At 37.2% G+C, this 72,089-nt stretch overlaps 3 protein-coding genes across 3 annotated transcripts; all 3 read right to left on the bottom strand.

The window, feature by feature from the left end:
* Positions 1–32,410: 32,410 nt before the first annotated feature.
* On the bottom strand, positions 32,411–33,439 carry LOC125473131 (uncharacterized mitochondrial protein AtMg00810-like). The gene has a single exon (XM_048575531.1). It carries the CDS (start codon positions 33,437–33,439, stop codon positions 32,411–32,413), a length of 1,029 nt encoding a protein of 342 aa, XP_048431488.1.
* Positions 33,440–46,022: 12,583 nt separating this feature from the next.
* Positions 46,023–49,097, bottom strand: LOC103963114 (scarecrow-like protein 6). The gene has a single exon (XM_009375889.3). It carries the CDS (start codon positions 48,480–48,482, stop codon positions 46,236–46,238), a length of 2,247 nt encoding a protein of 748 aa, XP_009374164.2. The 5' UTR covers positions 48,483–49,097; the 3' UTR covers positions 46,023–46,235.
* Positions 49,098–53,804: 4,707 nt separating this feature from the next.
* Positions 53,805–54,152, bottom strand: LOC125473132. The gene has a single exon (XM_048575532.1). It carries the CDS (start codon positions 54,150–54,152, stop codon positions 53,805–53,807), a length of 348 nt encoding a protein of 115 aa, XP_048431489.1.
* Between the last annotated feature and the right edge of the window lie 17,937 nt (positions 54,153–72,089).

Here is a 72,089-nt window from a genome sequence, read left to right on the forward strand (position 1 = left end):
TAATTCGTAGAGCCAATCTTTGGCCTTGTCCATAAGTGAAAATGGAAAAGCCTTCATCTTCAATATACTCCCATCCACAGTGACGGGGGTCATGCTCGAACAAACCACCTCGAACTCCTTCAAGTGTTTGTTGGGGTCTTCCATAGACAAGCCATGGAACTTCGGAATATGGTGTAACAAACTGGATTTGAGTTCAAACACCTCAGTCGTCCCCTCTGCAGCCGTGGGGTATTGGATACAAAGAGGCAATGCATTATCCAAACCCGAGGCCGAAAGCTCCTTGATGGTTCTATTATCTGCTGCCATGGCTTGTTCTTCTTCAAAAATTTGATCAGTGGGCTTTCCTTCTACACCTACTTCGTCCTCTTCAAGCCCAAGTTGTGGTGGAGGTTGTGGTGGCTCTTGTTGACTCCTCGTTCTCCTCAAAGTGCGTTCAAAATCACCGTCAAAGTCGGAGATGTTCTCTATAATCGGCCGAGAGCTACGAGTCATACACAGTACCTAAAAAACAAGAAAACAAACAAACTAAGAATCTGAAATAAGAATGCACGAAAAACAAAAAATAAAAAAATAAAAATAAAGACAAGGGACTAGCAAAGTTGCTAATCCCCGGCAACGGCGCCAAAATTTGATACGAGATTTATACGCGTACAAATTAAACCCTCTTTTTGACAATTGTAGTATGGATGTAAGTAGGGATCGTTCTGGACCGGGGATTAGGAGGGCTTGCTAAAACCTTCTAAATTGACTTGAGAACGTAAAAACAATATAAAACACTAAACTAGACTCAAAGAATGTAAAACTAAAATTTAAAACATTAAGACAAACCAAAAGACTCAAAACTAATTTTGGACGAATTTAAGATTATGGCTTGATTCAAACTACTTTAAAAACACAAACTAAACAGATTCTAAGCACTAAAGAACAAGAAAGTAAAGGGGGGGGAAAGTTTTGATTTGACGAAAATTGAAATAACAAAACAAGTTAATAAACTGAGCGGAATGTAAATATGAAATTGTGATGGAATGAATGGAATGAAGGCTAGCTAAGGGGTTCTTCTCCACACATGTTATACTTGCATACAAGATTGATTCTCAGTTGGTCTTTCGATAAATTATGAAACTCAACACTCCGGATTAATTTGGTCCGCTTAAATTAACCGTCAAGTTTTCCTTAAGTTAATGAATTGGATGGGTTTGCGCAACGCAATTCACAACATTCTCCAAAAGTCCTTTACGTGAACGGCACAATAAAGATACAATCAAAGATCATTAAGCATTATGAAAACTATAAGTGTTGACGAGGCATTCGTTACTATGATGAGCATGAAACTCGTGCCAAGAATATGTTTAACACGATTGTTTATAAGCAACCTCCACTACTTGTGAATATAAGTTCATAACGATTAGGTGAAATTCACTTATATTCTAGCGTCATATTTATGCATGAAAATTAAGCGCGCATTCTTAATAAACATTCATAAATAAGCTATCAATCAAACGGTTAAACGAATTGAATCCACAACTTATGAAATTCCAACGAAAGTTAATCAATTCATATTGCAAATATAAACATAGTTTCGAATCACCCCCTACCTAAAGGGGGTTTAGTTCCTCATAACTTTGAAATCAAAGAAACACCTAAACATTCCAACAACTCAAAGCTTGAATTGTATGAACGTTTAAGCACTCTTCTCTTCCATACATACAAAACAAAGAGAATTAAAATGAAACTTTGAAATCAAAGAAACACCTAAACATTCCAACAACTCAAGCTTGAATTGTATGAACGTTTAAGCACTCTTCTCTTCCTCGTTGTAGCACAAGGTTTAAGGATAGGTTGTGTGATGGTATGAAGTGTTTTGGAGGGATGGGAAGTGGTTGGATAGTGGCTGCAATGGAGGAGAAAAACTGCACAGAAAATGGGAGGTTATGCACGGCAATGGATGTGTGTTTGTGTTGTGTGTTGTATTGTGAATGGAATGGAAAATGAATGAATGAATGCAAGGGTATTTATAGGAGTAATGGAGGGAACATGACAGCTAGGAGGTGGGTGGAAATGTGGCTGAATGTTTGGTGAAGGATTATGAATGAATGCATGTGACTTTGCTAGGTTGGAAAGCTGAAAATCTGAAAATGCAAATGGGAATCTGAAATGCAAAGGTGGCCACGGTTTTGAGTGTATTTTGTGTTGGAAATGCATGTGAATGCATGTGAATGTTGTTTGTGTGAAGTGTATGTGAAATAAAGGGTGAATGGTGGCTGAAATAATGATGGAAAACAGCTAGGAAAAGTATGGAATGCATGTGAATTGTAAAGGGAAAAGCTGGAATTTGTTAGGAAGTCACGGCATGGGATGTTTTGGTGCATTGTGGCTGATTTGTTTGTTGGTTAAAGATGCATGTGGATGAATTATATAATGGGAAAGTATGTGATTGACAACTAGGATGGATGGTGGCTGCAATGATGAAGTGTGATGGTTGAAAATGGCAAGGGAAATGAATGTGTTTGGACGGCAATGATGGTGTTTTGTGCATGTGGCTGCAATGGTGTGTAATGATGGAGGAATAAGTGCATGTGGTTGAATTGGTGGTGAATGTGCATGACAAAGAATGGATTTGGCTGCAATGGTGTGTAATTGGGCTAGGGTTTAAGTGCATGAAATGGACCCAAATTGCTCCCCCTTGCATGGCAAGGAATGGTGTTTGTGTTGAGCCCATGGCAATGTGATTGTAATTGGGTTAGGGCCATTGTTTTGTGTCCTCAAGTGCATACAAGGCCTTCCATTTTATCCATCACTTGGGCTCCAAGAATAAGCTATCCATCCTTAGCCCCATAGTGCTCCAAAAAGGGCCCAAAACACTCCACAATGCATCCTTTCGTCAAACACGTCTTATAATCCTGAAAACACACAAAAGAAGCATAAAGAACTAAAATAACTAAAGAAACATAACGTAAATGCACGAGAACAAGCCATTTAAGTTGCATGAATATGCTCCTATCAGTATAAGATATGTGCATTCCTCCATCAAGAATGCAAATGGTTCTCGTCGTATTATAAAATGGAGAGAAATATCACTAACCATAACTACTTGTACAATTTTCTAGAAACTCATTATAATACTTCCCCAAATTAAGAAAGAGTGATGAACTTATTCCTCCGAGTTAGGTTATGTTATGGAGCATTGTAGATTTCTACATTTGATATGGGACGATTTAGTATTTCTTCATTTATTCTCATTCAATCCAAAAGGGGATTTTGATTGGATACGTTGACTTTTTAATCTTACTAAAGCGTGTCATAAAAAAGTATCTTTATTATTGATTTTATCAATTATTTGATACTTATTAACCCTAGTCTTAGTATAGTTGTTAATGTTCATGTCAGTATTAATATTAATCCAACCTCAACGTCAACCTTCATTTTCAAGTCAAAATTTGAGAATTTTCCAATAAATGTTGTGGTCTATTTTATCTGATAAAGAGAGAGAGGGCCGTCAACAAGGAGAAGAGAGAGAGAGATATGTTTGTAGAATTGTAAAAGAATGTGTGTGTTGTTATCCCTCCTACATTGTGCCTTTATTTATAGTAGTAAAGGAGAGAAGATATTCCTTTATCCCCAAGGAATACAAGATACAATAGGAAAGGATAACTAGAATCAGGCCTAATCTAGAATTTACACAATCATACTTAAACTAGAATGTTTACAACACTCCCCCTTGAGTGTGTAGATACTCAAGGTAGATTTAGCATCATGCAGAAGTTGAGGAAGTCGACTCATTGGCACTGATTCTAAAGAACAATGCTTATCCTCGATAAGGTAGGAACTTGCATAAGTAGTGAGTCTTACTAAAAAAACCCTAAGGCTATGGCAAAGTCTAAGGAAAAATGCGTGAGAGATGCAAAATCAAAAGAAACGTCTAGATGACATCATCAAGGATATGACCAGTCCAATGTGGGTGCCTCGTTAAAACCTAGTTAGGTAGCAAAAACCCAGTGGGAAAAATGCTCCTAATTGTAGGGAAAAAGAGTACATTAAGATCAAGCAAGTATCTACAGGATACTCCCCCTGAGTTTGACATAATTCCAAAGAGAAATAACAAAGTTACAACTCAGAAAGTTTATGCGTACCAATTCCATGAACAAGCTTCTGAAACGTCGTCTTCGGCAATTTGGTGAAGAGGTCGGCCAGATTGTCTTGTGAACAGATTTGCGTGACTTCAATCTTCTAATGCTCTTGTTGTTGATGTGAAAAGAAAAACTTCGACGCAATGTGCTTGGTGTTGTCTCCTTTGATGTAACCCTTCTTGAGCTATTTGATGTAAGTTGTGTTGTCTTCAAAGATCATCGTCGGGACATCAACGACAAGATAAAGATCACAGGAGCTTCGAATATGGCCCACTACTGTTCTCAACCAAAAGCATTCCCAAGTTGCTTCATGTAAGGCGAGAATTTCAGCATGGTTAAATGAAGTGGCAACTAAGGTCTATTTAGTTGACCTCCAAGAGATTGCGGTGCCTCCAACGGTAAAGACATAACCCGTTTGAGAGTGCGCCTTATACGGATCAGATAAGTATCCTGCATCGGCATAACTAATAAGGAGAGAATAGACTCGAAGAGCATAGGGTGTGGCACCATTTGAGGATTCATAGGGATAGAACAAACCCAAATCCGTAGTACCCTTAAGGCAACGGAAAATGTCTTTCATGCCAGTCCAATGTCTGCATATTGGTGCATTACTGTATCTTGCCAAAAGATTAACAACGAAAGAGATGTCGGGTCTAGTGCATTGAGTTAAGTACAATAAAAAGCCTATCGCACTTAGATAAGGAACTTCAGGCTCCAAAATCTCTTCATGATCCTCATTCAGACAGAAGGGATCTGGTTTTGCATCTAGCGAATGAACGAACGACCATAGGAATACTCGAAAGCTTCGCTTTATCCTCATTAAAGTGGTGCAACACCTTCTGGGTGTAGTTCGATTAATGTTCTAGGATTCCATCCGAACAATGCTCTATCTCGAGACCGAGACAGTATCGAGTCTTACATAGATCTTTCATCTCAAATTCTGACTTCAGGTGCGCAGCAGTTCTTGCGAGCTCTTTAGGAGTTCTGATAAGATTCATGTCATCGACAAATATTGCAACAATCGCAAATTCGGAATGCGACTTCTTAAGGAACATACAAGGGCATAGTTCGTTGTTCACATATCCCTGACTAGTCAAATACTCACTCAGACGGTTATACCACATCTTTCCGGATTGTTTCAAACCGTAGAGTGAACACCTCACCCGAATTGAGAGCGTGTTCCAGGGTTTGGAAATATTTAAACCAGTCAATGTAAGTCCTTCAAGAACTTTCATATAGATTTCCGTATCAAAATCCCCATAGAGATACGCGGTTACTACGTCCATAAACTACATATCCAGTTTTTTGGAAACTACCAAACTGATAAGGTAGCGAAAAGTAATCACATCCATAACAGTTGAATAAGTTTCATCATAGTCAATCCTGGGGCGTTGTGAGAAGCCTTGTGCAACAAGACGAGCTTTATAATGCACAATTTCGTTATTCTCATTATGCTTCCGAACGAAAACCCATTTGTAGCCAACAGGCTTCACATGTGGAGGAGTAGGAGCTATAGGTCCAAAACACCTTACGTTTCGCAAGCAAATCGAGTTCGACTTAGATTGCTTGTTTCCAATTTGACCAATCTATTCTACGTTGACATTCATCAATGGAACGTAGTTCAATGTCATTGCTTATCATGATCTCAGTAGCTACTGCAAATGCTAATGCATCGTCGACAATCATCCCATTTCTATGCCACACATCATCTAAGCTAGCATAATAGATCGAAATCTCACGATTCTCGGGAAGAGGATTCGTCTCTTCAAGGACGCTTCTATAATCTAGAATTTCCTCATGAGTTGGGTAGAATGAGTAAGCGATAGTCGGATTCACGGTAGGTTCTTCAGGACCTTGTGCCATGGTTTTCCTCTTCCAGGGGTGTGAATCCTTTGAACCCAAAGGTCTACCACGCTTTTGTGTAGGGGCAAATGATTGGCTAGCTGCTAATGTACGTGGATCACCAAGATTGGCGTCCCGGGCTTCCAGGAGGGCAGTCTGTCATACATTTGGTACATCCATCTTTGCAGGCGTATTCGCAGCTAGAATATGTAATCTTGTCACACACACTAGATCGGTGAAAGCATTTGGCATTCTCTGAGTTATGCTCTAAAGATTTAATATACGATGCACTTCAATTTAAGATTGAGCAGTGCAGAGATCTAAATGAGACAAAGTGAGAGTCATCCAGGATAATTCGCGTCGTTCTTCAGGAACAGTGACGTTCTTATCTCCCCTTAACGATGGGAAGGCTGTCTTATAGAAGTGATAATCCACGAAATGAGCGTTAACCAGATCGCCTGTCAAACGTTCGAAGTAATGAATAATCGAAGGACAATCATATCTGACATAGACTCTTATCCTTGGCTGAGGCCCCATTGTTGTATGTAAGGGCTGCAAGATCAGTACATATACCGCATAACCAAAAACGCGTAGATGCGATATGTTGGGTTCGTATCCGGTAAGCAACTGAAGGGCACTAAATGGTTGTGTCACAGCAGGCATCAGGCGGACCAACTTTGCTGTGTGCAATATTGCATAGCCCCAAGCAGCGATTGGGAGCTTGGTACATATGACCAACAATCGAGCAATCATTTGTAAGCGTTTAATGAAAGCCTCTGCCAGGCTATTATGGGTGTAAACATGGGGTACATGATGTTCAACTTCAACCCCAACTAACATGAAATAGTCATCAAAGGTTTTAGATGTGAATTCTCCAGTATTATCCAATTGAATAGATTTGATCGGATAATCAGGATAGTGAGCCATGAGCTTGATAACCTGAGCAAACAGTTTGGAGAATGCAGTGTTTCTTGTGAACAACAAGCGCATGTGTGACCAATGTGTGGAAGCGTCAACCAAAACCATAAAGTATCTAAATGGTCCGCATGGAGGGTAAATCGGTCCACAAATGTCCCCCTGAATCCGTTGTAGAAAATGGGAGGATTCGAAATAATCTAGTCATAAGAAGGCTTAGTAATAAGCTTTCCCATCGAACATGTTTAACATGTGATTCCTTGGATCGAACCTAAACTTCGGGTTAGTGGATGCCCGTGTGAAGATTTGAGTATATGGCAGATCGCTATTCGTCCAGGATGTCCCAAATGATCATGCCAAATGTAATTTCATGCGCGGTCCCAGCAGTAGAGCCAGCCACATAATGGCATTCTATGTGGCGTATGGTCATAGTATATAGACCACTCGGGGTGTGCTCCACCTTCTCAAGAAACTTAACAATGTTTTTCTGGAATGTGGAGAATAGAGTGCCTCAGAAATGGTCAAGATTGCACTATTAGACAACATTATACGTGCCTTACCGTATCCTTCTATTAGGTTGGATGGGCCTGAGAGGATTGTCAGATGTGCATTCTTAGGTATGAAGTTAGTGAAATAGATGCATTCATGCAAAATGGTGCGCGTGGTTGCACTATCTGCCAGACAACTAACTTTCCCACTAGTCATACCTAGAATGAAAAATTAGTTTGAATCGGTCACATGCATAAAAGTTTATAAAAACAAATATCAATTCAAAATAATTTCATGTATCCAAGGATTAAAAACTTAATATCCAAAACAAATCACCAACTAATAATCCAAACATAAAGGAAAATTGATCAAAAATCAACCAAAAACAAAGGAGGGGTTCACCCACTAAGTGGAATTCGACCCCATTTGTCTTATTTCAACTAAAAATAAGTCTATGTCTATGATTCTAATCTTCTATAGGGGTGGTATCCTCCTGAAAATCAGAAACCTCCATCTTTGTAGTCTCCGGGTTGTCCACTTTCATGAAGTTCGATTCAAACTTCGTACGACGAGAATGATATTCATCTACAACCTTTTGATGTGGTAGAAACTAACACACAAATTAAACCCTTTTTAGACAATTGTAGTATGAGTAAGTAGGGATCGTTCTAAGCTGGGGATTAGAAGGGATGCTAATCAACACAAACTAGAATTAAAAAATGTAAACTAGACGAAACTAACACAAATAAGAACTAAGGGGGTTTTTGGACTGATTTTGCACTAAAACAACTAAATTGCAGAAACAAGGTAAATTTGGACAAAAATTGGGTGAAAGGCTAGCTAGAGAATTCTTTTCCACACATAAAACATATGCATACAAATCAATTTCCAGTTATTATTCCTATAAACCATGAATGACAATGCCCCAAATTAATCGTGAACAACACTAATTAACTCTCAGATTTTCCTAATTTCATTGAATTGGACTCAGCAACGTAATCAAATTATTCTTCTCAAGTTCCCTAACTATGAACAACATGATAGAGATACATATCAAATATCATTAAGTTATGTGAAAATCATAAACATTGGCAAGGCATTTGTAACTATGAATTACATGATACTCCTGCCAGGAATTTACTTAACACAATCATGACTAGTGACATTTACTACTTGTAAATATAAGTTCATAACAATTAGGTGAAATTTCCTTATATTCTAGCATCAAATCCCTGCATGCAAACTAAGTATGCACCCTTAATCAACACATAAGTACAAGTTCTTAATAAAACAGATAAGTAAATTGCATTCATGTTTTATGAAACAATAACTGGATGTAATCAATTCATATAAAACATATGTTCATGGCTTCGAATTCACCTCTAGCTAAAAAGAAATTTAGTTACACATGTTCATCATAGTTGAAAAGCAATCTAAAATAAACATCGAAACTAAAATAAGGATAGAAAGAACTCTGGAATTCCCCAGCACCAGATTCGGCACAATCCTTAGGTGCAGGTGCATGGCACTCCTCCTTCTCTCCTTCCTTGCAAGCACAAATCACTCTTTTCCTCTCAGAAACTTGTGCCACTCTCTGTATTTTTCTCCTCTATCCCCTTGAAAGTTGTGGTAATAGGTAGTATTTATAGGCAGGGGGCACGACCCAATTTGTGAAGGAAAATGATTAGGTTGTTTGCATTGTTTTAGGACTCCTCAAATTAGATAGGAAGTGGTTTAATGTGATAAGGAATCCCCCTTGCAGCTGGAGATAAGGTAAAGTAGGATTAGGATAGGATAAGATAAGGTTTGTTAAGGATAAGGTTGGATAAGATTTCCCTTTAATTTATGATTCCTTGTCTTCCAAGCCTCAATCCTAATTCTTCCAGATTGTAGCACATTCCTAGCCTCATTTGACCACCAAAAATGTCCATCCCAAGTGCCCCCCACGCATGCTATCCAATCCAAGTCCTCCAAATTGCTCCATTTTGCCCTTTGTTTTCACTTTTGCCAATTGGACTTACAAACACACGAAAATAGCTTAAATCACTATAATAAATAGAAACTAACTAAGTAAATGCAAAGAAATAAACTAACAAAATCGCATAAATATGCTCTTATCACCTTATTGGGAGCTTGGTAAACACAGGACCAATGGTCCTTTGAACCATAGCGATAGCACATGTCTGCATCCATGGTTTTAGGTGCTTTGCCTTTATTCTTGAAGTTTGGGGCTTTGGAAGTGAGGTTTATGTGCTTCTGGGCTTTGTTTCCTCCCTTAGATGGGCCTTGACTCTGTTGACCTTCGTGGGATGGCTTCTGGCCACCCCTACCACGCCGCTTTTGGAGTTTTGGGTGTTGGTTGGTGCTATAATGTGCTTTAGGCACAACAGTCGCCCCAGTAGGTCAAGCTTGATGATTCTTCATCAACAGCTAGTTCTGCCTTTCAACGAGGAGTAAAACAAAGATCAAATCCTAGAACTTAGTAAACTTCTGAGCTCTATATTGTTATTGCAGGACAATATTAGAAGCAAAGAAGGTCGAATAGCTTTTCTCCAGGAGATCCTCTTCAGTCTAAGTTTCATTGCAAAACTTGAGAAGTGATCAAATTCGACAAACTTCGTAATTATATTCATTCACAGACTTAAAGTCTTAAAAGCTCAAATCCTACTAGTCGTGTCTTGCTTCAGGCAAGAATATGTCTTTTGGTGATCAAAACAATCAGCCAAAGTGACCCATAGAGCACGTGGATCCTCCTCAGCAAGATATAGTGGTGACTTTTTCAGCTTCCTGATGTGGTAATTATACGCACACAAATTAAAACCCTCTTGTGACAATTGTAGTATAAGTATAAGTAGGGATCGTTCTTAACCGGGGATTAGGAGGGATTGCAAAATCACTTGGAAACTGACTCAAAAACGTAAAATAAAGTTTAAAACACTGAACTAGACTCAAAGAATGCAAAACTAAACACTTAAAACACTAAAACAAACCAAAAGACTCAAACAGCACCCAAAACACTCAAAACAGCCTTAAAAACACTTTCTGGGCAGTTTTGAGCACTTTGACTACTGTGGACGAAATTCGGTAATAAAATGAATCAAAACACTTAAAAACACAACTAAGACACTTTCTAACTAAGTTGGACACTAAAGCAAAGGGGGATTGAGTTTTTGACGAAATTAAATAAAATGCACAGAATGTAATTCAAACAGATTGTAAAGATGAATTTGATGAAAATATGGATGAAATGCTAGCTAGAGGGTTCTTCTCCACACATGTCACACTTGCACACAAAACGATTTCTAATTGCTTTTCAATAAACCATGAATTCTCAACGCCCCAGATTAACCGTGAATTGCACTAATTAACCCTCAGATTTTCCTACCGTTATTGAATTGGATGATTGCATACGACAACCCAAAACATTCCCCACAAGTCCCCTACATGATTGCATAATAGAGATACAAGCAAGAATCATTAAGTTCTATGAAAACCATAAGCGTTGACGAAGCACTTGTTACTATGATTGCATGAAACTTATGCCAAGAATTTACTTAACGCGATTGAGATCATCAACCTTTAATACTTGTGAATATAATTCCATAACGATTAGGTGAAATTTCCTTATATCCTAGCATCCAATTTATGCATGATAATTAAGCGTGCACTCTCAACCAACACACACAAATCAATGTAATTCACATAGATAAGTAAATTGAATTCACAACTTATGAAACGCAATTGGAAGTAATCAAATCATATTGCAAGCATAAACATGTATTTCGAATCCCCCCCTAGCCAAGGGGGGGTTTAGTTCCTCATACGCACAAAACAAAGAGAATTGAAATTAAACATTGAAATCAAGGAAAAGAAACACCTAAAAACTCCAACAACTCAAACTTGAATTGTATGAACATTTAGGCCCTTCTCCTCCTCTTTGTTGCGGCACAAGGTCTAAGGATTGGTTTTGGGGGTTATGGATGGTGTAGAATGATGTGTTTAGGATAGGGATGGATGTAAGGGACTTTAAGGCTTATTTTTGGGCAGAAAATATGAAGAATGGTGAAGTATGGATGTGTTATAGAGAGGGGATGAATTTCTGGCGTGAATGGTGAATGAATCCATGGTTTGTGGCTGCAATGGAGGTTTATTTATAGGTGGATGAATGATTAAAGAGGGAATATGACAGCTAGGGAGAGAATGTGGCTGCCATCATGAAGAGTGCATGGATGTGGCTGAATAATCACATGGGAAAGCATGTGGCTGAATGGATTAAAGAAGGAATGATGATGGGCGAGCATGTGGGTGACAGCTAGGTTGGTTGGTGGCTGCAATGGAGGTGTGGAATGATGATGGGAGAGCATGTGGGTGAATTATAGAATGGGAAAGCATGTGAGTGACAGCTAGGGTGATTGGTGGCTGCAATAATTTCGTCCATCCTCTTGGCTCCAAGCATATGATATCCATTACAAGCTCTAATTTGCTCCAAAATGCTCCAAAATGCATCCTTTTGCATACTTTGCCCTTAAATCCTGAAAATACATAAAACTAGCTTAAAAGACTACTTTACTAAGGAAAAACACTTTAAATGCACAAGACAAGCTAAACTAAGGAAAAACACTTTAAATGCACAAGACAAGACAAGCTGCAGGCAGACCAAGAAGCTAACAATTTTTTTTTTTTTTTTCAACACAGGCTGCTTCAGCCATGCCCAGAAAGCAAAACAAAAAACAAAAATTTCTTTTACCCGGGCCGCTTCAGGTAACCCAAAAAATTGGACCTTAGGGTGTATAGCCAAGGAGCCCATGGCTCTAGCTTGCAACGTGACGTGGCTCAGCCCACAAGCTACAGGCCTGGGCAAGGTCATGGGTTCAAAAAAAAAAAAAAAAAAACCCTAGTGGCACCAGGTTTGTTTCCTGATTGCAAAAAAAAAATGCCCTTCTTTTTTTTTTCAATTCAATTCAATTCATATGTAATTCAATTATATGCATATGCAAAACAATAATATGTTAATTGAATTCAATTTGATGCATATACAAATATATTTGATGCAATTCATAACCAATATCAAATTCACATAATTCAACAATTATGATTATGAGACATACACAATTTATGTAGAATTTAAAATTCGTAAAACGTAAAGTTGGGTCATGCATCATGGTGAATGTTCATGCTATCAGGACTGCAAAAATATCAAGATAAAAACCGTTGTTTTGAAAGAACCTAATTGTGTGATGATATGGATGAACTGGTTTGATGCAAAAAAAAAATCTCTAACGTCAAATTCCTAAGCGCAGCGGTAGGAGCGTGCTGATAACGTGTTGTGGTCTATTTTATTTGATAAGGAGAGAGGGCCGGCGGCAAGGAGAAGAGAGAGAGAGAGAGAGATGTGTTTGTAGAATTGTAGGGGAATGTGTGTGTTGTTATCCCTCCTGCATTGTGCCTTTATTTATAGTAGTAAAGGAGAGAAGATATTCCTTCATCCCCAAGGAATACAAGATACAATGGGAAAAGATAACTAGAATCGAATCTAATCTAGGATTTACACAATCATACTTAAACTATTAATGTTTACAACAATAAAAATATTTTCTATCCATATATTATGCATATCTCAAATATCATTTTCTGAAATATTGGTATTAAACTGAAACTCTTGACGAATGGCCAATAACCCAAGGAAAGGAAATATCGCTTATATTTTCTTATGATATCCTCTTTCTTATAGATCATTGGCGGACCTAATTAGAGCCCACAAGGGTCACTTGACCCTTCTCACCATCTTGAAAATTTGTCTTCTTATATGTTATCGAAGTTTTTCCATATTTATACTTATAGTTGACCCTTCTGCTACAATAATATTTGCCTCAATAAACATAATCTATTATCATTTGCTCAATGGTTAGAAGACTCATGACACTTGGGCTTAAAATGAGCATGGTACTTTATTTCATGCTTTAAGTCTTTGGATATGTTCACATGTAAATATTGTATTGTTTGATTTTTTTTTTTCAATAAATATAAATCAGGATTTGACACTATTATTGTTTGTCTATCTTTTCAATCTATTTCCTTGATAAAACTTTGGTTATACATGTAGTAACAAAATACTGGCTATACATAGCATTAGTATTAATTATCATATAACTTTGGAATGATAACACAATTAGGTCGTAAATATCGAATATGTAATATTCATAATAATTATTATGAATGTGTAAGATCACATACTAAAGTTTGGTAATTATTTTGGTCAGATTTTGATATTTTAATTTATATTTCCAATGTAGGACATGCGAATCTCTCTTGAGAAAAATTGAGCAAACGGATGAATTTTGGAGTGATTCCAATTGCTAGGTGTTTGCGAGTCTTTCAACTTGCTCATGATAAAGTTTTAGATTTTTATGCTGAGCTGTTGATTTATGGAGTAATAATGGACCAGGGTGCGAAGTTGTTTAAAGTGACATTTTGGGCTTAGGATTATGTTTCCTAAGTTATCCTTTTATTATTTTGTTTCCTAACTTTAGATGACCTTTTCTAGGAAGGATTTTATTTTGTAGTAGTACAAATAAGGTTTTTTTGAGTTTAGGGTTCTCTCTATTCAATTTTTGAGAGAGAATTCTACATAGACTTTTGGAGATTTGCAAACTTCCATAGGAGGTGTTTTCAATCCTTTCTTCTTAATAATATTTAGATTGTAATTATGATTAGGTTCGAATATCTAACCCACTTAGTACTACGGTCTAATAGTATTCCTATTCACTTGTAAGTGAGAAGTCTTAGGTTCGATTCTCGCCAAAGGCAAATTTGAGCCATATTATTGATAGCCCATTGTGAGGCTAAGCCAGCCCCCTACTCCTAATTATGTAGATAATATCAATTGTTAAAAAAAAAATTATGATTATGTGTATAACTAATTATTTTTGCTAGGGCGAGGCCACGAGCCTTAGTATGAATCTGTAGTCTTTATTTAAGTGCTTTTGATATTATGCATGGATTCTTTGAATTATTAATCACTATATTTAAACTTTCTTTATGTCTTTATACATAGCTACGATTAGGATGTTCAGATAAGTAATCGGATACAATTCGGTCAGAATATCACCGGATGATTGCTATGGCTTCTTCTGATTAAAAATTGTGATTCACTTAAGGCAAGTATCACGTCTTAAAAGCTGCATGCGCTTTCAGAAGGTTTTTACAAAACTTAACGAAGTCTTGCATGTGCATATTTGATTTGAATATCACAGACATACTGCATGTTAGATATACGTTTTTACTTGAGTATGACAAGGACAATATGCATGAAAAGAACCTAACCTTCAAAGTAGCATTTGTAATTCATAATTTATTAGTAAAACTACATAGGGTTGTTAAAGTGGCGGCGGAACCTTAGTGTGTTTTTATCATTGTTTTTCAAAAATGTGTATTTACAATTTTTGGCTTCCTTAAATTGCTTTCTTGCCAATTTGTTTAATTATTTTTATTAAAATTTTTAAATAATAAACTCAATTTTTTCTAATCTTTGTTTTAAATAATTAATTCAGATTTGGTTTTAACATTAATTATTTCAAATAATTCTTACGAAGAATGACATTGTTTGAGCCATTTATACTACAATTATTTTATTCTCTTGCAAATATTTTTGAATTTTTTTATCTTTACTTTTGCAGGTGGTAAAATTTTTATCAATATGAAATAAGAAGCAAGCAGAATATAAGATAACTTGGCCAAGTATTATACCATTGTTGTCCTTGGAGGCAACCACTGTTGGCTTTCTTCATGCAACATGGCCTCATTTTCTAATCTTATTATATTAAACAAAAGTAGTTTAATGAAGTGTTTCCAAGGTGCTAAAAGGAAATACTCTAAACTAATTATGTGAGCCTTCTGAGGGGTCCAATAAAACACAACCATGTGATGTGATTTCATTTGGAGATAATTGAACAACAAAACGTTGCAATGCATTGTGCATAATACAGGAGGCTGACATAAATAGTTTAGGAGATAATTGAACGTCCATCCTTTGAGACCCTTACTTTTTGTTAAATAAAAAGAGTTATAACCGAATAAATATAAAATTTGGAGTGCCAACCAAAATTTAGCACTAATAATTTATGGTTAATTAAATAACCATATTATTAAATTAATTGTCGTAATGTTGTTTTTTATGTCAAAGTTTGATATATTATATATTGTTCAAAAAAACAGTTTGATAAATCGTACATAACTATTTAAAAGGCTAGATTAGTTGATCAATGCACACTAGTAGAAAAAATATTTTGCGCGACGTAGGTACCTTCGTCGTGCAAAGTCAAAAATCGTTGCCTGAAAAATAGTGCAACGAAACCTTCGTCGTGCGCTAACTGTTGCGCCAAGGCAGTGGCAACAGGGTTTGCACGACGAAGAAGAAACATGTGTTGCGCAAAGTGGCTTAGGTGGCTTTGCGAGATGTAGTGACATGCGTCGTGCAAAGTGGCTTTGCATGACAATGATTTCTTCTTCGTAGCGCATACCCTTTTTTTTTGTTTTGGTCAAAAATATTCTTTATAAAATTTTTAATACATATTGTAATTAAATTCTAAACAATAATTAATTAACCAAAGAAAAGTATTTAGTTATAAAATATATGAAAATGTACATACAAGATGTTTGAACAAAAAAGAAAAAACTACAAGTGGTCTTCTAGGTTTGATACATCAAGCTACTGGGTATCATCAGGGTGAAGTGGCTCGGAGGTCAAAGGTGGAGCAAGATCAGGTGCTAGTAGCGAGATTTGAAGGCCGGACATTTGTATGCCTCGCACAAGGTCTCTCACCTGCTCGGCATAGGTCCTCATCTGCTCGCCCTGGACCCTCATCTGATCGCCCTAGACCGCAAGCTGACTTTGTAGGGTTGTCACTTCCTCCTTCAATGCATCAACCTATGTTGTGTTCAATCTGGAAGAAGTGTTTGCATAAACAAAGGTGAATTGATTTGGGATGTGATTACAGCGAACATTAACCTATTGAGCAGATATAGAAATAAATAAAGGATCTGCACAGGTTGAAGATGGTTAATAGCCAAAAATTAGGAGCAAGAGTTCCTGTAGAATTGAAAGTAACAACAGATAAACTTAACAAATCCCAATAAGCAACTAAAATATAGTTTTTTTTTTTTTACTTCCAAACTTTGATTTTTTTTTTATTTTATTTGCGTTGTATGTTTCGAAAATGAACTTGTGGTTGTTGATTGAAACGGGAATCACAATTTATCTTTGTTTTGTGACTCTCTGTTTTTCCAGTTCCGCTTTTGGTTTCTCCAATATATTTATAGAGAGAGAGTATAGACTTCAAACATTTAAATTAAGGAAAAAAATATACATTGCAATTTGCAAGGTTTGTGTTTGTGCAACACAACATTTAAAGTTCCAATTGAAGACAGAAATAGAAAATAACTCTATAACGATTAGGCTAATAGTTCAACATCACTAAGTTGTTGCACTGGTACCTTCCATATTTCTCTGTGGGTCAAATGATTTTGAGCAAGATAAAAAAAATTTAGCATAGTTTACATTGCCCTGAGCAAAAACCAATAGATTGACTCCCCAAAGCCAAACCATCATAGTCTGCACATGTCAAAAACTGACAAATAGGTTTCAATAGAAGGAAAAAGAATGCAGCAGTACTCCTTGGTATGCTTGGCATTCTTCCATCCTTCATATCGTTTCCCTCTATCAGACGCAAGAAACCCTCCTTTGCACCATTTTCGAGCTCACCTGTACCTGAAAGATTTTTTTCTATAGCTATAAAACCGTGACAAGAGGAAAAAAAAAAAAAAAAGCCCCCCATGGTAGATATATATCAATCAGAACTCAGAAGTCAAAACTCAAACACTTAATTGTACCCAAATCAGAGACAAGTAGCCTGCTACCCGACTTTCTTAAGCGAGGACTATTGGAAGGCACTGTGGCAACACCTCCAAACATAGATAAAGCTAGCAAGTAGGAATTTTTCCTCCGCTAAGCCAGCCAGTAAACTGCAGCAAATGAATTCACAGAGAAATTTAAAATTTCGTTATAAAGTGACCAAAAGAATTTGGAAAACCATTGTTTTAAAGTTTGGGAAGGTGGGATATCAAGCATAACATCTTTCAAACTAATGATTCATAGATGCAATAACTTCATTCTAAGATCCCGGACGCCGTCTAAACTGCATAGCTCTGTTATGTATAGTAACTAGTCTAGCTAAACAAAAATCAAAATTCAAAGCCATGCATCTGAGCAACACCATTAGGATGTAAAATAAAATTATGGACTTCGAACGCCCAGCATTGATGGGCAACCAAAAATCCTATCTTTATGAATAACAAGTAGACCTGGTATTCGTGTCGTGTTTCTCGTGTTTGTGTCGTTTTCGTGTCATACCCGATAGCTTAACGGGTTGTGTCGTGTAATACCTGTTAAAGTAAACGGGTAATATGACCCGACCCGAAATCAACCCGTTAATATTATCAGGTAATATGACCCGACCCGTTACCCGTTAAGAAAATTATATTTTAAATCAATAAAAATGAAAAGAAAAACATAATTTGACCCAAAAAAATGTAAACCATAATAATAAATTAGTATATACATACTAAATTTCGAAGTTGACCCTTTAATGAAAGTTGTAAAGCTTTTCATTACGAGTGATTACATTTTTCACACTTATTATTATTAATTTTTCACTCAAATAAATAACATTGTTCATGAGATTTGGAGGGTTTTAAAAATCTACACTTATTTATACTTTCATCAAGTATAACATAAGATTTTATGGTATCCACTAGTGTAAATATTTTAAATTGAAGATCGAATTCATTCATTGTATTCATATAAGGTCAATGAGTGTAGCTATAAAAAATCATCAAAATCGGAGTTAAAATAACCGTTAAATCGTAATTTTTCGTTTATAACCGTCGAAAAGTTTTGTCTCATTACTTGATCTTTGAATGTTTGTTTTTTTGCAATTTTTGGCGTATGCGATCTCGAAGCATATATAAACAAGTTTGACGGTTGGATCGTTGAAATTAGTTTCGTAGGATGCGTATCTCATCAAAACAATAGATTCACTAACATTAAAGAGTTTATTTATACTTTCATCAATTATAACATAAGATTTTGTGGTATCCACTAATGTAAATATTTTAAATTGAAGATCGAATTCATTCATTGTATTCATTTAGGGTCAAGGAGTGTAGCTGTAAAAAATCATCAAAATCGGAGTTACAATAACCGTTAAATCGTGATTTTTCGTTTATAACCATCGAAAAGTTTTGTCTCATTACTTGATCTCTGAATGTTTGTTTTTTGCAATTTTTGGCGTATGCGATCTCGAAGCATATATAAACAAATTTGACGGTTGGATCGTTGAAATTAGTTTCGTAGGATGCGTATCACATCAAAACGATAAATTCACTAACACTTAAGAGTTTATTTATACTTTCATCAAGTATAACATAAGATTTTGTGGTATCCACTAGTGTAAATATTTTAAATTGAAGATTGAATTCATTCATTGTATTTGTTTAGGGTCAAGGAGTGTATCTGTAAAAAAAACATCAAAATCGGAGTTAAAATAACCGTTAAATCGTGATTTTTTATGTATAACCGTCGAAAAGTTTTGTCTTATTACTTGATCTCTGAATATTTTTTTTTTTGCAATTTTTGGCGTATGCGATCTTGAAGCATATATAAACAAATTTGATGGTTAGATCGTTGAAATTAGTTTCGTAGGATGTGTATCCCATCAAAACGATAGATTCACTAACACTTAAGAGTTTATTTATACTTTCATCAAGTATAACATAAGATTTTGTGGTATCCACTAGTGTAAATATTTTAAATTGAAGATCGAATTCATTCATTATATTCATTTAGGGTCAAGGAGTGTAGCTGTAAAAAATCATCAAAATCGGAGTTATAATAACCGTTAAATCGTGATTTTTCGTTTACAACCGTCGAAAAGTTTTGTCTCATTACTTGATCTTTGAATGTTTGTTTTTTGCAATTTTTGGCGTATGTGATCTCGAAGCATATATAAACAAGTTTGACGGTTGGATCGTTGAAATTAGTTTCGTAGGATGCGTATCACATCAAAACGATAGATTCACTAACACTTGAGAGTTGATTTATACCTTCATCAAGTATAACATAAGATTTTGTGGTATTCACTAGTGTAAATATTTTAAATAGAAGATCGAATTCATTCATTGTATTTGTTTAGGGTCAAGGAGTGTAGCTGTAAAAAATCATCAAAATTGGAGTTAAAATAACCGTTAAATCGTGATTTTTCGTTTATAACCGTCGAAAAGTTTTGTCTTATTACTTGATCTCTGAATGTTTGTTTTTTGCAATTTTTGGCGTATGCGATCTTGAAGCATATATAAACAAGTTTGACGGTTGGATCGTTGAAATTAGTTTCTAAGATGCGTATCCCATCAAAACGATAAATTCACTAACACTTAAGAGTTTATTTATACTTTCATCAAGTATAACATAAGATTTTGTGGTATCCACTAGTGTAAATATTTTAAATTGAAGATCGAATTTATTCATTGTATTTATATAAGATCAAGGAGTGTAGCTGTAAAAAATCATCAAAATCAAAGTTAAAATAACCGTTAAATCATGATTTTTCATTTATAACCGTCGAAAAGTTTTGTCTCGTTACTTGATCTCTAAATGTTTGTTTTTTGCAATTTTTGGTGTATGCGATCTCGAAACATGTATAAACAAGTTTGACAGTTGGATCATTGAAATTAGTTTCATAGGATGCGTATCCTATCAAAACGATACATTAACTAATACTTAAGAGCTTATTTATACTTTCATTAAGTATAACATAAGATTTGTGGTATCCACTAGTGTAAATATTTTAAATTGAAGATCGAATTCATTCATTGTATTCATATAAGGTCAAGGAGTGTAGCTGTACAAAATCATCAAAATCAGAGTTAAAATAACCGTTAAATGTTGATTTTTCGTTTATAACCGTTGAAAAGTTTTGTCTCATTACTTCATCTCTGAATGTTTGTTTTTTGCAATTTTTGGAGTATGCGATCTCGAAGCATGTATAAACAAGTTTGACGGTTGGATGGTTGAAATTAGTTTTGTAGGATACGTATCCCGTCAAAACGATAAATTCACTAACACTTAAGAGTTTATTCATACTTTCATCATTTTGATGGGATATGCATTGATGTTATACTTAATGAAAGTATAAATAAACTTTAAGCGTTAGTGAATCTTATCGTTTTGATGACTTGGAATAAATATATTAATTATTTATATATTTTAAGTGTTAATTAGACTATGTTTCAATTAGTATGTGATCATATTTAATAATAAAATTACATTTATGTTTTTTATTACGTATTTTATTTTTATTCAAGTTAAAATGTTATAAGAGATAAAAAAAAAAAAGAAAAAAAAAGCTGGTTATTTTTTTTTTCTTTGGGTTAAACATTAGGCGGGAAATGGATGGATATAGGTTGCAAAATTTCCCAAACATTAGGTGGGAAATGGATGAAACTCTTGAAATATTAGGCGGGAAATTAATTATTATAATTTTTTTTATGTTTTTGGTATTTTTAAATTACTTGATATTTTTATTTTTAATGTGTTTTATGATTTTTAATCTCAATCCTTACCTATAATATACTATAAAAATAAATAAATAAATAAAACTTAAATTTTAAAATTTATATAGAATAATAATAGAATAATAATTAATAAACAATATATACATATTCATTATATCTATTGCATTTTATAGTAAGTTTTTTTTAGTAGTTTAAAAAATTAAAATCATCAAAATAGCATTTTTCTTATCGCGTCGAAACAGGTTACCCGCGTGTCACTTTCATGTAAACCTGTTAAGGACCCGTTATTAACGGGTTATTATCGTGTGACCCGATAATGACCCGATTAGTTATCGTGTTGACCCGAAACCCGTTATTTTCGTGTCGTTTACGTGTCGTGTTAACGGGTCGTGTAATAAATTGCCAGGTCTAATAACAAGCACCAAATTCACCATTTAATTAGATGCTAAAAAAAATTATACCAATCCCATTTCGTTAACCAACTAAACAATCAATGAAAGAGGAAATAGCACACTGAATCGTAATAGTGAATCAATGAAAGAGGAAATAAAGAGAAGAGGAAAAAAAGTTTGAAATGTCATATATGTCAAATGAATAATGTAATGTCGAACAAAGAACTTCCAACTAAAATTCTCAAAAGTTTTTCACATTTTTTGAATCATGAATAACCCTCCAACTCACATTAAGAAATTGAAACACTTGACAAGCCCCAATTTTCATAGAACAAAGAATGAACACATCTATCACTACATTAATCATGGATTTAATTTCCGCATATTTTGATCCCAACAGGTAATTAGTCATTCACAAACAAACAAAAAAGATCAAAATTTTCAATATATTGGGTAATATTAACCAAAATTCAATACAATCATATATAAAAAAATGGAAGAATAACATAGAGGTTTTGAATCAGCTGTGTGCAGTCAGGCGGCTATGGAGGTCTGCAGGTGAGGAAGAGGGGAAGGCAACTATGGAGCTTCTGACTTATGTTAGAACACAAGAAAGAAAGATAAGAAGTGACATTTCCATTTTGACTTTGTGCGACAAAGCTAGGCATCATGCAAAGCTGTTTTGCGCGACGTATGTGAACGTTGTCGCACAAAACAGCTTTGCGTGACGTATACACACCTTCGTCATGCAATGTTGGGAAAGGCAGTAGAAGTCTCGGTTGGCACCAAAAACTTGCGCAACACATGGACAGTTTTGCGCGACGATGGTTCACATGCGTCCCACAAAACAGTTTTGAGTGACGGAAAATTCGTCGTGCTAAGTCTCTGTTGGAAATGTGCCCTAAAACAAATCATATGATGATACTTTACGGACATTTCAAACTAATGTAGTTTAAATGTAAAGGGCAAACATTATTGTTTGAGCCGTCTCATATAAATGTTATATGCTTAAACGATAAGTCCAAGGAATATGTGATTGCAAGAATGCGATCTAAAGAAGTTAGATTCATGAGACCATTCTTTCGTTGACACATCCTAAACGTTCCTGATCATAGGATTGTCAATTAGGCATTAACAGTCCGTTAAGATCAGTACGTGCTATGTCTTCTCTCAGGGAGAGTGACTAGTCTCGAGTCATTGGTGTGTGCGACATCAAGACAAGTACGTAGGTGCTCAATAGAGAATGAGTTCACTGAACACGATCAACGAAAAGTTCTCATAATCATGTCACATGAGAACTCATGGTTGGGATAATGCAAATTAGTCTTTTGACCTGAGGCATCACAGTTGTATTGTGGTTAGGTCCTTAATCTTTGATTATGTCAAAGTCACTCCATCAGGAGGGTGTCCAAGGCATCGTTGGGGTTAAGCCACTTAGCCATGGAGGCAAGTGAATGCGCAACAAGGGATCTCTAACCTTCAAACTGTTTGAGGGAGAATACTCTATGATATGATTAAGAATCTTTGGCCAAAGTATGAATGAGATTTAGGAATGTGTTCCAAATCACATTCAAGGTAATCATATAAGCACAAGACTCACATTGGATAGTAGACATGAATAAACTATCAAACCAAACAATGTGGTCAAGAGTATTGTATTAGAGAAAGACCGTATTGCATTTGTAATCCTAAAACTGAATAGGTTCTCCACCTCTTCTGATTAGCTTGGATAACCATGACATGCTGCTAGGCGTCAACCATGGTTTGTGGAAGCCCTAAAAGTGTATTATCACTAACGGGAGAATTGAAAGTAAGTTTCAATTCACAATCGATTTGAAAGAGTTTGAATCGCCCACTGCCTCGCTAAAAGGAACCTAATGGATCGTACACTGTGTAAGGTAGAGATTGAAGATTCAATGGAGATGAGTAAGAATAATTAAATGGTTTAATTATTTATGGCAAGGATTAATTAATATGATTATTAATCAAACGAATAAGTTCGTTGAAGACCTCGGGATAGTTTTGGACCTTAAGGCCCAATAGGCTTCGAACGTCAAGTCCATTGACTTAAGTTGTATGACAACTTAATGAATAATGATTCACAAAGGCCCAAATAGCCCAAATAAATCCCTAAGGCCGGCCATTTAGAGAAAGAGTGGGTTTTGGACTTATTTACAAGTTTGCCACTCAAATGAATTAAGGTATAAGTGTGACTTAATAGCCAAAATTCATTAAGGGTTGTTTTTGGGGAAATTGGAGAAACACAAACTCTCCTTTCTCTCTAGAAATGGCTGGCCACCTTGAGGAAAACATCTAGCAATCTTACTTCCTCAAGGTCACTCATTTCTTCTACAATATACCTTGGTGTGGAGACTTAGAGGTTCTCAATTTTGGGAACTTGGAGAAACCTTTTCATCCATCCAAATCCATGGATCTAAGATGCAAGGAATGAAGGCCCTCTCTTTGGGTGATTAGCCTTTGCTTATGCAAAGAGGAATCTACAAAGGTATTGATTTCTCAACTCACTTTGTTTTGAGTTGAGTCTTGGTTCACCTATCTACTAGGCTTTGAATTTCATGGGTAAATGTTTTGTTTTTAAGTGCATACAAGCATAATTCCGCCTTTAATTGTTAATTGCATGCTATTGATGTTGCTTAAATGAACATGTTTTTCACAAATCTTCCTTCAAGTGGTATCAAGAGCCTAAGTCTAGTAGTTGGTGAATCCTTTTGGGTTTTGTAGTTCATAGTTTGTGATTTGAATGTTGTAATTGTTACAAGCTTTATTCTTACTTCTTTGAATGTAAATTTTGTTAGAAAATTTGCCATCTCAAATGTTGTAGATGTAGTTCATATGAGCATGAATTTTGGAGCTAAAATTTGGTGCCATGTTTTTGGGAAATTCGGCCAAATCCAAAGGGTGGAATTTTGGGTTCTTGTTTGACTTGTTAAAAGTGTTTTAAAATGACTTATGGAACCCCTATGTACCCTAGTATGGTTGTATGTTATTTCCCTTAAGTTTGAGTGGTTTTGGTATGTTTTTGGGTGAAGAATGTTCATGGAGCTCTTATGGGTTTTCATGAATGTTCTTCATTGTTCTTGATATGTTCTTGCCAAGAACAAAAGGTTTGGTGTTTTGATTCAAAGTTTTGATTTATTTCATAAAGTTTTTGTTTTGAAATATTTCTTATGTTTAAATATATTAGATATTTATTTTGAAAAATTAAAGAAATTTTAGTGGGTTGGTGTGTAATGATTTATTCCATTACACACACCCCACTTACAAAAACTTTGAAATTTTTTTACATTTTGTTTCAAATGGCCGGCCACCCTAATCAATTAGGGTCCTTGTGGGGCTTTTGTGCAATTATATAAAGTTTTGATACTTTTGTGTATTTGCATTTTGACCCAAATGTTTACGTTTTTACGTAAAGGTCCAAAATCACTAAAAGGACAAATTGTTTTGCTCCTTTAATGAAGTTTTATTTTTTGTGGAAATTTTTGGGTTCTAGTTGTAATTACATGAAGTAGTGGACTTTTGTGTTTTTACAAAGTGACCCCAAAAGTTTAAGTTTTTGCAAAATAGCCCAAAAGTTGAGGTTAATTGCACTATGGCCCAAACAAGTTGAGGTCATAGCATTTTGGCCCAAATTAGGTAGAGAACAAAATTGTTTTGTCTCTTTAAATGAGAATTGGATTCTCATTTCATTTAGCTCCATTTAAATCAATTCTATGGATACAAAAACCAAATGAAAATGTTGCATTCAAGTTTAATTAGTTAAAGCGTTAATTAATTAAAGAAAGGGTGATTATGAACCTAAGCCTACGATAATTGAGCTATGTGAAAGGCCGTTTCAAATTTGTTTGAACCATGGGAATGTGTAGATTAAATTTTGGTTGTAATTTGATATGATCAATTGTTGTAAAAGAGCATAAGCGCTTCTTTACTTTAAAGTAATTTGATTTGATCAATTGTTGTAAAAGAGCATAAGCTCTTATTTACTTTGAAGTACTCCTTTCTTGTTTTATTCGATATGCATGAAATTGGAGTAGTTGGGTCCAACGCCCAATAAGACAACACGCCTTAATGTGATTAAACGCGTAACTAAAATCAATCTCCATCCCTAGACCGAGATTCAACACTAGGCTCGTGTTTGAATTGAATCAAAGGTTCATAGTCATCCTAAGGCCCTAAGGCAACTATATAGTCCATCAATGAATGCAAATCTTATGTTAGTAGTACCATATAGTCTTGCTTTAAAACCCGTTTTAAAAGCATAGTGGGAGTATTATATACTACTAAATCAATCATATGGACCAATAGTTGTAATAGGACCAAAATGTTTTAATTGGATTAAAATGTATGTTTATATGTGATGAGACCTAAAAACCCTCAACCAAATCAATATTAAGTTGATAAGCGAGAGATGCTTTGAATATCTCTTCGTGGCCTTCCACCGTGGTAGGCTCCAATCGTTTGTGACTTGTACACCGGCTTCACCCTATAATGGGGGAGTACAAAGTGCATGCTTACATTCAGGAGGAGTCTATACGCATATGATGAGGTGAGTGTAGACAACGAGTATGACCAACATGATATAATTCTGAGGTTGTGCTTGAACCTCTACATAAACTAAGCATGGTGGGAATAACTTAACTAAGTGCAATGGTGCCAACATGATATAATTCTGAGGCATTCATTCTCTAGAGGCCAAACAAGATGGGTAATTACAAACGTTGTAAATGAGTAAAGCGTTATTCTCTCATCATTATTTTTGCTAACCAACATCGTATCATCGTGAGGTGGGCTTGGTAATGGTGAGTCTCCCATACCCCGCTTAGAGTTCAACAAAACTCTCGAATTCCGATGAGGGATATGGAATTTGCCAAAAATAGTGGGTGGTGCTATTTGATTTAAAGACCCGAATCAAATGGCTTAAAATCAATCAATTTATATTCGTTATGTATTTGTTTACCAATATATTTGCAAACGCTATCCAAAACTTGACAAAGAAAAACCGAACGCTTTAAATTCCGGACTTAGTTCTACAATCCCATAGATTGTCTTTAATGGCTTGTAGATGTAACTAAGTAGTCTCATCCTCACAATCTTCCTATTGATAATGTATCATTGGAAGAATATGTTAGATAAGTCTAAACATGAGAAGGACAACACTTTTAATGTCATAATTCTTCAAATACAAATTGTTGTATGAAGAAATAAGAGTTGCTTTGAACAACCCTTAATCAACACAAACTTTAGTGCTTGTTTCTTTGTTACATAAACAAGGAACTTTTGAAGTAAGCACAAGGGCATGGACGCTTTATGTGCCATGATTCTTCACTTACAAATTGTTGTATGAAGAAATGAGAGTTGCCTTGAACAACTCTTGAGAGTTTGTTGTTATGTTTAGAACATAATGGTTGGTTGACAAAAATAGTCCATTTATATGGACTTATGATGATTTTGAATCATTGAGTGTTGAAGTGTTAAACCACTTAACGAGATGGAAACTAGGCAAGGACTTCACCTTTGTGTCCCTATCCTAATGGTTCACTAAGTTTATTGTAAACTATATAGTGAACAATAACCGCACGCTCTCCAAATCATTTGATATGTATAACACATTTGAAATAAGTTTCAAGAGAGATAGTGGGAGTTTAGGGACCATGACTATTGTAGTCAAAAGGGAAGTCAAATGAAGAAGGCAAAATAACTCCAAGGGAACAAACTTTCTTTATGAAAGGATGGACATTGGAAGGGGTATTTGCAAGAAATGTCTTGCAAGTGTCAAGAACACACCTTTCGAAGGTGTTGTAAAATGTTCTTGAAAAGTTCACAACAGTTGGTTCTTCTACTTGAATGCATGATTCTGTATTAGTAACTATGTTTTACAATTGATGTAAAAGTGTGCTAATAAGAAGTAGAAGATTAATGAGAGAAGAGAAAGTACTTCACATTCCAAACGTGAATCGAATATAGATCTCTGCGAAAGCGGATTGTACTTACTTCCTCATATGAACTACCAAAGAAATTGGAAAATACTAAAGATTGTCTTTACATTCCAATTTTAAGGAACTTAAATCCGTCACTATAGTAGAGATGGATAAATGTTTTGTTTGACAAAAACATTGTTCTTTATTAATCAATAATTAGATTATTGTAATTTAATTGGTTGTCTCTATAGTAGAGATGATGTGGTAGTTTAACTGTTTAGAATACGATGATGCTTAAAACCCAAAAGGTTGCAAGGTAGTGACTAATCCCAACTGAGTTGTGATACCTCTAAAACATAAGTTACGAGTTGGTCATAGATGGATGCTTTGGATCGTTAGATCCGGATCCAATACCTTCTTGTTAAAATTGCATAGAGGCGAAATGTTCGAATCTTTATTCTTTTTGGAAAGAAGAAAGAATCACAAAGTTGTTGAGGTTGATTCACTTAGATGTTAGTGGCACTTGTCCACAACATAATACTACTCATGTTGTATGACATTCACCGAAGATCACTCTCGGTTGGACTATAGTTTATTTTGAATAAACACAAGTCCGAATACTTTGCAAAAGGTTTCAAAGAATTCAAGAAATGTAAGTAGATGAGTAAGACGTCTAAAGTATTTACCTCCTTAGATTTGATCCAAGGAAATAGTAACACTTTAGATTAATTTCCTTGAAAAATATCAAGGAAAGTAGCATCATAAGATAATGAATTTCTCCATTAGGAGAAGAATGAACATAAATAAGATTTAGTTCGTTGGACATTATCAATTACCCATATATATATGATATATACTTCTAAGACATGTTAGTTGTAGAGATCCATCCATCATGGATCTTATCAAGCTAGTGGGAGCTATAAGCGTCTTATGAGAAAAGATCAATTGTTTGATTTCTCATAAAGATGTAAATGAATCTTTTGTTTACTAGGTTTACAAAAGATTAGTGGGAGTTGATCATATTCCTAAATTAGAATATATATACATGATATATATTAATTTTGAAAATGAAAGGAATTCTTCATCGTTAAAGTTATGACTTTAAACATTCTATAATGATAGAATGTATATGGGAGACATAGTCTATATACATGGGATGGAAATCTATAATGATAGATTTCAAGATATAATTGGATTATATCAATCCCTAAAATAGACAAGAGATGCTAGGAAGTTTCTCATATGATGATAAACTTCAATTAGAATGACAATTCTAGTGAGACTAGGAAGTTGTTCTTCTCAAAGGGAATGTACCCTTTGACTCTCAAAGAAATAATGCGTAAATAGAATCCTTTATGCATACGCAGAAAGGTGATTTATGTATTTCATATTGTATGAAAACATTGATATAAGTCGTACCTAGAACGGTACAAGATGATATCAGTGCAAGCCCAGGATTAGAACCATGGCAACTGTCAAGTGAATCCTTAGGTATTTAAGAAATACTAAGGATGGATTCCTCAAGAATGAGGAAGAATTAGAGTAACGTAATGGAAGCGTAAATGTATTAGATTATGAATCTAATCCATCATAGAATATATCTTCATTATGAATGAAGTGATAATGAGATATCTCTTTATTATGACTAAAGAGATATTTGGGTGGAAACGTTAAAAGTAAATGACTTTAATGTGTTCCATCATGTATGCAAAATATATTGCCATATAGAAGCTTACAACATTGTTGTTTGGATGGGAAAGTTCATTCATGAACTCTCCATTCGGTTCCAACCAGAAAGTGTATGACACTAATGGGGCGATAGCTCAAGCCAGGGAATCAAGGTCTCATCAAGGTCCGAACTCAAATGAGAGACTGAACCACATGATTGAGAATCATGTATAATGGTGACGTCGTTATTCTCAAGGTTGCTTCTATGGATAACATATAGATATCCATTGTTTAGGCCTACTACTCAGCCATTTATGGAAGAGGTATCATCAATGATGACTAAGCTGATTGGCTCTAGTGCAAGTGGGAGATTGTTGGAAATGTGCCCTAAAACCAATCATATGATGATACTTTACGGACATTTCAAACTAATGTAGTTTAAATGTAAAGGGCAAACATTATTGTTTGAGCCGTCTCATATAAATGTTATATGCTTAAACGATAAGTCCAAGGAATATGTGATTGGAAGAATGCGATCTAAAGAAGTTAGATTCATGAGACCATTCTTTCGTTGACACATCCTAAACGTTCCTGATCATAGGATTGTCAATTGGGCATTAACAGTCCGTTAAGATCAGTACGTGCTATGTCTTCTCTCAGGGAGAGTGACTAGTCTCGAGTCATTGGTGTGTGCGACATCAAGACAAGTACGTAGGTGCTCAATAGAGAATGAGTTCACTGAACACGATCAAAGAAAAGTTCTCATAATCATGTCACATGAGAACTCATGGTTGGGATAATGCAAATTAGTCTTTTGACCTGAGGCATCACAGTTGTCTTGTGGTTAGGTCCTTAATCTTTGATTATGTCAAAGTCACTCCATCAGGAGGGTGTCCAAGGCATCGTTGGGGTTAAGCCACTTAGCCATGGAGGCAAGTGAATGCGCAACAAGGGATCTCTAACCTTCAAACTGTTTGAGGGAGAATACTCTATGATATGATTAAGAATCTTTGGCCAAAGTATGAATGAGATTTAGGAATGTGTTCCAAATCACATTCAAGGTAATCATATAAGCACAAGACTCACATTGGATAGTAGACATGAATAAACTATCAAACCAAACAATGTGGTCAAGAGTATTGTCTTAGAGAAAGACCGTATTGCATTTGTAATCCTAAAACTGAATAGGTTCTCCACCTCTTCTGATTAGCTTGGGTAACCATGACATGCTGCTAGGCGTCAACCATGGTTTGTGGAAGCCTTAAAAGTGTATTATCACTAACGGGAGAATTGAAAGTAAGTTTCAATTCACAATCGATTTGAAAGAGTTTGAATCGCCCACTGCCTCGCTAAAAGGAACCTAATGGATCGTACACCGTGTAAGGTAGAGATTGAAGATTCAACGGAGATGAGTAAGAATAATTGAATGGTTTAATTATTTATGGCAAGGATTAATTAATATGATTATTAATCAAACGAATAAGTTCGTTGAAGACCTCGGGATAGTTTTGGACCTTAAGGCCCAATGGGCTTCGAACGTCAAGTCCATTGACTTAAGTTGTATGACAACTTAATGAATAATGATTCACAAAGGCCCAAATAGCCCAAATAAATCCCTAAGGCCGGCCATTTAGAGAAAGAGTGGGTTTTGGACTTATTTACAAGTTTGCCACTCAAATGAATTAAGGTATAAGTGTGACTTAATAGCCAAAATTCATTAAGGGTTGTTTTTGGGGAAATTGGAGAAACACAAACTCTCCTTTCTCTCTAGAAATGGCCGGCCACCTTGAGGAAAACATCTAGCAATCTTACTTCCTCAAGGTCACTCATTTCTTCTACAATATACCTTGGTGTGGAGACTTAGAGGTTCTCAATTTTGGGAACTTGGAGAAACCTTTTCATCCATCCAAATCCATGGATCTAAGATGCAAGGAATGAAGGCCCTCTCTTTGGGTGATTAGCCTTTGCTTATGCAAAGAGGAATCTACAAAGGTATTGATTTCTCAACTCACTTTGTTTTGAGTTGAGTCTTGGTTCACCTATCTACTAGGCTTTGAATTTCATGGGTAAATGTTTTGTTTTTAAGTGCATACAAGCATGATTCCGCCTTTAATTGTTAATTGCATGCTATTGATGTTGCTTAAATGAACATGTTTTTCACAAATCTTCCTTCAGTCTCGTCGTGCAAAGTTGGGAAAAATTCTTGGTTTGGTGCCAAAAACTTGCCCGATGCATAGGACACATCGCGTGAAGCTATTTTGCGCAACGACTGTACACATTCGTCACGCAAAACTGCTTTGCACGACGGAGTGCTTCGTTGTGCAAAGTGTCGTCATGCAAAATATCCTAGCGTGACGATTTTTTGTTAACGTTGCGCAAACTGACCTTGCGCAATGTAATTTGCTACGTCGCGTAAATATGTTTTTGTACTAGTGGCAGGTTGTTCGTCTGTTTAAACGCAAGCCATAACAGACTTATCTAGTGCTCGATAAGGACTGTTTTCCCCATTGAGAAAAACTTGTTTCTTATATACCTACATATTCATTTTTTAAAATGAATATTTTAACTAACTAAAACAAAGTCACTTAGTACCATGGTCTACTGGTATTCCTCTTCACTTGTAAGTGAGGGGTTTTAGGTTAAATTCTTGCCAAAGGTGAAGTTGAACCACATTATTATGGCAAGTCCATTGTAAGGATTAGCACACTCCATCACCCTCTTAATGTAGATACTATCATTTGTTCAAAATAAAAAAAACAAATAAATAAAAACTAGCTAAAACAAATAAGTAACCCCTAAAGAAACAAACACGAAGCACAAGTAAGTTTATTTGCATCATTTTCATTTATCAGATTTTGTTTGGTTCTTCTTTCACTCCTTCAGGTATTGATGAGGTTTGTGAGGTCATTCAGCCAATGGTCACTAATTCTGAAAATGATTTTTTATATGCATTACCTACTAATGAGGAAATTAAGGAGGTAATTTTCTCTTTAAGTGCTTCTAGTGCGCTTAGGTCAGATGGTTTTCCAAGTTTTTTCTATCACCATTGTTGGGATATTGTTGGCTTTGATGTTATTCAATTTGTGAAGCAATTCTTTCAATCAAATTGGTTATACCTATGTCAATAGTGATAACAATGCTTAGAAAGAAAACCAGAAAATACCTAGAAATGTAGAGAGAGAGAATGATAGAGAAAAAAGATAGAAAGATATGATTTTTCAGTGTATTACATTTGATAGTTTGCTTACAAGATTTATCGCACTTATATACCCAAGTGTTATCTTATCTCCTAAGCTTCCAATCCTAACAACTCTAACTAACTAACTGTCTTTTATACCAGTTTTACACACCAGCACCATTTTACACATTTTGACCATACTACCCTTCTTATGCTAGTCAATATCCCCCCGCAATCTTAACTTGGGGTACCAAGTTTAAGATTGTAACAATGTTTGACAAATAACAGACCATGGAACCCCTTAGTTAGAATATCAGCAGATTGATCTTCAGTGGGAGTATAGGAGACTTCTAAATCACCTTGTTGCACCTTCTCTCTAACAAAATGGTAATCAGTATCCAAGTGCTTGATTTGAGAATGAAACACTGGATTTGCACTCAATGCAATCGCAGACAAATTATCACAGTGTATAACAAGTGGTGTTGGCAGAAACAACTCCAAATCCTTCAAGACTGCCCTTATCCACGCTAGATCAGTTGCAGTGTGAGCCAAGGCTTTGTATTCTGCTTCAGTAGAGCTTCGAGAGACAGAACTTTGTTTCTTTGACTGCCATGAAATTGGATTATTACCAAGGAAAACAAGATAACCAGTCACAGACCTCTGAGTGTTCAAATCTGCAGCCCAATCAAAGTTTGAAAAAGCCTTGAGACTCGGTTTTGTAGCTGCTGAATACACAATACCATACTGCATTGTACCCTTAAGATACCTCAAGATTCTCTTCACAACTCCAAAATGAACATCAGTTGGTGCTTTCATAAATTGGCACACAGAATTAACCGCAAAAGCAATATCCGGCCTAGTAAATGTCAAGTATTGGAGAGAACCTACAATACTTCTGTAAAATGTAGGATTTGTTAATGACATTCCTTCAGTGAGAAGCAATGAGTCGTGTGGCTTACATGGTGTTGCGGATGGTTTACAAGAATCCATTCCAGCTTTATGAAGCAAATCATTGATATATTTCGACTGGTTTACAAATATATCCCCATTTGATTGATATGAAATCTGTAGGCCCAAGAAATAGCTGAGTCTGCCCAAATCTTTCAATTCAAACACCTCTGATAATTCATGAATGACCTGTTGAACTTGGACAGAATTAGAACCTATCAAAATTATATCATCCACATAGAGAAGTAGGATGATGATATCAGCACCATTGTTTTTTACAAACAGACTTGTGTCAGACAATGAAGCATGAAACCCCATAGCACACAGATAGGTGGTAAACTTAGAATTCCAGGCCCTTGGTGCCTGTTTAAGGCCATACAGTGATTTAACTAGTTTACAGACATAAGTAGGACAGGTGGGATCAATAAAACCTTGAGGTTGTTGCATATAAACCTCTTCTTGTAAATCCTCATGCAAGAATGCATTTTAAATGTCCAATTGTTTCAACTCCCAGTGATTCATTGCAGCTATAGCAAGAATGATTTGTACTGCTGTGTGTCGAATAACAGGACTAAATGTCTCTGAATAATCAATTCCATGCTCCTGTGAAAACCCTTGAGCCACCCATCGAGCTTTGTATCTCGATACACTGCCATCAGACTTCTTTTTGACCTTGTAAACCCATTTACTACCAACCACAGATCTGTTACTAGGATATGGAACTAACTGCCAGGTACCCTGAGCCCTAAGGGAGTCATATTCTTCCTGCATAGCTTGCTGCCAATGTGGAATACTTGCAGCTTTTCGAAAATTAGAAAGTTCTTTAGTATCAGTTATCTCTGTCACAAATGAATAACCACCAGAAAACACTTCATCTTCTATAACTTGTAAAGACTGTAATTCTGGAAAAGATGTCAAATAGGTAGCATAATCTTGTCGTTGTATAGTCCCACTTTTCAATCTTGTAACCATGGGATGAATAGATACTGCATCTGGGGACATTGAATGATTTTCAGAATGTTCACTTAGTTGAGGAGAGATAGGAATTAATACCTCCAGTTGGGAACTATGATGGACAGGCAACAAGGGTGATTCATTGACTTCTTCATTGGAGTGATGATGGGAAGGTGATGGTTGAGAGTAGTTAGAACTATTAGCAGATTCATTAAATGCTTCCATATCATAACTGGATTGCACGCTTGACACTTGCTACTGAGAAACAGGATCTAACACTAAAGCTGCACTTGATACGGATACTGAACTATGAACTGCATGAATAGGCATTTGAACCACAACCACATCTCCTGTTATGTGCTTAGACTGTTCAGAACGAATATACCCTCGAGATAGTTCTGTTTTATATGGAAACACTTCCTCATTGTATATGACATGCCTTGACAAAATCAATTTTCGATTGTTCATATCATAGCATATTGCTCCTTTGTATCATAAAGCATAACCAAGAAAAACACATAGTGAAGATCGAGCTTGAAGCTTATTAATAGTATATGGTCTCAGTAAGGGATAAATGGCAATGCCAAAGACTCTAAAATTATGAATCTCTGGTGTTTTTCCAAACACAATTTGATATGGAGACTTAAACTCTAAGACTTGAGATGGCATTATGTTAATTAAGAAAACTGCATGAGCACAAGCATGATACCAGAACATTTGAGGCAAACTTGCTTCTATCATTAAAGTGATTGCAGCTTCTACTACATAACGATGTCTCTTTTCAGCAATACCATTCTGCTGAGGAGTATAAGGACAGGAAATCATGTGTGAAATACCCTTACTTGCTAGAAACTCCTTAAATGTTTTACTTATATATTCACCTCCTCCATCAGACTGAAAACATTTAATTGAAGCATGAAACTGATTAAGCACAAAAGCTGTGAACTTCACAAAAATTGAACAAGCTTCTGATTTATTGATCATAGGAAATATCCACATGAATCTAGAAAATTCATCTACAAAAGTAATGTAGTACTTATATCCTTCTATAGATTGTATTGGAGATGGTCCCTATACATCGGAGTGAACTTTCTCAAACAAACACTTAGCTTTATTTTGTCTCACTGGAAATACTTGTCTACACATTTTCCCTTTTACACAAGAAGAACTCATAGTTGGACAAGGATCTTTACTAGTACTAATTTCAGCAGTCTTCAACATTCGAGCCAAAATATCCCCTGATGGATGCCCTAGCCGTTGATGCCAAATTGCAGTCCTTACTTTCTGTCCCAAGAATGCAGCACATCGACTCAACCTTGTAGCAAATGAACTGTCAAAGACAGTTATTGGAATCTTGAGAAGTTCCCCATCACCACTCCTTCCGTGGTACAAAATCACCCTTGTTGCTTTGTCCTGTATAAAGAAATCCACATAATCACAAATAAACCAACATCCATTATCTTTGCATAACATCTTAACAGAAAAAAGATTGACAGTGATTTGAGGCACATGCAAAACATTATGCAGAATTAAAGCATTATTTGGAATTGTAATTGTAGAAGAACCAATGTTCTTAACTACCAAACCTTCACCATTTCCAATTGTTATCTTCTCATCTCCATTGTAAGAATTGACTTGAGAGAGTGCATGAACATTGGAAGTCATGTGGTGTGTAGCTCAGGTGTCTAGAATCCAAGTATCCCCATTTGGGAATCCATGTCCATTGTTCTGTGGTGCATTTTGTCCAATATTAGCCTGTGCAGTCATTGTAGTCAAGGAAGAAGGTGGTGGAGTACCCTGATAAGCAAAATTATTTCGATGATAACACTACAGTGCAATATGTCCTTTTTTCCCACAAATCTGACAAGCAAGGAACCCTGTATTTCCAGTGGCAGCTCTGTGATAGCAATTAGCTGCTGTATGTCCCCTCCTAGAACATATTTGACATTCAGGTGAAACACCAGATCTGTAAGTTGTATTGCCATTCCAGGTATTACTCTTTTGAAAACCACTACCGAAGAAACTGCTTCCATTCTGTGACTGAACACTTTTACCATTGCCAGAAAAGTTGCCATTAAAACTACCATTGTTACTTCTGTGACCAGATTGATTTCCATTGCCAGAGAAATTTCTTGAACCATTATTACTTCTATGATCAAAATTACCATTGTTATAATTGCCATTATACCGCCTATTTCCCACTGAAAAATTGCTCTTCTGTACAAACCTGTCACCATTCCTCACAAAGCCAGAACCACCATGAAACGCATTGGAGTGTTCTCCATCATATTCCCCTTGAAACCTATGAGAATTGGAACTTTCCCCAACTTTGAAACCGTTATGATTATTCTGAAAAGCATTGGAACCAGATCCATCTCCATGAACATACTTTGATGCCATGGATGTACTCAAAGACTTCATTCGTGATTCAATATTAGCCTCTGCACCAAGAAGTTGAGCCCTCAAATCTTTATATGATATAAGAGAATCCCGAGCCAATATCACAGTCTTTATCATTTCAAGCTCAGGAGGTAAGCCAGATAGCACATCTATAAGAAAATCATTCTCAGTAATCCTTTCTCCAGCAGACACTAGTTGATCCTTAATTGCTTTAACCCGTAAAAGAAACCTATCCACAGATTCCCCACCTTTTTGGATAGTGTGAAACTCACTCTTCAGTTGATTGATTCTAACCATGGAGACAGATGCAAACCTTTCTTGTAAGCAAGTCCAGGCCTCACACGCAGTCTTACTACCAATAATGTGTTCCATAACATCATCAGATAGCGTAGCAATGAGAAGACTGAGTAAGGCTAGATCCTTCTTCACCCAATCTTTATACGCCACAGTAACTTCATTAGTAACTCCTGACTCTGTATCAATAACAAATCTCGGAGGAAATGGATCTTCACCCGTGAAATGATAAAAAAGATCGTATCCCCTAAGAACAGACTGAAACTGGAAACTCCATTTAACAAAATTGTCATCCTGAAGCTTTAACATAAGCATCCCAAGCAACCCTTCAATCTTGACATTAGACGCCGCCATTTGAATACCAAACAACTAAACAAAATATGTTCTTGAACCCCAAATATGCTACCCTTCTTTTCTTATGGCTATCGGCCTTTTTCTTTCTTCTATGAAAACACCTTCCACAATCAAACAATGGCTATTGGCCCCTTACGAACTCAAATAATGGCTATCGGCCTTTGAACTTGCTAACAATGGCTATCGGCCTTCAAATTCATAGAAAAATAGCAAACACTCTTCAACTAGAACATATCACAAACAGATGGTGTGCACTGCGAAAACAGAAACCAAGAACATGATATGAACGAACCCCCTTGACCCTTTTTGACAGAAATCGCTGTGAACTTGTAGCCATCATTAACCTTCAATTGCAGTTCCTTAATCTCCAGCGAAAGAAACGGCACCAAGAATCGTCCGGGCGATTGATACCATGATAACAGTGCTCAGAAAGAAAACCAGAAAATACCTAGAAATGTAGAGAGAGAATGATAGAGAAAAGAGATGGAAAGATATGATTTTTCAGTGTATTACATTTGATAGTTTGCTTACAAGATTTATCGCACTTATATACCCAAGTGTTATCTTATCTCCTAAGCTTCCAATCCTAACAACTCTAACTAACTAACTGTCTTTTATACCAGTTTTACACACCAACACCATTTTACACATTTTGACCATACTACCCTTCTTATTGTAGTCAATAAATAGTAATTTCTTTGTTATGATAATGAAGGTAGAAGACATTATTTCCATTATTGAATTTAGACTTATTGCCTTGGCAAATTTTCTTTTCAAGATTATTCCCAAAATTTTTGGCAGTTCGCCTTTCTCATGTTGTTCAACGCATTCTTTCTCCACAACAAGCTGCTTTTGATACAACTAAGGCTTTAGGGTTCTTTCTCCACAAAATTTTGTCATAATTCTTTCTCCACAACGCATCTTTTCTGTCTAAAATTTTGGCTACATATCACATATTGTATTGATCTTGTTTCAGAATGTTTCAATGTGCTTGACAAAAAAATCTCGCAATGGTAACATGAGAGTTAAAGTTGATATAGCTAAGGCTTTTGATACTTTAGATTGGTCCTTGTTGTTGCAGTTGCTTACTAACTTTGGGTTTTCCACTTGTTTTTTGGAATGGGTTTCTACTATCTTAAGATATGCCAAATTGTCCATCTTAATCAATGGTTCCCCGCATGATTTTTTCTCTTGTTCTCGGGGAGTGCGCCAAGGGGATCCTCTCCCTCAGTTGCTTTTCTGTCTAGCTGAGGATGCCTTATCAAGGGGTCAAATTCGACTTCAACTTGATGGGCTTACTAAACCAATTTTTGCTCCAAGAGGTTGTATTTCTCCTTGTGATTTTCTTTATGCAGATGACTTATTCATTTTCTGTAGTAGTGATGGTGTTACACTATGTAGTTTGTATGGTTCTATAGATATGGTAGGGACTCTGGTCAATTCATCAATAAGGATAAAAATACTTTCTACTTCTACTCTACTTTAAGGCATCACAAAGTTGTGGTCAAAGCTACTTAGGATTCAAAGAAAGTAAAGTACCATTCGTCTATTTAGGAGTTCCAATTTTTGTGACAAGCCTAAGATGTGTAATCTTCAAGCCATGGCAGATAAAGTTAAAGCTAAATGAACAGGTTGGAATGGGAAAATTTTATGTATGACATGAAGAGTTCAACTCAATCAGTTTTTTCAGAGTATGCCTTTGCGTAGTTTTTCTGTTTATCAGTGACCTTCCTTGCTAAGGTCTCTTTTGCGATGTGCTTGTAATTTTATATGATCTGGTGACATGATCTCAAAGAAGATTGTTACCGTTTCTTGGTCTCAAATATGTGCACCGAAAAATGAGTGTGTGCGTGATCTTTGCTTTCTAAATGCTACAACTCTCTTAAAGCTTGGATGGGTTATTATTACTCCTGATTCTCCTTGGAGTGTTTATTTTTGAGAACGATTCCAGCTACATGATTATTTACTCCTAATTCTCCTTGGAGTGTTTATTTTCGAGAACGATTCCAGCTACATGGTCGTTTATACTCTTCTTGTTACAAATGATCTTCTATATAGTCTGATATTAAATCCATTCTTCATATCTTGTTTCAGAATTGTCGTTGGGTGATTGGGAATGGTTCTAGTACTTCTCTTTAGGTTGATAAATTGTTAGACACGTTTATTGTGGAGGTCGCTGGTGCTACTGAGCTTGCTCCTTTTCTATCTCGTACTAAGGTCTCAAATATTATTCATATGGGAAAATAGGTTATTCCTTCTATTTTTTCTTCTACTTTTCTAGACTTGGCTATAGAGATTTTAGAGATGCCTCTTCCAATTGGTGAGGACAAGGATGTGTTAATTTGGGAAGCTTCTACATCTGGAGTCTTTTCGTATTCTGATGGCTATGAAATTCTTCGTCATCAATTTCTTGTTAAGAGTTGGGATTCCATTATTGTATTCTTTTATAAGATGGGTAAGGTGTATGCCGCCCCCCCTCCCCGCCTTTCTTTTTCTTTTCTTGTACTTTGTTTTTCTTGCTATATGAGGGGCCGGGTAAGGTTTATTATTTATTTAATTTTGTCTTCATTGTTATATAAGCTACCGTGTATATAAGCATTTTTTCCTTGTTCTTTCTTATAGATTTATATGTGAGTTTGTCTTATTATTATTCTATTATAATCGATATTACTACAACTACACCAGGCGGAAGGGATGGTTTGAATTCGAGGCGCAATGGATTGAAGATAAATGTCCTAAACTAAAATATTAGTTTAGTCTCTTGCCTTTTTTACCAAATTTGAATCACGTCTTCGTAAATTATAGTAGTTTAGAGTTTCATCTTGTCAAAAAGAACATAAAATTTTATATATATATATATATATATATTGGAAATAATTATCAATATTGGTTATAAACCATTACATATCTAGCTCACCTGGCATAAATAAACATATACACACAAATTAAAAATGGAGACAATTGGTAGTTAGAGGGATGTAGCATGATAATGAGAAGGAAATCAAACAATAAGAGTTGTTTTATTGACACCCCATATTTGTTAAATACACCCCACTTAAAATTTTAATACTAAACAACTTAGATGCTCTAATATGAAATAAAAATTTAGGCCCTAAATTTTTTTTTTTTTTTTAAATATCCTTTAAATACACCCTAAGTCATTTCTAAAGTTAGGTAACATGTTAAGTTCTCAAACCTACTCTTTTTCTAGGAATGAAACATGAAATCGACTTTTTGGAAGAGGTAAGACTTCATATTTTTCTTATTTTGCTTTAATTTGAACATCTTACTAATTGTGAAACAATAAATCCCAACACATGTTTTTGGTAGGTCCCCAGAAAGATGGCGATATTTTAGTACATCTTTGCCGAAGAGATAAAGAATGGTGGATACCTTGCACTGTTTCATTTGTTACGTATTGTATGTTCCCTATTGAAAATATAGGTTTTCGTATGGGCACTCCACATATTTTTTTTAACACCCCTCGCGTGCTAAAAATACTTAACACTTTTAAAATTTAAAATTACCTTAATACACCTCATTCACTTACGAAAGCTACCATCACACACCCCATTTACTATAAATTTTTAAGATTGAGTATGTCATTTCCAAACTGTGCTATATTTCAGTTGGAAGCTACCAAAACTATGCAAGTTTCCAACAAGTCTACCGAAGGCGTGCATATTTTTAGTAGGCTCCAACCAAATAATACGTTCAAGTACAATGTTTCAAATTTTCAGCAGGTATCTACCGAAAAGTTGAAGCTACGGAAATATATTCAAATTTTTAGTAGGTACCTACCCAAAATATGAATCAAGATTTAGGGTTTAACAAGCATAACGACATCATTCAAATTGATGAAAAATGATAAAAAAAAATTATGAAGTCTTACCTCATGCGAGCCTCCAAATAATTGATTTCATAAACCATTTGTCAAAACCAAGTTTTAGTTCTTTTCATAAAACGTGTTTGTACTTTCAATGATTAGTGTTTTGTTCTAAAATTGAGTGAGAAGTGGGTTTGAAAGCTTGAAGAAAATTACTTATCAATCTAGGGTGTATTAAAAAATATTTTATTTTTATTTTTAAATAAACGACCTTTATGAGGTCTAAGTAGTCTTTTCATATTGGGACATATAAGTCATTTAATGTTAAATTTTTAAGTGGAGCGCATTTAACAAAATGACAGGTGCCAATAAAATAACCCCAAGACCAAATAAAATTGGTTTTATACCATTAATGAACCCTAGGCTTGCTTGGAATCCTAATGGAAACAAAATACAAAATTAATGAAATTTCAAACACATACTCAAAACTAAAATATGAATTTTACCTAGTGAACAAGGGAATTTGGCTTAAAAAGTTCATATGTCATAGCAACGTGGTGAGTTTGACTTGTGGCATCGTTTTCTGTAAAATGATGTATTACGGGCTCAACGCTTAGACTTTACTGCCGATTTTAATAGTGTTCGACTCACATCATATTATTGTCGGTAAATTAGATAATCTAATAAATAGAAAAGTGACCATTAATATATGTCGATAGTTAAAATTATTTATTATCATGAACCAGATTTCCTACTTGCTAAGTGGACAGGCAGTTAAGACTTTAGACCATCTCCAACCCTTGGGGATAAAGCTTAAAAATTTTAAACCATAACTAAGAAACTGCTTTTCTCATCTAACCCTTATGGCTTAAAATTTTAGCTCAAGATTATTAGATAATGGTATTAGCCTAATTTTTTTTTTTCGGTAACTTTTTTTACTATAAAATTTATGTAGATTATCCTAATTTATTTTTATGAACATTTTAATCTAAAAATAGAGATTAAAATGTTTAAATTAAGTAATTAAAAATCATACAAATACATAGGTATTTATAAAGGTTTAAGTGAAATTTGATTCAATAATTTTCTTAAATTATTTTAAACGTTAGATTTAATTTTGGGTCATTATTTTTTTTTATTTTTTTATTTTTACCATTGGATTTGATTTCATTTGATCACAGTCGTTAGATTATAATTAAAAAAAACAAAAAAAAAGATTTGAAATATGACAGCTTGATAGGTCCAGAATAATTTAAGCTAGACTTAAATCATGAAGGAATCTAGCCCAAAAATATATTTTCTCCTCAAGGCTTTATTTATCCAGTGTTGGAGCCCTCCCCCTGGCAATACACTATTCAATCCACCTAATGAACAGTAATTGGCCTTAATGAACAGTAAGTAGCCCTGGCAATAGAATTTGTGACACACCCCGACCGAGGTAGGAGCGTGCTGGCCGTCACACAAAGGCGACGTAGCCATGTTCACGTGCGGAAGCTAATAGAGTAGTAAAATAAAAGTACGAATAATTAAAAACTAGTATTCAAGTACTAGAATAAGTGCTAGTTAGTGCGATACAAATTCAGAGCAGGTCTATAGCAGTCCAAATAAAATAACAACCGTAGTACGCCCGAAGGCGAACCTACAATGTGGAGTGTCTGTCAGAACGCCGAAAAGCTCGCAAGGGAAACCACCGCAACGGCTAAGCTACTAGAACCTGGAGGGGCGCAAAACAAAAGTGTGAGTGGGCAAAAACAAAGCTCTTTGAAAACCATTTAATAAAACACAATCTAACCCCTCGCCGTAAAACCTGTATACTTCCCAGAAAATAACATATGTACGTATGTATAGATATGCTCAAACATGCTCAAGGGTATGCCAATCATGTTCAATATATGCTATGTCAAAATCTCCTAATGATATGCAAGTGCTCAGGTGTGAGTCGTATCAATCACACAATCCTCTGGCAACCGGAGTCACCTAACGCGACCTGTACGGCTGTATATAGAGCTCAAATGTCAATCTCAATAACTAAACCTGCCCACGAGTCGGAACCACCTAAAGGGTCTGTACGACAGGCCTGGGTGTAACATGTATATACGCTCTAGTGCTACGATCACGTGAAGGCTGTGCGAATAATCGCAGGTCACCTACGAGTCGGAACCACCTACTGTGGTCTGTACGACAGGCCTATGCACCTAACTTGGATCCAAGCTGAGCGTATGGTGCGGGAGGTGAACAACACGTGAAGGACTGTGCCCTACTCTGGGCGGGAGCACTAACACCGGGGGTGCAGGTTATGAGCTCTCTAAGCATCTCTAAACACTATGTAATGCAATCGTTAATTAACGCTTACCTGGCACTTACGTATGCCTCCACAGCACCCACACATAAATATATGTAACATATGCATATGTATATGTATGCCACAAATAATGCATGCAACGATGCATAAACGATAAATAATAAAGTACATGGCATAAGGCAAATAACCCTTTTTAAATCAATTTCTGGGAATATAAATGTATATAGGTATATACGGAAAACAAAAGCCCACTCACTGGTATGTAGAAGGGTCGTAGCCCCCCTGCCTCGAATGTGCACGCTCGTCCTCGGGATACGTGTCACCTATATGCGAATTAACTACAAAAACGTTAACTTTAAAGCACATAACCGTCCATTCAAAATAACTTCTCATACATTGCTCAAAATGGACAAATGAATATACCAACGTGACCTACACAACCTCACGATCACAACCATATTTTTAAAATAATTTTTGGACCACGCACGCGCCCCCACGCGCCTGGAATGGCACGGGTCCACGCGCCCCCACGCGCGGCCACGTGCACGGCACACCGACGGAATATTCCGTTGACTGACGGAATATTCCGTTGACTGACGCCGTTAGTCCTGTAGGAATATTCCGTTAAGTCCAACGGAATATTCCCCTGTCTTCTCCGGCGAGCCGCCGCCGCCTGCGTCGCCGGAAAACTGGAAATTTTTCAAACTTCGTTTTCTCACTCGTTTTTCAACCATTTTTCACGTTCTTTATACCAAAATGAAGCTTAGGACTAGTAGAATCACGTTAGACTACTTTTAAGGCCTAAAAATCAAAGAATCTCACCTGCAACAACGATCCAAGTTCGGCCAACTTTGAAACTAAGCTTTCCCGATGTCCAAATTCACCCAACGAAGCATTCCCAAGCTCCTTGAGGCCTCACTAACACATCTACAAGCTTAGAATGTCCAAAAACATACTAGATTAGGTTTGCATGAACAGTGCTCAAAACGGAGCTTACGAGATCGACGTGAAAACGACTGGTTTCTCACCTGAAAATGGCACCACTAGACTCCTCTCGGCCTCACCATCACGATGGTGTACTTGGTTCCCTCGATCTGCAAGGTTTTGGGTGGTTTTGGGTTTGGTCCGTACATATATGGTGAAGAAGAAGGGGAAAGAGAGAGACACGGGAGGGAGAGAGACAGAGGGAAAGGGAAGGGCAGAGAGTGCAGGTGTGTGTGTGGCCCAACACATGCCACAACACACAAAACACCCCACTAAGTAACGAAAACACACTAGGGGCAAAATTGTAATTCCACACGTACGTGTTAATAATCCCGGGACGGGATGTCACAATTTGCATCTCCACCGTTACACTTCAATAGCCCTGGCAATAGGCAATAAAATATTAGTATTTTTTTATTTTTAAAATAATACAAAATAATTTTAATTGTAATATCGGATAAGATTTTTAATCGTTCTCGTTGCGCCACATGTCATTATCCGAAGTATTATTAAATAATACAAAATAATACAATTATTGGTGATGGATTTTTGATAAGAGAAGGTATTTATAGAAAAGTAAAAACAATTTTTTTTACACTTTTTTTCAGATTTTTCAAATTTTTTTTTGAATTTTTTTGAATTTTTTTTAAATTTTTATTTAATTAATTTATCTCTGCCGTTGGATATAAAACAATTTGAATTCCAACACTCCATGTGCCACGTGTCACAACAGTAACTTTTCAGATTTTTAAAACTATTTTTTCTTTTATTTTTTTATTTATAAAGCATTTTAATATCCACCGTTGATCTCAGATCGAACGGTGGATATTAAATCTGACTTTTTTTTTTACCGTTGAGATCGAACGGTCTAAATAAAGTGACCGTTGAGATCTAACGCACCGTGGGAAGCCACGTGGCTTCCCAACAGTAACTGACAGAATTTTTTTTTTCTGATTTTTGTGTCAGCGACGCGCCCCCATGCGCGGGTGGGGTGCACGCGTCTGACACAAAAAAAATAAAATATTGCGCTGATGCCATCCTGGCGTCAGCCTTACGTCACCCCCACCTCGGGCTCAAGGGCTGGCAATCCCCCACGGGCCCGGAGCTCGAGCCTCCCCCTTCCATCGGGCTGGGCTACGCTGGAGCGACGCCACCAGCCCTCGGGCCCTTGTTTTGGAGCCCGTCCCCCTAGCAAAACCCAACGGTGGGAATGCTCTCAAGGTTTTAAAAGACGCTAGGCACTAGTCTGGCGGTGGGCTAGAGCCTAGCGCCTAGACAGCTAAGTGAGGTCTAAGCAGATTTAAGTAAATCCATTATATATCGTATAAATAAGTGTTTGTTTATATTTAAAGTACATATAATTTCATCATAAACTACAAAATAAAATAACATATATTATGAAGTATTGGAACATAATAAAAACATGGGAAACAAGCATATAATGTGTGCTCATTTAAGTATTCAACAAGTCTCTTATAATTTATTAAAAAAAATACAAAATAAAATACAAAATTAAAATTATTTATTTTCTTTCTAAGTGGATCGTAACCTAGATGGGTTTAGACGGATGTTGAAGACGTCATTATCCATAAATTAACAAGGGTGTGAAAAGTAACATCAGTTTTTGCTTCTCACACACACCTATCCATTTCCCGCCATTGTATCAACTAGATTGAAGACATCAGTATCCAAAAATTAGCAAGAGTGTGAAAAATAAAAATATATGTGTGAACGGCACTATCTTTAAGAAAAACACCAGAATATATAGATATACCCAAATTCTAAAGTAAGAAACTGAAAATATAAATAAATAAACAAAACCTGTACAAAGCCATTGAGTTACTTTGAATGTTTGGTTTCTTCATTGGAATCAAAAGGCCTACTACAGAACCATAGACAATTAGGGCATATTTGTAGAATCAAGGAAGAGAACCGAAAGAGTTCCAAAACTAAAGCAGTAAGTTATGAATTGGTAGAACCAACTTCAAAATGCCGGTTCTTCAGCACCTCCAAGCTGAGGCAGAAATGAGATCCTTGCGCTGCCAGCAGAGCACAAGCGAAGACTGTCTCTTCTCGACGTGGAACCCCCCAACCGGAGTCCGCTGCACCAAGCACTCGGCCTGGGACTCGGTGAAATTGCTGAATGTCAATGGTGAGAACCCAGATGACAAAAACAGTGTCCTCCAGGAAGGTGTTCTTTTAGGGGAATGATGGCGGCCCGTTACAATCTTTTCAATGCCTGGTTGGAGCAAGTACCTCTCAATCTTCTGCAGTGCATCTGGGTTTACATTGACAGCATCTATTGATTCAAGCAGGCCGGAGTAAGAGTGGAGGGCTTGGATTATTTGGTGGGGAAATGGAACATCGGTCCGATCACTGCCTCTGTCCAAAGAGACAACAATTCTGGGAGAAAGCTGCTTAACAAAGCGCAAGATCAATGGAAGCAATAAAGGGTTACTCGAAAAGGAGCCAATGGGGAGATTGACAGCAACTGCCACGCCGTCAGAAGCATGAATAGGCAATCCCCACGAACCAGAGTTCAACGACTCAAGGCTCACAAGTTCAAGTTCGAATGCCAAGTTGAGCTCACTAGCAAAGTGTTTGAGGTTTTCTCGAGTGAAACTAACCTCAAATTCATCATGCGCGGAAGACGATATAAATGCAGTGATTTTAAGAGAAGATGCACCCCCATTTCTCAAGGCAACTTCTTGCATGAAAGAAGCCCATTGCCCGCCATAGCCAATATCAAAATCAATAACATGAACACGATTAAAGCCCTCCACGGCTTCAAGGATGGCTTGGTTACAAGTAAAGTTGGCAAATTGGACAACAGGCGAGATTTCAGAGAACGATTTATAAGCACCAATCTTGAAAATGAGGCTAAAAGGCGACAAAGCCGAAGAAGAGTTACTAGAGGTGTTGATGTGAAGGAGCAATTGCAAGGCCTCCTTGAAGTAAAAAGCAGCCCTTGAAAAAGGCTTGCCAATGGGAGAGAGCTGGTGATTGAGCCGCGCCAATATCCCTTGCGCGAGTACCGGATTTCCTGTTTCGATCAACTCTGCTGCATTGAAAAGCTGGTCAATTACTGCTTGCTGAAGCTGCTGCTGCTGGTGGTTCTGGTTCATCATTTCTTTACCGCCCTCTGCCGGGCTCATCATTTTCTCCTTTGCCACCGGCATTGTTGGCCTCTGCTGCTGAAGGTGCTGAGGAAGAAACTGAAGCTGCTGCTGCTGTTGCTGAGCCCGAACCAATAGCTCTTGCCCGGGATTCAAAAAGGGTACCCTTTGGACTGGGTAACCGGGTCCAAATCCACCAGAATTGAGCCTTTTCGACGGAGGCGGTGAGAGAAGGTGGTGCTCTTGCAATTGGGCATGTGTCAAAGGCATAAACATAGCTGGGTTCTGTGTAGACTGAGCTTGGTTTTGGTTAATTACCATCTGGGGATTGAAAATCTGAGGCTTCTCCTCCAGACCCATGTTCTGTTGCCGCTGAAACATGCCGGAAGACAGCGAAACCGGAAAAGGATTACTCATTGAAGCAGAGAACATTGTAGGGTTTGGTCTCACATTGCTGCTCTGAGTCTCAACATTTGAGGCATTATTACTGAAATTAAAATCAGGATCAGAACTTGCGTGCAGAGAGGGGCTAACCAAACCCCCAGAATGATCATCGGGTTCGAAGCCGCCGCCGTATCCTCCGCCTTGATCCACCACATCCTGAAACCCTCCGCAGCCGAATTCCAAATTTTGGTGGTGATGATCAGAACCGCTTGAACTCTGCAGCAGCGTGTTCAATCCAAGAGAGGGGTCTTCGATGTCACTCATAATCAACCTCAGGATGGACTGCTCTTGACCTGGGGACTCAGACAGAACGCTCTCCCAGTCCTCCATGCCGAGCGACGGGCCGCATTTTTGTTCCTCTAAGGGTGTTTGAGATGGGTTTTCGACCCCCGCCGCAGTGGTTGTGTCTGTCGAGCCACCGCTGGCTCCGCTGCCGTGGGAGGAAGACAGTGTTGAGGAGGATGTGGGCGGGCTTGGGCTTCTTCTGGTGTCGAGGACAGAGGTGGGCTCAGTGCTGCCCACATAGCAATTCTCTTTGCTGCTGTGGTGGCGGTGAATCCACTTTTGCGGCGGCAATGAAAGAAATGAATCTGAAGCAGCAGCAGCAGCAGAAGAAGAAGAAACAGAAGAGAAATCTAGCACCCCCTTCCCTTGAAACTCCTCAAAGGGTAGGGGCATGGCCTTCATCCAACAAAATCAACACTCCTACAAATCTCCTCAAACCAAAAAACACAAATATCTCCAGTTTTTCTTCAAAACCAACAAAACCCACAACCCCAGAAGCACAAATTACAAATAGGTTGAACTCAAATTTACAAACCCAGAGAGCTCAATGCTAAAAACCCCAAAAACAAAAACTCTTTTTTTTCTGGTTTTTTAGTCCAGATTCTGGGTCAAACAGAGACTACCCAAGTACATGCTCAGCTGTTGAAACGAAATCTCTCAGCACCCAAAAGCACTTTTAGCTGCTGCTGATGCGGCTTGCGCTGTTCTGCTAGCTTAATGGCTTTTGTTGTTGCAGAAAAAGCTTTTGCATTTGAAGCAAACAGGCCTCGGGGCTCAAGACCCACTTTTGGAACCATCTTCTTTCTTCATTTCTTCTGTCTGTGTGGGTTTGGGCGTTTTTGTGGGATTATTTTTTTTTATTTTTGCTCGTTCTTTCTCCTCTGCTGCTTCTGGTTTGCCTTGAGCCTTGAGGATTGAGGGTTTGAGGGGAGTAGTGCTACTTCGTCTTCCTTCTGTTTTCTGCTATGTGGATGCGTGCAACATATAAAAGTGGTAAAGTGCTCTCTCTCTTTCTCTCGTTTTCTAACTTTTGTTTTTTAATTTTTAATTTTTTTATGTGGCTTTTGTCTGTAGATGTAGTTATCTAACTCGCTGCTAAGGACTAGGGTTACTGTCACTCCCTTCAAACCCATTCGCATGCCATCGCGCGTAAATGCCAACCGCAATCTCTATCAAGCTCATTATTAGCCACTTAGTACTACAGTCCAAAAGTTTTAGACTTGATTCTCGTCGAAGGTAAATTTGAATCACATTATTACTTGTCAATTGTAAGGCTAAGCCTATCCTTTCCTCTTAACGTAAATAATATCGTTTGTTTAATAAATAAATAAAAAAAAAATGTGTTATTCACGTACCCCTTGATAATTTATATCTATTGATCTTCTTCAATTCATCTGATTTGACGGCCGAAAATTAAAAAGGTGTGTGAGAAGTAAAATGAGATGTGTGGATATCACATCCCAAAAAAAAGAGTCTTCCCACTTGTTAACATGTCAATTACTATTCACTCTAAAAATAAAGATATGAAGGTGTGAGAAGTGAAGGTGGTGGTTTGTGTATTATAAATTCAACGGCTACAATTATTATAAATTTTAGAAAGATCTTTTACTTGTAATCATTGGATTAAAATTCAACTGTCCATGTTAGTAAATCATGAGGATCCCCACCATTTACTTAGGAGGGGATCCAATTCTGTCCGATTTAGTTTGCACTCAGGCAAGCCGTCAGGCGGAAGCTGCCAAGATAGTTATCCACCGATATGGGAGGCGTTTTTACTCTTTTTCGTATTTTGGTGTTCGTATAACAGCAAAAGAATATACAAAAAGGAGAACGAAAATGTTCACATAATTAAATGAACTAGACAAAGAGTAATTTTTCATGTTTATCTTGACAAACAAACATTGGTCGTTACAAACTAGACAAAATTATGCAGAAAATACTTGAATGAATTTTTGGTCTAGATACAAAAATACTAATAATGTAATAACTGACTTTTTTTTTGCTTGGTTGATATACTTGACTAGAAAATACTGATATTGCATTGAAATCCGACATGAGTTCTAGAAAAAGTAATAATCCATTTTGACTTGTCTTGACATGTAAATTATGCAGAAAATAGTGAAAATAATTAGCAGTTTAGATTGCCACCTTAGGCTTCGTTTGACACGTTGTACAAGACTATCGAATAGTACTAATAATACGAAGTGAGTGTTTGGTAAGTCTCATATTAAATAAACACCAAATTATTTAATCCGGCCCCACCATTTTAATACCCTTCCTACCTGCTTAATTATGCCTTCCAAAACCTTGGTATTATTAGTCGGACTCATGCTAAAGAAAAATCACACTTGTTTTTCTTCGACCTATCCCGCCATGGGCGGCAGCGCATCGCGACCTTCAATAAACACCAAGTAGATATGAACAAAGAACCAGAGATAGTTGATCGAAACCAAGTGGGCATTGCGACCTCTGTTCCTAGTCATCATGACCTCTGCTTTTGGGTAACGTGACCTTCGTTTCTATTATGACATCTATGGTGGCAGTTCGAATATCTCGATTTGTGGCTTAATTGTTAATTGATTTTATTGATGTGATGGGATTAAATTAAAACTGGGAGAAATTTCATGTGGGTAATGTTGTAATGGCTACTGGGTTTTCAAAGAATGTATTTCTGATGTGGATTAAGGTCTCAAAGGATTAGAGATCACAGTGGGATATGAGAGCAAGTCCACCCCAAGAGATAGACCAGCTCAAAGTGTGAAAAATGGACCAGGACTCCACTAAAACACTCCAACCCAGCCTAATAGGCTAGCCTTCAGCCCAAGCCAGGCCATAGGCCGGCCCAAAATGTGCTGAGCAATCAACTAGCCTATGTGACATCATGCTGACACCAACATGATGTCACGACACACTTATATTATTTTTTTTTTGCATCAGGCGTGTGGGAAACACACACACGGGCGCATAAACGAGTGTTCCCAACAGAAAACAGGCAGTGGGGCCCACCGCTTCAACACACCAATTTGGATCCGTGAGTGGCCACGTGGCTTGTTATGGGCCATTGGATTTCCAATGGTCAAAAAAATTTGAAATTCGAACCCAATGGCTAGATGACATGGCGCGTTCTAGGCTGTTGGATTTGAATCTTTTCCAAATCCAACAGTCTGCATTAATTTACTTAATAAAAATTAATAAAAGGTTAATAAAAATTGTTAAAAATACATTAAAATTTTTAAAATAAATTATTGACACATCCCGACCGGAGTCGAGGCATGCTGGCTGTCACCTGAAGGTGATGTAACCAAAAATGTAAGTGATCTAAAAATACGAATAAATTTAAACTGAAACTAGAACTTAATTAAACTAATAAAATGAGTGTGCAATAGTGGGTAGAACCCATAAAATACAAATGTTCAGAGCATAGAAGATAAAAGAGTGTGCAGTCGAAACTAGTTAGGGTGCTTAATATACAATAGGAAAAGTTCAGATGATAAAAGAGTGTGCAGTCGAAACTAGTTAAGGTGCTTAATACACAATAGGAAAAGTTCCTACATTTATTTAGAGATATGTCAGAAACGCTAGATATTCCTCGTACCCCACAGAGTAGGTCAGCTATCTAAGACCTGGAAAGGCGAAAAACAGAAGGGTGAGTGGGCAAAAACAAAGGTTTATAAACACATTTATTTTCTGAACATACTAACCCCTCACCATAAAACATGTAAAGTTTCCATAAAATCATACTACATATAAGTATGAAATCAAATGTAAATCAATAATAAATCCAAAAATATGCTAAATCCCAATATCTCAACATAGCATAATAAAATTAGGTGTTCATCAACCTATGCTAAATACATAAGTTCATGCAGATAATTTCTAACATGAACAGGACTGGGTGTAATCATAATATACGCTATAGTACTACAATCACGTGAAGACTTGGCACATATGAGTCAGAGTTGCCTAATGCAACCTGTACAACAGGACTGGCACATACTTGGATCCAAGGTGAGCATACGGTGCGATGTGCACATGGCCCAGGCCGAGCACTAAACTTGTGCAAGCATGTATGATGAGCAATTATAATGTATGTGATCATGCCATGACTATATATAAATCTCAACATCATAATAACATTTTTAAAATTAAATAAATCATGGCATAATAGGTGTAAAATCAATATAAAAACACATGTGGAAACAATAAACTTTATATATATACATGAAAACAAATGGCCACTCACTGATATGTCGATGGATCGTAGCCTCCTAGCCGTGCTTTCCCTCGTACTAAATAGGTAGGAAAAACTCCCATAGTTTGCTCAAACAGAAGGTTTGAATATACGAAAACACTCTACTCCATGTCACGGACCCGTACATGTCAAGCACTCGCTGGTCGGTGGCTAGATGCGCCCTTACGCATCGGCTAGTCCACAGCTACACGCTTCCCCATGCGCAAGCCAGTGACTAACGAACACTAGGAATATTTCGTCAGACTTGACAAAATATTCCGTTAAACGGTTAACATAACTTAACGGCATTATCTGATGCCGTTAGAATATTCCGTCAACTTTGACGGAATATTCTTCATCTTTTCTGGTGGAATGCCCCTGTCTGGTTTCGTCAAAAACTAGAAAAACTTCGCAGGTTTTTTGGGAAAAATTCAAATCTTCATAACTTGTTCATTTCTCAACCATTTTTGACAACATTTATATGGAAATGAAGCCCAGGAAGAGAAGAACAAGTTTAAAAGTTTAAAAAGTGGTTGGAAGTGGGCTGAAATTGGCTCGAAAGGTTCAGACTATTTTTCGACTCCTCGAAACCGTGCTTCTACATGTTGGTTCTTCTTCAAACTTATACTAGGAGCCTCGGGAAGTTGTGTAGAGGCTTCCTAACATCCTAAAAACTTGTAACTCGGTTGGAAGCACATCGGAGGATACTCGTCCAAGTCGGAGCTTCCTAGTTGACTAGTCAAAACTCATCCATTTCGTGATCGGTTGGTACAGCTAGGTTTGTGAGGATGAGTGGAGTACAATGGTAGTGTTTTTAGGTTCAATCTGTGAAGTTTGATGGTGGTGTATTGTTGTTGCAAAGAGGAGAGGGTCTCGGGACAGAGAAAGAGAGGAAGAAGATGAGAGAGAGAGAGAGAAAAAAAAAACAAAGTTGAGTTCTTATTGGACAGAAAGAAGAAAAATCTGATTGGGTGATAGGATTAAAGAGTGAAATTGTTTGGTGGTGAGGGATTTGAGGGCACGAGTCCAATTTAAAAAGAAGAAGGGATAAGATTTTCAGATTTTTCCCAGTAAAAGTACACAAAAAAATTCATCTCCTTATCAAAAATAGTGTTTCTAACTCTGATAAATTAGCTCACACGCGTGTACAATTCTACCCGCTACAACATACTTTAATTGAGCGTATCGTTTTTTTTTACAAATCTGATTGGGTCTAACTCACGTTCACGCATTTGTAACGAGTACCATTTAATTACGATATCAAGAAAAATAATATAAAAATAGAATGACTACATCCATGTCAGGTTCCATTTTTGCCAAAAAGGACATAAACGTCAATTTACACATTTGGGGAGAAAATTACATGGAAAATTAGGAACGGGTCGTCACAACCTACCCCCCTTAAGAAAATTTTGTCTCCGAAATTTCAACACTACTAGTGATCAGTTAAAGAACAAACATTGATTAACATCTCGCATACGCTCCTTTGTCTCCTAGGTAACTTCCTCAACAGAGTGGTTTCTCCATAAGACTTTCACCATACAAACGGTCTTGTTCCTGAGGACTTTGTCTTTCCAGTCAAGAATCGTCACTGGAACCTCATCATACGTAAAGTCAGGATTAATCTCTAACGGCTGAGGGGGAATCACATGTGACGGATCAGAGACGTATCTCCGTAGCATGGATACGTGGAACACATTATGCACCATTGACAACTCTAGAGGTAAATCAAGTCGGTAAGCAACTTCACTAACTCGCTCAATGATTTGGTATACTCCGATGTAACGAGGACTTTGCTTTTCTTTCTTCCTGAAACGTACCACGCCTTTCCACGGTGACATCTTTAAGAATACCCAATCTCCAACCTTATATACTCTGTCGATTAAATGTCTGTCTATTATACTCTTTTACCGATCCTAGGTTGCTATCAGGTTAGCTTTTATCACCTAAATATTTTGTGTCGTCTCATCTACAATTTCAGGACCAACCAAAACTCTTTCGCCTATTTCGGGCTAACACAACGGTGTATGACATGGTTTCCCATAAAGCGCCTCAAATAGTGACATACCAATGCTGGAGTGAATGTTGTTGTTGTAGGCGAATTCTATCAAAGGTAAGCGCTTGTGCCATGTGTCTCCGAACTGCAGGACTAAAGATCTCAGCATATCTTCTAACGTCTGAATAGTTCTCTGTGATTGCCCATCCGTCTGAGGATGATAGGCGGTGCTGTAGAGTATTCTTGAGCCTAGAGCTTCTTGAAAAGCTACCCAGAATTTTCAAGTAAATCTAGGGTCCTGATCAGAAATGATACTAACTAGAACACCATGATACTTGACAATTTTAGAGACAAAAAGTTCGGCCAACCAACTCAACGAATAGTTCTCAAAAACAAGTAAAAAGTGCGCGGATTTGGTAAGCCGATCTATAATTACCCAGATACCATCATAACCATTTCGTGTATGAGGCAGCTTGTACACGAAATGCATGGTAATATCTTCCTATTTCCACTGGGGTATGGGAAGTGGCTGTAGCAAACCGAATGGTTTCTCTTTTTCTGCCTTAACCTGTTAACAAACAGCATAACGACTCATATACTCCGGAATTTCTCTTTTCATTCCAGGCCAATAGTAGAAAGGTTAGATAGTATGATACATTTTAGTACTCTCGGGATGCATCGCATAAGTTGAGATATGCGCTTCATCGAGAATTTCCTTCTTCAGTTCTTCCACATTCGGTACATACATCCGATCACCCTGCATGAGCATACCATCAGGCCTTTGAATTTTTAGATCTCCCTTATTGCTGTTCAACACCACTTGTTTTAACTCTTGGGATTCTTAATCGTTCACCTGGGCCTTGAGAGCACGATCCAACCAAACTGGCCTGACTTGAAAGTTGGTAAGTAGGGCTTCTAGGTGATCCACTCCCAAAGTGGTTCTAGTAGATCTTAGGTCGGTGAGAAGAGGAACACGACATGCATAAAGAGCATTGGGTCAACCATGAGATTTCTTACTGAGAGCATCGGCTACAGTATTTGCACGACCAGGGTGATACTCAATGGTGCAGTCATAATCTCTGATCAACTCCATACATCTACGCTGCTGAAGCTTAAGTTCATTTTGAGTAAAGATATACTTGAGGCTTTTGTGGTTAGTGAAAATTCGACAAGTTTATCCATAAAGATAGTGCCACCAAAATTTTAAAGCAAAGACAATAGCTGCTAATTCAAGATCATAAGTAAGATAGTTCATTTCATGAGGCTTGAGCTGTTGTGAAACATAAGCTATTACTTTCCATGCTGCATTAGTATACAACCTAGACCATTCAAAGAGGCATCATTGTAGATCTCGAAGTTCCCACTGTCATCGGGAAGTGCCGGGACAGGCGCATGAGTGAGACAGTACTTTAAATGTTGAAAACTCTGTTCACAATCATCACTTTACTTAAAATTAACTAATTTCCCGGTCAACATTGTCAGAGGCAAGGCTATGGCTAAAAAGTTTGTTACAAAGCGTCGATAATAGCCAGCAAGACCAAGAAAACTTCGAACTTCAATGACCGTCTAAGGTTGCTCCCAAATTTCCACTACTGCTACTTTCTGAGGATCCACGAGAACCCCCTGGGCTGATAGCACATGTCCCAAGAATGACACCTAATCTAACCAGAATTGGCATTTACTGAATTTAGCGTACAGCTGATTCTCCCTTAACTTCTTCAAAACCAAACGTAAATGTCTAGCATGGTCAAACTTGCTATTAGAATACACCAGAATGTCATCGATGAAGACAATTACGAACCTGTCAAGGTATAGATGGAATACCCGATTCATCAGGTCTATAAAAGATGTCGGAGCATTAGTCAACCCGAATGGCATCCCAAGAAACTCATAATGACCATATCAAGTTCAAAAGGCTGTTTTCGGAATATCTTCACTTCTGACCTTCAACTGGTAATAATCACGAAGTTGATACAAAAGGTCATCGATGCAAGGCAATAGATAACGATTTTTAATCGTCACCCAATTCAGCTGTCTGTAATCGATACATAGCCTTAATGTTCCATCTTTCTTCCTCACAAACAAGACTGAAGCTCCCTAAGGAAAAGTGCTTAGCTGAATAAAACCTTTATCAACAAGTTATTGCAACTGGGTTTTCAATTCTCTCAACTCAGCAGAATCCATACGATAAGGAGTTAGAGAAATAGGGTCAGTACCTGGAAGTAGATCGATGGTGAACTCCACTTCACGATCTAGTGGTAAGCTAGGTAGATCATCGGGAAAAACATCAGGGAAGTGTCTGATTACCTGAACGTCTTCCACATGGGCAGGAGTCTCCTCAGTCACCACTACATGAGCTAAGTAGCCTTGACAACCCTTTCTCAGCATTCGCTTCACCCTCACGGTAGAGATAACTCTGTTGCCGATAAAAGTTACAATTAGCATGCCAGGTCGATGGAAAATGACAATTTTCTGGTGAAAATTCAACATGGAACGATTATAATCTAACAAATCCATGCCCAAGATAACATTGAAATCAACGATGTCCAAGGGAACAATATTAGCTGGCATTATGGCATCCTTTATAAGAACGGGACATCCTCGATACTCCCAACTAACACAACAAGTTTCACCCTTAGGCATCGAAAACTCCAATTCATAACCAAGAGGAGTGGGGTGAAGTTGAGTCTTTTGAGCAAACATATGGGAAATAACCGAATGAGTAACACCCAAGTCAATTAAAATTCTAGCAAGATGGCCAAGAACATTCAACGTACCCATGATCAAATCGGGGTTACTCTGAGCATCCTACAAGGTGATGTTGTTGACACATCCTTGTGCTTGTTGTCGACCTCCACGACCCTTGTTTCCCTGGTTACTGCATCCTTGGTTACCTCGACCTTGATTTGTCGGATTAGGCTACCTGGTCAATCCACCATTACTAGAAGCTACATTAAGATTCTGGTACTGTCCTCCAGTATACCATTGTGCTCATCTGCCTTGATACGGCGTATAACCCCCTAGTACTGTGGATAACCACCATGGTAGTAGGGAACATCAGGTAGGTATTGATATGCTCCTCCTAAATGCTGGGCTATGTCACCTTGGTAATGGAAAATACCACTGTAACTTGTCAGCGTGTAGGTCCTAGGCCCTGGAATCTGATGTGGAGGAACTGCAGCTGGTAGAGTAGAATGCTGAGGTTTCTGATTCTGTTGACACTGATTAGCTTTGTGCCCTATTTGACTGCAAGTATAGCATCCACTACCTCCCCTCTTACACTTTCTGGAGTGATGAATATTGCACCTGTGGCAGAACTGAGCACCAGAATTACTAGGGTTCCTTTGATTTTGAAAGCGTGAACCACCAGTGGATCTACCGCCCCTTCTAGGTGTATTAGAATTTGAACCACCGCTAGATGATCCACAGCTGTTACCACTTCTCTTGAAATTCTGAGTCTTTTGAGGGCCAAAAGATGACAGCCCCATGTTATTATTCCTCTGACCCTTATCATTATCCTCCTCATCATCATCATTATCAGGGCCATTCTCGAAATCTTAATACGAAGTAAAACCTCAAAGAATACTTGGTAAGTAGAGCATAAAGTAGAAGTCGCCAGAGAACGTAGTCGCTTACGAGTCTTCTTCTTAAAATAACGGAGCATCTCTCTAGGATCCCCAACAATTTCAGGACAATGGCGGGATAAGTCAGTGAATTTTCGGTAATACTCCAAGGCTAACATTTTACCTTGCTTTAACTCTGTGAATTATTTTCTGTTTTTATCCTTATATTCTGGAAGTGTGAATCTAGCCTCAAATAGGCGTCTAAAAACATCCTAATTCATGGCATCTTGAGCAGACAACGGGTGTGACTCTTGAGCCCACCATGATTCTCTCCCAGATGAAAGAACCAAGTCGTTATCTTGACTCATTTCTCTGCTGGAAGGTTTCCCTGTTGCTGCATAACTCATAAAGTCTTTTCAACATAGTCAATCCAAACCTCGGATCTCTCGGGTCCTTTATTGCCAAAGAAATTATCTATCTGAAGATGGGATACAATCTTTAAGGTAGTCCTCTAGGGAAGACGAAGTGTGGACTATATGGCGTTGGTAATAACCTCACCGAGTTGCCCAAAATCAGGAAAATTAGTCTCAGAAGGGACACGTGGCTCTTTACGAGGTGGCATGATTCTAACATAAGAAATAAAAAATTATTAGTGCCTAAAACACATATGAGGAATGTAGGACTGCCAAACCTATGCTATGATTCCAAACTAACATACCCCGACCTAAGCTGAGGCAGGCTGGTCGTCACCCAAATGTGATGTAACCAAAAATGTAAGTGATGTAAAAATATAAATAAATTTAAACCAAAATTAGAACTTATTTAAATAATAAAGTCAGTGCGTAGTAGTGGGTAAAACCCATAAAATACAAATGTTCAGAGTATAGATGATAAAAGAGTGTGCAGTCGAAACTAGTTAAGGTGCTTAATACACAACAGGAAAAGTTCCTACATTTATTTAGAGATATGTCAGAAACGCTAGATTTTCCTCATACACCATAGACTAGGTCAGCTATTAAGGACCTGGAAGGGTGAAAAACAAAAGGGTGAGTGGGCAAAAACAAAGGTTTATAAAACACATTTATTTTCTGAACATACTAACCCCTCACTGTAAAACATGTGTAGTTTCCAAAAAATCATACTACGTATAAGTATGAAATCAAATGTAAATCAACAATAAATCCAGAATTATGCCAAATCCCAATATCTCAACAGTAGCATAATAAAATCAGGTGCTCATGAACCTATGCTAAACACACGAGTTCATGTAGATAATTTCTGACATGAACAGGATTGAGTGTAATCATAATATACACTCTAGTACTACAATCACGTGAAGACTATTGCTAGGCATGGCACATACAAGTCGGAGTTGCCTAATGCATGTACGACATGACTGTCACTTACTTGGATCCAAGGCGAGCGTATGGTGTGATGTGCACATCCACGTGAAAGATTAGCCTTGGCCGGGGGCGAGTGCTACACATGTGCAAGATGTATGATGAGCAAGTATAATGTATGTGACCATGACATGACAATATATAAATCTCAACATCATATTAAGATTAAATAAATCATGGCATAATAGGTGTAAAATCAATATAAAAACATATGTGGAAACTATAAACTTTATATATGTACGAAAACAAATGCCCACTCACTAATACGTTGATGAATCGTAGCCTCCTAGCCATGCTTGCCCTCGTATATCCTCGAGATGACTTTCTCTAATATATGAAATAACTAAAACTAATTAATTAATTCACATATACTAAAAACTTAGGAAACTCCCATAGTTTGCTCAAACGGAAGGTTTGAATATATTAAAACACTCTACTCGACGTCAAGGACCCGTAAATGTTAAGCACTCGCTAGCCAGTGGCCGGACGCATCCTCATGCACCAGTTAGTCCACAGCCACACACGCTTCCACGCGCTGGCCAGTGATTGACGGACGCTAAGAATATTTCGTCAGACTTAACAGAATATTTCGTTAAACAGTTAACAGAACTTAACGGCGTTACCTGACGTCATTAGAATATTCTGTCAACTTTGATAGAATATTCTTTGTCTTCTTATGTGGAACGCCGCTGTCTGGTTTCACCAAAAATTGGAAAACTTCATCGATTCTTGGGGAAAAAATCAAATCTTCATAACTTGCTCATTTCTCAACCATTTTCGATGAAATTTATATGGAAATGAAGTCCAAAAAGATACCTCTTAAAAGTTCAAAAAAGTGGACCAAAATGGCCTGAAATTGGCTCAAAAGGTTTGGACTATTTTTCGTCTCCTCGAAACCGTGCTTCTACTCGTTGGTTCTTCTTCAAACTCGTCCATTTCATGATCGGTTGGTACGGCTGGGTTCGTGAGGATGAGTGGAGTATGATGGTAGTGTTTTTAGGTTCGATCTGTGAAGTTTGATAGTGGTGTATTGTTGTTGCAGAAAGGAGAGGGTCTTGGGATAAAGAGAGAGGGCGAAGATGAGAGAGAGAAAACTAAGTTCTGATTGGACAGAAAGAAGAAAATTTTGATTGGGTGAAAGGATTGACGAGTGAAATTGATTAGTGGTGAGGGATTTGAGGACAAATGTCCAATTTAAAAAGAAGAAAGGATAAGATTTTCAAATTTTGCACAATAAAAGTACGCAAGAATTTCTGTCTCCTTATCAAAAATAGTGTTTCTAACACTGATAAATTAGCTCACACACATGCACAATTCTACCCGTTGGAACATATTTTAATTAAGCGTAACTTTTTCGTTACAAATTCGATTCAGGTCTAACTCGCATTCATGCGTTCGTAATAATGAGTACTATTTAATTATGATATCAAGAAAAATAATATAAAAACAGAATGACTATATCCACGTTAGGTTCCACTTTTGCCAAAAAGGACATAAACGTCAATTTACCCATTCGGGAAGAAAATTACATGGAAAATTAGGGACGGGTCGTCACATTATTATTTTTCCTATAAATATCAACCATCATCTTCCACCTTACACCACATTTTAATATTTTCGGATAATAGTACTTTTGGATAATGACACATGGCGTGAGAAGATTGGTTAAAAATCATATCCGAAATTAAAACTAAATTTAAAATTTATTATTTTATAAAAAAATTAATAATATTTGAAATGAGCTGGTTGCCAGCGCATTTTATAGAGATGGAGAAGTATTTGGCCAATTTACTGTTCATGGGATCTATCAATGTTCACTGAGTGGATTAAATGGAATGAGTGCCAGCGCATTTTTTAGGGGTGGACTTGCTTTGAGGAAGCCAATAGTAATGGCCATTGACTGGGTTGTTTTCGCATTTGACAGCTTTGTCCGTCTTCAACTTGATGGTAGATGAAAACTTTTGTTTTTTTTTATTCTTTTTCTTTTTCATTAATCATCAATTTTTTCTCTTAAAAATAATATTTTCTCTTATCCTGTACAATACAAACACAGTATAAATAATACGACCAATATCTTATAACAAATTTAGTCAGTACTATCTAATGACAAATTATCCTCACTAAACGACCATTATCTTGCACCAAACGACCGACTAATATAGTCAATGCTATCCGACTGAAATAGTTAGTACAGTCCGAGCTACAAAACGAGGCCTTAGTACTACAGTCTAATTATACTTCTTTTACTTATAAATAAAAGGTATTAAGTTCAAATTCTAAGAATAATGAGTTCGTAATTAATTTATGCTTCCACCTCTTAATATAAATACATAGATGTATAAAAAATTAATGGTCTTCACTGCTTTAAGGTTTTATAACAGACAGGTTGACAAATCTTTTCTCATTAAATATTAAAATTAGATAATTGCCCAAAAAGTAAAAGTTAATAAAGACTTCCAATTCCCGTGCACTGCACTCACCTAAAAGGCGCGTGAGGAGGTTATAGAGATTGCTTATTTCTTTTATTAGTTTTCTTTTACAGAGAGCAACCACAGAGGGAGAAAATATGAACTGGCCGAAGAGGCTTTTCGCAACTTTGTTTGCATTTCCTAAATTGCCTTTTACGTTTGGCTACAATCTACTACAATGTTCACGCGAGGCCAGGTGTAAAACAGTAATTGAATGTGACGGCCCGTTAATGCGCGGCCTTTTTCGGGTCTTTTGAAGATATCGAGATGGAATGGACGGACCCTATCTTCTGGTTCTAGTTAAAAGTATGTGGTTGCGATTCGGAGCTTCAGTTTTGTCGAAATTTGTACCACTCAACAGCAACAAAAGTTTAAACTGTCTATTCAAACCCTAAAAACTCATTACTACTACTACATTCTCCCTCCAAATTTTGTTTTTGGAATTTTGCGATTTAGCGATTTATCCTTTAAAAAAGAAGCACAAATCATTGACAAACAGCAATTACTTTCGAAATTAAGCCCTAATTAGGATACTCGGTCACGTAATCACGCATTAAGCATCATCTAAAAAGTTATCGTGTTATTAAGCGAGTATGGTCAAATTAACTTTTTTTGTTTTTTTGTTTTATCACGGTCAAATTAACTTAAAAGTTAAGATTATCAGACCTAGTAAACAAGTTATTTTCCATCAAGAGTAAGGAATCCACTGCTGTCAATGCATCCCTAAACAAGTTATTAGACTTGGCGAAGTGGGTTTGTTTTTCCCTTTTTTTTTTTTTTTTCAACAAATCGTGTTGGAGTACGTAATTGTATTGGGGGTTGTGATTTGTGTATGCCAAAGCTCGTTGTAAGATCATAACACGTGACATTAGGATCGTCAAAGTAACATAAATGTACTAGGTGTGTAATTGGAGCATGACCAGGCTTTCCGAGTAAGACTGGGGTCAGTATGTTAGATGGGATTCAACGAGTTCAAAAGGTTACTTGTCTTGCAAGAATGAAATCCTAATTTTAGTCAAATTATGAAAGATATTTTGGGGATAACGCAAGTAATCAAAATCTTAGGAGGATTAGAGATCTTGTCCTAGACCTTTTTCGGCTTTTTCTCTTGGTTTAGCACTGGAACTACATGTGGTTTGTTTCTTCTAACAAATGAGAAATGTAGGAAGTCCCGTAATATGCTTTACCAGTCCCCCCAAATAATCATCCCATGCATTGCCCGATCGACATTCATATGAGATTCTGAAAAGAGCAAAAACTCTCAAATCAGATTGGGACAAAAAGTACAATGCCTATAAGGTCTAACTGCATAACCTAATAACCGACATAACTTCAAACACAATGTTGTATCAGTTAAGCTCGATTGTTGTACTGACTAAAGCCAAACCCGATGCAATTTGATAGCTTCTAGGCTTTTGCAACTCCAAACTAAAGTCAAATTGTGTGTCGACTGTCTGCTTGGTGCAAACAATGGCAACTATTCCCAGTGAGTAAAGAGTTTCACGGCCACAATTCTAGAACAAAATCAAAATGGGGTTTTTTGAAATGGTCTAAAGTAACTAAAAATTGGACATATTTCAAAAGTCAAAAGTCATTAAAAATTGAATCTATTTCAAAAGGTAGTTTATAAAATTGGACCTATTTCAAATTTTCCCAATCAAAATAACGTGAAGATAAGAGCAGTTTCACCGTGGGCTATTGCTCGGTGAACTGGTGTTTGAACAGGGCCAGATAGCCCAAGGGACTTGGTCCAACATGTGCTGGCGATGGAGCCTGAGTGGGCCCGAGGGAGAGGCCCTGCACGAGTTGCTAGCCTGAGAACCCGAAGGCAAAGTGGCGTGGACTGACATCAGGGCGACGTCATCCATAATATAAAATTAATAAAAATATAAAATATAAAATATTAATAAAAAAATAAAATTAAAAAAAATTAAAAAATTGCAAAACCCAGCAGGCTTTGAACTCAACGGCTTTCGCCGGAGTTCATCGTCGAGGCTGATGAACACCCACAGACAAATGGCAAAGATCCAATCTCTCCTCCGCCACAGTTGCCGCCGCACCCCACACCGCCTTCGCCCCAACGCACTCGCGATCCCCCTCTTTCCATTGGTGTGCCTAGATCGCACGATTTGGAATTTGTTTTTGGGAGAGAGAGAGAGAGAGAGAGAGAGAGAGAGAGAGAGAGAAAGTTTGGTTAGGGAGTGGGGAAGATCGGGACCGTTGACGGAGGCTAAGGTGGGTGGGATGGTGAATGATGCGAAATATATTAAGCACACAAATTAAACCCTCTTCTGACAATTGTAGCAAAGTATGTAAGTAGGGATCGTTCAAAACCGGGGATTAGGAGGGATTGCTAAACTCTTGAAAACTGACCTAAGAACTCCAAAACAAAGTTAAAAACACTAATTTGGACTCAAAGAATGAAAAACTAAAGTTAAAACACTAAAACAAAACAAAAACTCAAAACAGCAACTAGAAGACTCAAAACTGCCTAAAAACCACTTTCTGGGCAGTTTTGAGCACCTACACTAATTTGGACGAAATTGGTTGAAAACTTGACTCAAAACACTTAAAAACATGAACCAAAACAATTTCTAACTAAATTGAGACTTCAAAGTAAAGGGGGATTTGATTTGGACGAAATTAAAGTTGAGAAAACAAATTGCAAATTAAAACTGATTTTGAAACGTTTTTGGGGTTTTTAATGGATGATGGACTAGTTAGGGGTTCTTTCTCCACACATGACAAGTATGCAAATGACTCGATTTCCAGTTATTCCTTCATAGAATTATGAATGACAATGCCCCAAATTAACCGTGACATCACTAGTTAATTCTCAAGTTTTCCTTGTGTTATTGAATTGGATGACATCATACGACAACCCAAAGCATTCTTCAAAAGTTCCTTACATGACATCATAATAAAGATACAATCAATGATCATTACGTTCAATGAAAACTATAGGCATTGACAAAGCACTTGTGACTATGACATCATGACACTTATGCTAGGAATTGAACTTAACGCGATTGTGACTAGCAACCTTCACTACTTGTGAATATAAGTGTGTGACAATTATGTGAAACAAACTTATATTCTAGCATCATATTCATGCAAGCCAATTAAGTGTCGACCCCTAATTAACAAACACAAATACGTTATTACTCGCACAGTTAAGCCAATTGCATTCACGATTCAAGAATTCATAACTGGAATTTATCAAATCAACTTGCACACATAGTTATGGCTTCGAAATCACCCCTAACCAATAGGGTTTTAGCCACTCATGTTCATAGCAAAATGAAAGGAAAATAAATTAAACATTGAAATCATAAAACGAATTACACCTAGAATGCACCAACGACGAAGCTTGAGCATCCAAGAGTCCTTCCTTCTTTCTCCTTGCTACGGCACAAAGGTGGATGGGGTGGTTGGGATGTGTTTTAGGATCAGGGATTATGGAATTGGATGGAGGATAGGCACGGCAAGGTGTAGTGTTTGGTGGAATTGTGTTTCTAGGATTTTAGGATGTGTAGAATGGTGTGGCTAGATGAATGGACGAAAATTGGGTGAATGAGTCATCCCCTTAGTGCCTTGCTACAAAGCCTTATTTATAGGGCTAGGAAAGGCTTAGAACTTAGTTGAAACCAAAAGGTTTTGTACTAGAAATTCTATACATGAAACACTTAAAGGATATATGTGTGTAGCTTGGACAAGGTAGGACGGCTTGGACAAGGTAGGAGACAAGATAGGACGGCTAGGAGACAAGCTAGGACGGCTAGGAGACAAGCTAGGACGGCTAGTGACAAGCTAGGACGGCTAGTGACAAGCTAGGACGGCTAGGAGACAAGCTAGGACGGCTAGGAGACAAGGTAGGACGGCTAATGACAAGCTAGGACGGCTAGTGACAAGCTAGGACGGCTAGGAGACAAGGTAGGACGGCTAGGAGACAAGGTAGGACGGCTAGTGACAAGCTAGGACGGCTTGTTCTTCCAATACAGAAATTAGGCACCATTTGTGAATAGATAAAGCCTTCTAGAAATAAGGTTTTTAGGCCCCCTTGCAGCTCCCTAACTGAATTCAAGCCTTCAAATTCGTCCATCCTCATGCCTCCATGCTTGCACTATCCAATCTTGGCCCAAAAATGCTCTAGAATGCTCCAAATTGCTTCTTTTTGCATACTTTGACACTAAAACCTGAAATTACACGAAAATGACTTTAAACACTAAACTAACTAAGGAAAAACAACATAAATGCATGAGAACAAGCCAATTAAGTCGCATAAAAATGCTCCTATCAAATTCCCCCACACTTAGCTTTTGCTAGTCCTCGAGCAAAACAAAGAAATAAAACAAGACAAAACAAACAAACATAATCTAAACCTTCCAACGTTTGCCTCAGGGATTTCCAATGCACATGACATGTTAAAGATTATCATTCCCACAGTTTTGAGTCAATTTAACACTTAAGCACATGCTTAATCATAGGCACTACTTACTAGTTCACAATTAACCAATTAAAACAATGTTTTGAATGTAGTAACATGCCTTAGAGAATTCCCTCAATCCTTAATAGATTTGCACTCTATTTTCACTCAGATTTTCTAACTACACACCCTATAATAGTTATATGTGAGATAATTGATGTAGATATAAAAACGAATGCTCACATATATGTATCACAAAGAACGCAATTTCCGGAGTTAATAGGCATGTTTAGATATGATCTCATGAATGAAATGCTACTACTTAGATGCGAGAACCAGTGACACCATATGCTCATACCAAATTCAAACTCAACAAATTGAAACACATAACACTCAAGATAGAAGTTTAAGGGTTGCAACGGGGCTTGGGGTATTGGTTAACAAAGAAAGGATAGGGAAAACAAACGTTCTTCAAGCATTAGTAAGCAAAGTAATGAAATTAAGCTTCGAATTCACTTAGTTTGCAGAAATTAACTTAAAAACACAAGGGGAAGACTTTAAACAACTTCTTGGGGCCGAATTCAACTTTTTGGACCCTTTCTTCAACAAACAACACCTTGGAACTCTTTTTCTCATGTTGTTCAACTCTTTTCATACTTTTTTTTTTTTTCATTTTTTTTCTTTTTTTTTTTTCACGAATTTTTCTTTTCTTTTCTTTCTACCCGTGCTTATGGCACATAATTCTCAAAATAAAAACTTCCCCCACACTTGGTTTCTGCCATAAAGGAATTCCATTTGAATCATGCTTACTATACTTTAAGAACGAGGGTATGGATAGTCCTAATCTAGGCTAGGTGAGGGTAATGTGGGTTAACAAAGAAAAGGCTAAACAAGGCTCAATGGGGTTAACACCTAAACATATAATGGAGTAGGGCACACGGCTTTTTGGCTAAAGTGGTGGTCACTACACAACTTCATCTTGAATATGTGTTATGCTAATCAATACCATGCTTTGAATGAAATGGGCATGACTTCTAGTGTTTGGAACTAAATGATGAAATGCCTTCTAAGTAGCAACCAAGCAAAGAATAATGAGATCATGCAACGATTTTAGAAAACAAAGAATGCACAGATTTTAACTCTCCAAATAAACGTTTAGGCTCAAGTCTCATAAGGTTGTAGCGTTAATTTGAGTTCCTTCCTTCAAGCATGTTACAAAAACTGATTTTTTTCTTTTATGATTGCATGTGAATTCATAAGTTATAACCACAACCAATCATAAACATAGAGTAAATCAAACTTTCATCCATGTTAATCACTCTCTTTAACAGCCATGTATTTAAAAACCAAATCCTCATCATTGTGTTGGAAGGTACCTTAAGACACAAACAAACACACAAAAACAACTCTTTTTTGGGTTTTTTTTTAAAACAAATTTTTCAAATTTTTCTTTGATTTTCGGATTTTTACTTCAAAACATACTAAAACACACCAAAACTGCTTAAAAACACTTAAAAACAGCAAGGAACAAGTTTTGAAATAATGGGTGATAAAATCCCACGAATTTGCATGAAAAACACTTAGTTACCCCCCCACACTTAAATCAAACATTGTCCTCAATGTTTTAAGCATAGAATCACACAAAGAAACACACAAACAACAAGTAAAACAACTAAATAGGCAGATTAGAAAGAATCAACAAAGAGAAGGGTTTAGGAACGCAAATCTGGAATTGGAGTGCTTTCTAGGTCTTCCTTTGTTGAATGGCATGGGTTGCCTCCCAAGTAGCGCTTTCTTTAACGTCTTGCAGCCGGACGAAGAACACGTTTAGGCACCATTGGTGCCCACGGCATGGAGTGAGATCTCCTCCACAACCTGCCCCACGGCATTCTCATAGTATGGCTTCAATCTATGTCCGTTGACCTTGAATTCCACCCCATTCCTTAAGCTTTGGACTTGAACTGCACCATGTGGAAAAACATTAGTAACAACAAAAGGTCCAATCCATTTAGAACGTAACTTTCCGGGAAATAAACGTAAACGAGAATTAAAAAGTAAAACTTTCTGCCCAATTGTGAAGGTTTTGCCCCTAATCATCTTGTCATGAAACGCCTTCGTCTTTTCCTTGTAAATGCGGGCATTCTCGTAGGCTTCATTCCTTAGTTCCTCAAGCTCATTCAATTGGAGCTTCCGATGCATTCCAGCAGCATCTAAGTCCAAATTGAACGTTTTGATGGCCCAATGTGCCTTATGCTCTAGCTCCACGGGTAAGTGACAAGGTTTTCCATAAACTAGCCGAAATGGAGACATCCCTAGGGGTGTTTTGTAGGCAGTGCGATATGCCCATAGTGCATCGTCTAAACGCATGCTCCAATCCTTCCGGTTAGGCGCCACGGTCTTCTCCAAGATTTGCTTGACCTCTCTATTTGATACTTCGGCTTGGCCACTTGTTTGTGGGTGATAAGGTGTTGAAACCTTATGCTTGACATTGTACTTCTTGAAGAGTGCCTCAATGGTCCTATTGCAGAAATGTGAACCTCCATCGCTTATAAATACCCGCGGCATCCCAAATCTAGAGAAAATGTTAGTCTTGATGAAATCTGAAACCACTCTAGAATCGTTAGTACGGGTAGCTTTTGCTTCTACCCATTTAGAAACATAATCAACCGCAAGCAAAATATAAGTGAAACCAAATGAAGAAGGAAAAGGACCCATGAAATCAATACCCCAAACATCAAAGATTTCAACATTGAAGATGGGTGTTTGCGGCATTTGGTCTTTTGCACCAATAGAACCTGTTCTTTGACATCTATCACATGTTAAGCAAAACATTCTAGCATCTTTGAACAATGTAGGCCAATAAAAACCAGATTCTAACACTTTACGAGCTGTCCTTTGGGTACCAAAATGGCCTCCACATGCATAAGAATGACAAAATGCTAGAATTGAGTTAAAATCAGAAGTTGGCACACATCTTCTAATAATCTGATCTGGGCAATATTTCCATAGATATGGATCATCCCACACATAAAATCTTGCATCATGTATCAATTTATCACGTTGGACCTTGCTTAGGGTGTTAGGAACTTGCTTAGTCACCAAGAAATTGACCAAATCGGCATACCAAGGGGTACTTACCTCAATGGACAGAAGTTGTTCATCCGGAAACGTCTCAGAAATGGGGAGGGACTCTTCTTCACGCACCAATCTACTCAAGTGGTCAGCCACCACGTTTTCACAACCTTTCTTGTCCCTAATTTCAATATCGAACTCTTGAAGTAGGAGCATCCAACGAATGAGCCTTGGTTTGGCCTCCTTTTTGGTGAAAAGATACTTCAAGGCTGCATGGTCAGTGAAAACAATTACTTTAGTGCCAATAAGATATGATCTAAACTTATCTAAAGCAAATACAACCGCCAAGAGTTCTTTTTCGGTTGTAGAATAATTCAATTGAGCATCATTTAAAGTGCGGGAAGCATAATAAATAACATGTGACTGTTTATTTTTCCTTTCACCCAAAACAGCCCCAAGTGCATAATCCGAGGCATCACACATTAATTCAAATGGAATGGACCAATCCGGGGGAGTTATGATGGGTGCCGTGGTTAGGAGCTCTTTGAGATGCTTGAATGACTTCTCGCATGCCTCGTTGAACTCAAAAGACACATCTTTTTGGAGGAGGTGGCATAGGGGTTGTGCAATCTTGGAAAAGTCCTTGATAAATCGTCTATAGAATCCTGCATGACCAAGAAAAGAACGAACCTCTCTAACCGAAGTAGGAGAGGGTAAGTAGCGTACAAGATCTACTTTAGACTTATCAACTTCAATTCCTTTTTCAGAGATTATATGACCCAAAACAATACCTTGTTTAACCATAAAATGGCATTTTTCCCAATTTAAAACAAGGTTTGTTTCAACACAACGTTTCAAGATTAAAGTGAGATTATCCAAGCATTTATCAAAAGAATCACCAAAAACACTAAAGTCATCCATGAATATCTCAATAATCCTTTCAACATAATCAGAAAAAATGCTTACCATACACCTTTGAAACGTGGCAGGGGCATTGCACAAACCAAATGGCATGCGTCGATATGCAAATGTTCCAAAGGGACAAGTAAAAGTGGTCTTTTCTTGATCATCCGGGGCAATGACAATTTGATTATAACCTGAATATCCATCAAGAAAGCAATAAAAAGAATGACCCGCTAACCTTTCCAACATTTGATCTAGGAACGGCAATGGGAAGTGGTCCTTCCTTGTGGTGGCATTTATCTTCCTATAATCGATGCATACACGCCAACCGGTTTGGATTCTCATGGGTACAAGCTCATTCTCGGCATTCTCCACAACCGTCACTCCGGATTTCTTAGGCACACATTGGATAGGTGAAACCCAACGACTATCGGAGATAGGATAAATGACTCCACAATCAAGAAGTTTGATTATCTCCTTTTTCACAACTTCCATCATTGGAGGGTTAAGACGGCGTTGAGCCTCTCTAGTTGGTTTGGTCCCCTCCTCAAGAAATATGTGATGCATACAAGTTGTGGGGCTTATACCTTTGATATCGGCCAATGTCCATCCTAGGGCAGATTTGTACTCCTTCAACACATGCATGAGTTTTTCCTCCTCTTGTGCCGTGAGGGATGATGATATGATGGCAGGCAGTGTCTCATTTTCTCCCAAGAAAATGTACTTCAAATGGCTTGGCAAAGGTTTGAGTTCAAGGATAGGTGCCTGAATTATGGATGGAAGCAACTTGTTAGTCAAAATGGGAATGGACTTTTTGTTAGGAAACTTACCATCATGTATTGGTGATGACTTAAGGGCAGCAACTACTTCAAGAAAATCCTCACTAGGATGCACGGCATAGGATAGTGTATTTGTGCCGTGGGGTTGCATGGATGTTGCTCCCTTGGTTTTGACTTCTACACCACTTGTAATGACTTTTTCAAGCATATCATCATTCAAATCTTCAAGGTATCCCTGTGCCAAAGAGTCAACAGTATCAATAGAGAAACATGAATGATCTTCACTAGGATACTTAATAGAATCGGAAAGATTGAAATTAACAACTTCCCCATCAAATTCCATGGACAAAGTTCCATTAAACACGTCAATCTTAGTCCGGGCCGTTTTCATGAATGGCCTTCCAAGTAGAATGGGCAGCGAGGGTGCATGATCCGATTCATCCATCTCAAGGATATAGAAATCCGCCGGAAAGATCAAATGATTAACCTGCACCAAAACATCTTCCAAAACTCCCTTTGGATAGGCATTAGATCTATCAGCCAATTGTATGATAACACCATCCTTTTTCAATGCTCCTAGGTTCATAGATGCATATATGGAATATGGCATAACATTTATAGAGGCACCTAAGTCAAGCATGGCAGATTCAAATCTAGTGTTACCTATGACACAAGGAATGGTGAAACTACCCGGATCTTTGCATTTGGGAGGTAGTTTGTGTTGCAAGATGGCGGACACATTCTCACCTACTTTTACCACTTCCTTGGTCGACATCCTCTTCCTAGTGGTGCACAACTCCTTCAAAAACTTGGCGTATCTAGGGACTTGCTTGATTGCATCCAACAAGGGTATGTTCACTTGAACTTTCCTAAATGTCTCAAGGATGTCCTTTTCAGCTTCTTCCTTCCTTGTTTGCATAAACCTACTAGGAAAAGGAGCATTCAAAGGAAAAGCATTAGTAGAAACCGAATTTGACACATTCTTACCCTTTTTGGCCGAATTAGACAGTTTTGGGGCACTAGGAACTTGTGGCAAAGACTCTCCCACCTTTGCCGTGGGTTTGCTTGATTCTTCCTCTTCAATTTGCACGTTTTCATCACCTTTGGGACCTGATTGTGATGGTGTAGGATCTGCCCCAATCTCTTTTCCAATTCTCAAGGTTATGGCCTT

This window comes from the organism of the source record quoted next, unplaced genomic scaffold, assembly GCF_019419815.1.
Source record: "Pyrus x bretschneideri cultivar Hongxiangsu unplaced genomic scaffold, Pyrus_bretschneideri_v1 Contig8, whole genome shotgun sequence".
In the NCBI taxonomy this organism is placed as follows: Eukaryota; Viridiplantae; Streptophyta; class Magnoliopsida; order Rosales; family Rosaceae; genus Pyrus; species Pyrus x bretschneideri.

What these genes read in the sequence shown, in the direction of transcription:
- LOC125473132 (XM_048575532.1), bottom strand. Translation starts at nt 54,152, where the DNA reads ATGTCACCGTGGAAAGGCGTGGTACGTTTCAGGAAGAAAGAAAAGCAA.
- LOC125473131 (XM_048575531.1), bottom strand. Translation starts at nt 33,439, where the DNA reads ATGGGGTTTCATGCTTCATTGTCTGACACAAGTCTGTTTGTAAAAAAC.
- LOC103963114 (XM_009375889.3), bottom strand. Translation starts at nt 48,482, where the DNA reads ATGAAGGCCATGCCCCTACCCTTTGAGGAGTTTCAAGGGAAGGGGGTG.